General features: G+C 44.4%; 1 protein-coding gene and 2 long non-coding RNA genes across 5 annotated transcripts; 2 read left to right on the plus strand and 1 right to left on the minus strand.

Moving 5' to 3' along the window:
• Nucleotides 1-26,992: 26,992 nt before the first annotated feature.
• Nucleotides 26,993-28,455, plus strand: LOC109763648 (high mobility group B protein 7). Its single transcript, XM_020322503.3, has 6 exons — nt 26,993-27,230; nt 27,320-27,402; nt 27,492-27,651; nt 27,751-27,808; nt 27,901-28,014; nt 28,128-28,455. Exons 1-6 carry the CDS (start codon nt 27,139-27,141, stop codon nt 28,269-28,271), a joined length of 651 nt encoding a protein of 216 aa, XP_020178092.1. The 5' UTR covers nt 26,993-27,138; the 3' UTR covers nt 28,272-28,455.
• A 2,551-nt stretch (nt 28,456-31,006) lies between these two features.
• Nucleotides 31,007-31,547, plus strand: LOC123494639 (uncharacterized). The gene is made up of 2 exons (XR_006665913.2): nt 31,007-31,243; nt 31,329-31,547. It is a non-coding gene; the product is annotated as an uncharacterized lncRNA (long non-coding RNA).
• A 924-nt stretch (nt 31,548-32,471) lies between these two features.
• LOC123494638 (uncharacterized) lies at nt 32,472-36,836 on the minus strand. Of its 3 annotated transcripts, none has more exons than XR_012189111.1 (7): nt 36,448-36,836; nt 36,272-36,364; nt 35,207-35,340; nt 34,317-34,387; nt 34,088-34,144; nt 33,185-33,344; nt 32,472-32,808 (listed from the first exon to the last, which is right to left on the minus strand). It is a non-coding gene; the product is annotated as an uncharacterized lncRNA (long non-coding RNA). The 3 variants fall into 3 exon arrangements; XR_012189113.1 differs by having other exon boundaries at nt 36,245-36,364; XR_012189112.1 differs by having other exon boundaries at nt 36,296-36,364; nt 36,448-36,737.
• Nucleotides 36,837-72,089: the final 35,253 nt, after the last annotated feature.

The following is a 72,089-nucleotide window of genomic DNA, read 5'->3' on the forward strand; positions in this document are numbered from 1 at the left end:
TGACACTCTGTTTGTCTACGTATTCACACATGTATTATGTTTCCGGTTAATACAACTCTAGCCTGAATAATAAACATTTATCATGATATAAGGAAATAAATAATAACTTTATTATTTCCTCTAGGGCATATGTCCTTCAGTCTCCCACTTGCACTAGAGTCAGTAATCTAGATTACACAGTAATGATTCTAACACCCATGGAGTCTTGGTGCTGATCATGTTTTGCTCGTGGAAGAGGCTTAGTCAACGGGTCTGCAACATTCAGATCCGTATGTATCTTGCAAATCTCTATGTCTCACACCTAGACTTGATCTCGGATGGAGTTGAAGCGTCTCTTGATGTGCTTGGTTCTTCTGTGAAATCTGGATTCCTTTGCCAAAGCAATTGCACCAGTATTGTCACAAAAGATTTTCATTGGACCCGATGCACTAGGTATGACACCTAGATCGGATATGAACTCCTTCATCCAGACTCCTCTGCTTCCGAAGCAGCTATGTACTCCGCTTCACATGTAGATCCCGCTACGACGCTTTGCTTAGAACTGCACCAACTGACAGCTCCACCGTTCAATATAAACACGTATCCGGTTTGCGACTTAGAATCGTCCGGATCAGTGTCAAAGCTTGCATCGACGTAACCATTTACGACGAGCTCTTTGTCACCTCCATAAACGAGAAACATATCCTTAGTCCTTCTTAAGTATTTCAGGATGTTCTTGACCGCTGTCCAGTGATCCACTCCTGGATTACTTTGGTACCTCCCTGCTAAAGTAATAGTAAGGCACACATCAGGTCTGGTACACAACATTGCAGACATGATAGAGCCAATGGCTGAAGCATAGGGAACATCTTTCATTTTCTCTCTATCTTCTGCATTGGTCGGGCATTGAGTCTTACTCAACTTCACACCTTGTAACACACGCAAGAACCCTTTCTTTGCTTGATCCATTTTGAACTTCTTCAAAACTTTGTCAAGGTATGTTCTTTATGAAAGTCCTATTAAGCGTCTTGATCTATCTCTATAGATCTTGATGCCCAATATATAAGCAGCTTCACCGAGGTCCTTCATTGAAAAACTCTTATTCAAATATCCCTTTATGCTATCCAGAAATTCTATATCATTTCCGATCAACAATATGTCATCCACATATAATATCAGAAATGCTACAGAGCTCCCACTCACTTTCTTGTAAATACAGGCTTCTCCAAAAGTTTGTATAAAACCATATGCTTTGATCACACTATCAAAACATTTATTCCAACTCCGAGAGGCTTGCACCAGTCCATGAATGGATCGCTGGAGCTTGCACACTTTGTTAGCTCCCTTTGGATCGACAAAACCTTCCGGTTGCATCATATACAACTGTTCCTCCAGAAATCCATTCAGGAATGTAGTTTTCACATCCATTTGCCAAATTTCATAATCATAAAATGTGGCAATTGCTAACATGATTTGGACAGACTTAAGCATCGCTACGGGTGAGAAAGTCTCATCGTAGTCAACCCCTTGAACTTGTCAAAAACCTTTTGCAACAAGTCGAGCTTTATAGAAAGTAACATTACCGTCAACGTCAGTCTTCTTCTTGAAGATTCATTTATTCTCGATGGCCTGCCGATCATTGGGCAAGTCAACCAAAGTCCACACTTTGTTCTCATACATGGATCCCATCTCAGATTTCATGGCCTCAAGCCATTTTGCGGAATCTGGGCTCACCATCGCTTCTTCATAGTTCGTAGGTTCGTCATGGTCTAGTAACATAACCTCCAGAACAGGATTACTGTACCACTCTGGTGCGGATCTTACTCTGGTTGACCTACGAGGTTCAGTAACAACTTGATCTGAAGTTTCATGATCATCATCATTAACTTCCTCATTAATTGGTATAGACGTCACAGGAACCGGTTTCTATGATGAACTACTTTCCAATAAGGGAGCAGGTACAGTTACCTCATCAAGTTCTACTTTCCTCCCACTCACTTCTTTCGAGAGAAACTCCTTCTCTAGAAAGGACCCATTCTTGGCAACGAATGTCTTGCCTTCGGATTTGTGATAGAAGGTGTACCCAGCAGTTTCCTTTGGGTATCCTATGAAGACACATTTCTCCGATTTGGGTTCGAGCTTATCAGGTTGAAGCTTTTTCACATAAGCATCGCAGCCCCAAACTTTAAGAAACGACAACTTTGGTTTCTTGCCAAACCACAGTTCATAAGGCGTCATTTCAAAGGATTTTGATGGTGCCCTATTTAACGTGAATGCAGCCGTCTCTAAAGCATAACCCCAAAACGATAGCGGTAAATCAGTAAGAGACATCATAGATCGCACAATATCTAGTAAAGTACGATTACAACGTTTAGACACACCATTACGCTGTGGTGTTCCGGGTGGCGTGAGTTGCGAAACTATTCCGCATTGTTTCAAATGTAGACCAAACTCGTAACTCAAATATTCACCTCCACGATCAGATCGGAGAAACTTTATTTTCTTGTTACGATGATTTTCAACTTCACTCTGAAATTCTTTGAACTTTTCAAATGTTTCAGACTTATGTTTCATTAAGTACATATACCCATATCTGCTTAAATCATCTGTGAAGGTGAGAAAATAACGATACCCGCCGCGAGCCTCAACATTCATTGGACCACATACATTAGTATGTGTGATCTCCAACAAATCAGTTGCTCGCTCCATAGTTCCGGACAACGCGTTTTAGTCATCTTGCCCATGAGGCATGGTTCGCAAGTACCAAGTGATTCATAATCAAGTGATTCCAAAAGTCCATCAGTATGGAGTTTCTTCATGCGCTTTACACCAATATGACCCAAACGACAGTGCCACAAATAAGTTGCACTATCATTATCAACTCTGCATCTTTTGGCTTCAACATTATGAATATGTGTATCACTACTATCGAGATTCATCAAAAATAGACCACTCTTCAAGGGTGCATGACCATAAAAGATATTACTCATATAAATAGAACAACCATTATTCTCTGATTTAAATGAATAACCGTCTCGCATCAAACAAGATCCAGATATAATGTTCACGCTCAACGCTGGCACCAAATAACAATTATTTAGGTCTAATAATAATCCCGAAGGTAGATGTAGAGCTAGCGTGCCGACGGCGATCACATCGACTTTGGAACCGTTTCCCACGCGCATCGTCACCTCATCCTTAGCCAGTGTCCGCTTAATCCGTAGTCCCTGTTTCGAGTTGCAAATATTAGCAACAGAACCAGTATCAAATACCAAGGTGCTACTGTGAGCTCTGGTAAGGTACACATCAATAACATGTATATCACATATACCTTTATTCACCTTGCCATCCTTCTTATCCGCCAAATACTTGGGGCAGTTCCGCTTCCAGTGACCAGTCTGCTTGCAGTAAAAGCACTCAGTCTCAGGCTTAGGTCCAGACTTGGGTTTCTTCTCCTGAGCAGCAACTTGTTTGCTGTTCTTCTTGAAGTTCCCCCTTTTCTTCCCTTTGCCCTTTTTCTTGAAATTGGTGGTCTTATTGACCATCAACACTTGATGCTCCTTCTTGATTTCTACCTCCGCAGCCTTTAGCATTGCGAAGAGCTCAGGAATCGTCTTATCCATCCCTTGCATGTTATAGTTCATCACAAAGCTCTTGTAGCTTGGAGGCAGTGATTGAAGAATTCTGTCAATGACGCTATCATCCGGAAGATTAACTCCCAGTTGAATCAAGTGATTGTTATACCCAGACATTCTGAGTATATGCTCACTAACAGAACTATTCTCCTCCATCTTGCAACTGTAGAACTTATTGGAGACTTCCTATCTCTCAATCCGAGCATTTGCTTGAAATATTAACTTCAACTCCTGGAACAGCTCATAAGCTCCATGACGTTCAAAACGTCGTTGAAGTCCCGGTTCTAAGCCGTAAAGCATGGTACACTGAACTATCGAGTAGTCATCAGCTTTGCTCTGCCAGACGTGCATAACATCTGGTGTTGCTCCTGCAGCAGGTTTGGCACCTAGCGGTGCTTCCAGGACGTAATTCTTTTGTGCAGCAATGAGGATAATCCTCAAGTTACGGACCCAGTCTGTGTAATTGCTACCATCATCTTTCAACTTTGCTTTCTCAAGGAACGCATTAAAAATCAACGAAACAACAGCACGAGCCATCTATCTACAACAACATAGACATACAAAATACTATCAGGTACTAAGTTCATGATGAATTTAAGTTCAATTAATCATATTACTTAAGAATTCCCACTTAGATAGACATCCCTCTAATCATCTAAGTGATCACGTGATCCAAATCAACTAAATCATAACCGATCATCACGTGAAATGGAGTAGTTTTCAATGGTGAACATCACTATGTTGATCATATCTACTATATGATTCACGCTCGACCTTTCGGTCTCAGTGTTCCGAGGCCATATCTGCATATGCTAGGCTCGTCAAGTTTAACCTGAGTATTCTGCGTGTGCAAAAACTGGCTTGCACCCGCTGTAGATGGACGTAGAGCTTATCACACCCGATCATCACGTGGTGTCTGGGCACGACGAACTTTGGCAACGGTGCATACTCAGGGAGAACACTTTTATATTGAAATTTAGTGAGAGATCATCTTATAATGCTACCGTCAATCAAAGCAAGATAAGATGCATAAAAGATAAACATCACATGCAATCAATATAAGTGATATGATATGGCCATCATCATCTTGTGCTCGTGATCTCCATCTCTGAAGCACCATCATGATCACCATCGTCACCGGTGCGACACCTTGATCTCCATCATAGCATCGTTGTCGTCTCGCCAACTATTGCTTCTACGACTATTGCTACCGCTTAGTGATAAAGTAAAGCAATTACAGGGCGATTGCATTGCATACAATAAAGCGACAACCATATGGCTCCTGCCAGTTGCCGATAACTCGGTTACAAAACATGATCATCTCATACAATAAAATATAGCATCTTGCCTTGACCATATCACATCACAACATGCCCTGCAAAAACAAGTTAGACGTCCTCTACTTAGTTGTTGCAAGTTTTATGTGGCTGCTACAGGCTGAGCAAGAACCGTTCTTACGTACGCATCAAAACCAAAATGATAGTTCGTCAAGTTAGTGCTGTTTTAACCTTCTCAAGGACCGGGCGTAGCCATACTCGGTTCAACTAAAGTTGGAGAAACTCACACCCGCCAGCCACCTGTGTGCAAAGCACGTCGGTAGAACCAGTCTCGCGTAAGCGTACGCGTAATGTCGGTCCGGGCCGCTTCATCCAACAATACCGCCGAACCAAAGTATGACATGCTGGTAAGCAGTATGACTTGTATCGCCCACAACTCACTTGTGTTCTACTCGTGCATATAACATCAACGCATAAAACCAGGCTCAGATGCCACTGTTGGGGAACGTAGTAATTTCAAAAAAATTCCTACGCACACACAGGATCATGGTGATGCATAGCAATGAGAGGGAGAGTGTGTCCACGTATCCTCGTAGATCGAAAGCGGAAGCGTTAGCACAACACGGTTGATGTAGTCGTACATCTTCACGATCCGACCGATCAAGTACCGAACGCACGGCACCTCCGAATTCAGCACATGTTCAACTCGATGACGTCCCTCGAACTCCGATCCAGCCGAGCTTTGAGGGAGAGTTCCGTCAGCACGACGGCGTGGTGACGATGACGATGTTCTACCGACGCAGGGCTTCGCCTAAGCACCGCTACGATATGACCGAGGTGGATTATGGTGGAGGGGGGCACCGCACACGGCTAAGAGATCCAAGGGATCAATTGTTGTGTCTCTAGGGGGTGCCTCCCTCCTCGTATATAAAGGAGTGGAGGAGGGGAGGGGGCCGGCCACCCTTGGCGTGCCCCATGAGGAGTCCTACTCCCACCGGGAGTAGGACTCCCCCCTCCATGTTGGAGTAGGAGAGGAGAGGGAAGGAGAGAGAGAGGGGAAAGGAAAGGGGGGCGCCGCCCCCCTCCTTGTCCAATTCGGACTTGGGGGAGGGACGTGCGGCTGCCCCTTGGCTGCCTCTCCTCTTCCACCACTTGGGCCCATGAGGCCCAATAACCTCCGGGGGGTTCCGGTAACCCCCCGGCACTCCGGTATATATCCGATAACCCCCGGAACCATTCCGGTGTCCGAATATAGTCGTCCAATATATCAATCTTCATGGCTCGACCATTTTGAGACTCCTCATCATGTCCGTGATCACATCCGGGACTCCGAAATACCTTCGGTACATCAAAACACATAAACTCATAATATAACCGTCATCGAACTTTAAGCGTGCGGACCCTACGGGTTCGAGAACTATGTAGACATGACCGAGACACGTCTCCGGTCAATAACCAATAGCGGAACCTGGATGCTCATATTGGCTCCCACATATTCTACGAAGATCTTTATCGGTCAAACCGCATAACAACATACGTTGTTCCCTTTGTCATCGGTATGTTACTTGTCCGAGATTCGATCGTCGGTATCTCAATACCTAGTTCAATCTCGTTACCGGCAAGTCTCTTTACTCGTTCCGTAATACATCATCCGCAACTAACACTTTAGTTGCAATGCTTGCAAGGCTTAAGTGATGTGCATTACCGAGTGGGCCCAGAGATACCTCTCCGACAATCGGAGTGACAAATCCTAATCTTGAAATACGCCAACCCAACAAGTACCTTCGGAGACACCTGTAGAGCACCTTTATAATCACCCAGTTACGTTGTGACATTTGGTAGCACACAAAGTGTTCCTCCGGTAAACGGGAGTTGCATAATCTCATAGTCATAGGAACATGTATAAGTCATGAAGAAAGCAATAGCAACATACTAAACGATCAAGTGCTAAGCTAACAGAATGGGTCAAGTCAATCACATCATTCTCCTAATGATGTGATCCCGTTAATCAAATGACAACTCATGTCTATGGTTACGAAACATAACCATCTTCGATTAACGAGCTAGTCAAGTAGAGGCATACTAGTGACACTCTGTTTGTCTATGTATTCACACATGTATTATGTTTCCGGTTAATACAATTCTAGCATGAATAATAAACATTTATCATGATATAAGGAAATAAATAATAACTTTATTATTGCCTCTAGGGCATATTTCCGTCAATCCTATGAAGACGCACTTCTCCGATTTGGGTTCGAGATTATCCATCTGAAGCTTTTTCACATAAGTATCGCAACCCCAAACTTTAAGAAACGAGAGCTTAGGTTTCTTGGCAAACCACAGTTCATATGGTGTTGTCTTAACAGACTTAGATAGTGCCCTATTTAATGTGAATGCAGCTGTCTCTAAAGCATAACCCCAAAACGATAGTGGTAAATCGGTAAGAGACATCATAGATCGCACCATATCTAATAAAGTACGGTTAAGACGTTCGAACACCCCATTACGCTATGGTGTTCCAGGTGGCGTGAGTTGCGAAACTATTCCACGTTGTTTCAAATGAAGATCAAACTCGTAACTCAAATATTCGCCTCCGTGATCAGATCGTAGAAACTTTATTTCTTGTTATGATGATTTTCCACTTCACTCTGAAATTCTTTGAACTTTTCAAATGTTTCAGACATATGTTTCATTAAGTACATATACCCATATCAGCTCAAATCATCTGTGAAGGTTAGAAAATAATGATACCCGCCGCGAGCCTCAACACTCATCGGACCGCATACATCAGTATGTATAATTTCCAATAAGTCAGTGGCTCGCTCCATTGTTCCGGAGAATGGAGTATTAGTCATCTTGCCCATGCGGCATGGTTCGGAAGCATCAAGTGATTCCAAAAGCCCATCATCATGGAGTTTCTTCATGCGCTTTACACCAATATTACCTAAACGGCAGTGCCACAAATAAGTTGCACTATCATTATTAACTTTGCATCTTTTGGCATCAATATTATAAAAATGTGTATCACCGCGATCGAGATTCAACAAAAATAGACCACTCATCAAGGGTGCATGACCATAAAAGATATTACTCATATAAATAGAACAACCATTATTCTCTGATTGAAATGAATAACTGTCTCGCATCAAACAAGATCCAGATATAGTGTTCATGATCAACGCTGGCACCAAATAACAATTATTTAGGTCTAAAACTAATCCCGAAGGTAGATGTAGAGGTAGCGCGCCGACGACAATCACATCGACATTGGAACCATTTGCGATGCGCATCTCACCTCGTCCTTAGCTAATCTTCGTTTAATCCTTAGCCCCTATTTCGAGTTGCAAATATGAGCAACAGAACCAGTATCAAATACCTAGGCGCTACTACGAGCATTAGTAAGGTACACATCAATAACATGTATATCAAATATACCTTTCACTTTGCCATCCTTCTTATCCGCCAAATACTTGGGGCAGTTCCGCTTCGAGTGACCAGTCCCTTTGCAATAGAAGCACTCAGTTTCTGGCTTAGGTCCAGACTTGGGCTTCTTCCCGAGAGCAGCAACTTGCTTGCTATTCTTCTTGAAGTTACCCTTCTTCCCTTTGCCCTTTTTCTTGAAACTAGTGGTATTGTTAACCATCAACACTTGATGCTCCTTCTTGATTTCTACCTCCGCAGCCTTAAGCATTGCGAAGAGCTTGCGAATTGTCTTTTTCATCCCTTGCATGTTATAGTTCATCACGAAGTTTTAATAGCTTGGTGGCAGTGATTGAAGAACTTTGTCAATGACACTATCATCAGTAAGATTAACTCCCAGTTGAGTCAAGTGGTTATGGTACCCAGACATTCTGAGTATGTGTTCACTGATAGAACTGTTCTCCTCCATCTTGCAGCTATAGAACTTGTTGGAGACTTCATATCTCTCAGCTCAGGCATTTGCTTGAAATATTAACTTCAACTCCTGGAACATCTCATATGCTCCATGATGTTCAAAACGTCTTTGAAGTCCCGATTCTAAGTCGTAAAGCATGGCACACTAAACTATCGAGTAGTCATCAGATTTAGCATGCCAGACGTTCATAACGTCCGGAGTTGCTCCTGCAGCAGGCCTTGCACCTAGCGGTGCTTCCAGGACGTAATTCTTCTGTGCAGCAATGAGGATAATCCTCAAGTTACGGACCCAGTCCGTGTAGTTGCTACCATCATCTTTCAACTTAGCTTTCTTTAGGAAAGCATTAAAATTCAAGGGAACGGTAGCACGGGCCATTGATCTACAACAACATAGATATGCAAAAACTATCAGGACTAAGTTCATGATAAATTTAAATTCAATTAATCATATTACTAAAGAATTCCCACTTAGATAGACATCCCTTGAGTAACCTAAATGATCACTTGATCCATATCAACTAAACCATGTCCGATCATCAGGTGAGATGGAGTAGTTTTCAATGGTGAACATCTCTATGTTGATCATATCTACTATATGATTCACGTTTAACCTTTCGGTCTCAGTGTTCCTAGGCCATATCTGCATATGCTAGGCTCGTCAAGTTTAACCCGAGTATTCTGCACGTGCAAAACTGTCTTGCACCCGTTGTATGTGAACGTAGAGCTTATCACACCCGATCATCACGTGGTGTCTCGGCACGACGAACTGTAACAACGGTGCATACTCAGGGAGAACACTTATACCTTGGAATTTAGTGAGGGATCATCTTATAATGTTACCGTTGTACTAAGAAAAATAAGATGCATAAAAGATAAACATCACATGCAATCAAAATATGTGACATGATATGGCCATCATCATCTTGTGCCTTTGATCTCCATCAAGCACCGTCATGATCTCCATCATCACCGGCTTGACACCTTGATCTCCATTGTAGCGTCGTTATCGTCTCACCAACTATTGCTTCTACAACTATCGCTGCCGCATAGTGATAAAGTAAAGTAATTACATGGTGATTGCATTCCATACAATAAAGCTACTCAGGGAGAACACTTTTATATTGAAATTTCGTGAGAGATCATCTTATAATGCTACCGTCAATCAAAGCAAGATAAGATGCATAAAAGATAAACATCACATGCAATCAATATAAGTGATATGATATGGCCATCATCATCTTGTGCTCGTGATCTCCATCTCTGAAGCACCATCATGATCACCATCGTCACCGGCGCGACACCTTGATCTCCATCATAGCATCGTTGTCGTCTCGCCAACTATTGCTTCTACGACTATTGCTACCTCTTAGTGATAAAGTAAAGCAATTACAGGGCGATTGCATTGCATACAATAAAGCGACAACCATATGGCTCCTGCCAGTTGCCGATAACTCGGTTACAAAACATGATCATCTCATACAATAAAATATAGCATCTTGCCTTGACCATATCACATCACAACATGCCCTGCAAAAACAAGTTAGACGTCCTCTACTTTGTTGTTGCAAGTTTTACGTGGCTGCTATGGTCTTCTAGCAAGAACCATTCTTACCTACGCATCAAATCCATGCTGATTTTTTGTCAAGTGTGCTGTTTTAACCTTCAACAAGGACCGGCCGTAGTCAAATTCGAATCAACAAAAGTTGGAGAAACAGGCACCCGGCAGCCACCTTTATGCAAAACAAGTTGCATGTATGTCGATGGAACCGGTCTCATGAACGTGGTCATGTAAGGTTGGTCCGGGCCGCTTCATCCAACAATACCGCCGAATCAAATTAAGACGTTAGTGGTAAGCAGTATGACTATTATCGCCCACAACTCTTTGTGTTCTACTCGTGCATATCATCTACGCATAGACCTGGCTCGGATGCCACTGTTGGGGAACGTAGCATGCAATTTCAAAAAAATTCCTACGATCACGCAAGATCTATCTAGCAGATGCATAGCAACGAGAGTGGGAGACTGTGTCTACGTACCCTCGTAGACCGAAAGTGGAAGCGTTAGATTAACGCGGTTGATGTAGTTGACCGTCTTCACGATCCAACCGATCTAGTACCGAACGTACGGCACCTCCAAGTTCAGCACACGTTCAGCTCGATGACGTCCCTCGAACTCTTGATCCAGCAGAGGGTCGAGGGAGAGTTTCGTCAGCATGACGGCGTGGTGACGGTGATGGTGATGTGATCCGTGCAGGGCTTCGCCTAAGCACTACGACGCTATGACCGGAGGAGTAAACTGTGGAGGGGGGCACCGCACACGGCTAAGAGAATAACTATTGTTCTTTGGGGTGCCCCCCTGCCCGCGTATATAAAGGAGGGGAGGAGGAGGCCGGACACCAAGGGGGTGCGCCAAGGGCGGAGTCCTACTAGGACTCCACTCCTACTAAGATTCCCCCCCCCCATCTTTTTCCTTTCTCGTCGGAGGGAAAAAGGGAAGGAGACGAAGAGGGAGAGGCAAAGAGGAAAGGGGGACGCGCCCCCTTCCCCCTTGTCCAATTTGGACTCCCTTGGGGGGGTGCCACCCTATGGGCTCCCCTCTCTTTCTCCCCTATGGCCCATGAAGGCCCATTACTTCCCCGGGGGGTTCCGGTAACCCCTCGATACTCCGATAAATATACGAAACATTCTGAAACCATTCCGGTGTCCAAATACTATCATCCAATATATCAATCTTTACCTCTTGACCATGTCGAGACTCCTCGTCATGTCCGTGATCTCATCCGGGACTCCGAACAATCTTTGGTGACCAAAACACATAACTCATAATACAAATCGTCATCGAACGTTAAGCATGTGGACCCTACGGGTTCGAGAACTATGTAGACCTGACTGGGACACATCTCCGGTCAATAACCAACAGTGGAACCTGGATGCTCATATTGGTTCCTACATATTCTATGAAGATCTTTATCGGTCAAACCGCAATAACAACATACGTTATTCCCTTTGTCATCGGTATGTTACTTGCCCGAGATTTGATCGTCGGTATCCTTATACCTAGTTCAATCTTGTTACCGGAAAGTCTCTTTACTCGTTCCGTAATGCATCATCCCGTAACTAACCCATCAGTCACATTGCTTGCAAGGCTTATAGTGATGTGCATTACCGAGAGGGCTCAGAGATACCTCTCCGATACTCGGAGTGACAAATCTTAATCTCGATCTATGCCAACCCAATAAACACCTTTGGAGACACCTGTAGAGCATCTTTATAATCACCTAGTTACGTTGTGACATTTGGTAGCACACAAGGTGTTCCTCCAGTATCCGGGAGTTGCATAATCTCATAGTCAGAGGAATATGTATTAGTCATGAAGAAAGCAATAGCAATAAAACTTAACGATCATTATGCTACGCTAACGGATGGGTCTTGTCCATCACATCATTCTCTAATGATGTGATCCCGTTCATCAAATGACAACACATGCCCATGGTCAGGAAACTTAACCATCTTTGATTAACGAGCTAGTCAAGTAGAGGTATACTAGGGATACTCTATTTTGTCTATGTATTCACACATGTACTAAGTTTCCGGTTAATACAATTCTAGCATGAATAATAAACATTTATCATGATATAAGGAAATATAAATAACAACTTTATTATTGCCTCTAGGGCATATTTCCTTCAGAGATTGAACTAGGTATGAAGATACTGATGATCGAATCTCGGGCAAGTAACATACAGATGGACAAAGGGAATAACGTATGTTGTCATAACGGTTCGACCAATAAAGATCTTCATAGAATATGTAGGAGCCAGTATGAGCATCCAGGTTCCGCTATTGGTTATTAACCGGAGAGGTGTCTCGGTCATGTCTACATAGTTCTCGAACCCGTAGGGTCCGCACGCTTAACGTTCGATGACGATATTGTATTATATGAGTTATGTGATTTGGTGACCGAATGTTGTTCGGAGTCACGGATGAGATCACAAACATGACGAGGAGTCTTGAAATGGTCGAGGGGTAAAGATTGATATATAGGACGATAGTATTCGGACATCGGAAGTGTTCCGGAGGGTACCGGGTACATATCGGGTCACCGGAAGGGGTTCCGGACACCCCCGGCAAAAGATACGAGCCTTATGGGCCAAGAGGGGAAACGCACCAGCCACAAGGGGATGGTGCACCCCCCATATGGGCCGGCGAAGAAGGAGAAGGAAGGAGGGGAATGGAAAGGAAAAAGAGGGAATAGGATCCCCCTTCCTTCCCTCTCCTCCTCTCTTTCCTTCCCCCTCCGGCAGAGAAGGAAAGGGGGGCGCCTGCCATACGAAGGCCTCAAGTAGGATTCAGCCTACTTGGGCGCTTCCTTTGCTGCCTCCTCCCCCCACTTACATATATGTGGGGGGCACCCCTAGCACATACAACATCAATTGTTAGCCGTGTGCGGCGTCCCCCTCGACAGTTTACGCCGTCGGTCATATCTTCGTAGTGCTTAGGTGAAGCCCTACATGGATCACTTAACCATCACCGTCACCATGCCGTCGTGCTGACAAAACTCGTATACTTCCTCAACATCTTGCTGGATCAAGAGGACGAGGGACGTCATCGAGCTGAACGTGTGCAGAACTCGGATGTGCCGTACATTCGGTACTTGATCGGTCGAGCGAGAAGAAGTTCTGTAACATCCCAAATTTTCAATTTGGAATGTTATACATAGATCATCATTGCATATCATGTTTTGTTGCATTTTGACAAATCCTCGATAAATCCTAAGCAACTCAAGGACCCTCGGAGAGAGTTGGGGATTTTCTCGAATTTTTCAAATTTGATTTTCCAACGAGGATTGTGGTTTTACTTATTTTTCTCTCCGGAAAAATATTTTATTTTAAATAAACGAGAGGAGAAAATATGACTTCTCCAAAACAATTGTAATACTGGAGGAAAAATGTTAAAATCATTATTTGGAATTTATTTTGATTTTATTTGCAATTTTTATTGCATTAAAAATATTGCATGTTTTAAAAATATTTATTTTTGATTTTTAAAAATGTTCACCCTATTCTAGATTTTCTAACTAGACGGGGAAAATTTATTTCATATTTTTCTGATTTTTATTTATTTTTCTACGCAATATTTTCCGTGGAACTTTAAAAAAAAAAGAAAAAACGCCCGCGCGCCGACTGGGCCAAAGGCCCAGCCGACGGCCCGCCTCGCGCCTTCCTCTTCCCGCACGGGAGCTCGCCGCCGCCATGACCGAATCCGGCCGCCGCACGCCTCCCCTCGCCCGACCCCTTCCCCAAGCCGTCGCACCCCCCCTCCTTAAATACCACCCCCCTCTCTTTCCTCACCACCGCCGCCGCCGGAGCCCCTCATCGCCGCCGCCCGCAACACGCCCCGCCGCCGCCGCCGTGGCCAGCGCCGCCGCCGCCGGGAGCCGCCGCCCTCGCCCTCGCCCGCCCCTTGCCGAGCCCCGCGCCCCGCCGCCCGAGTTCGCCGCCCCGTCGGAGCCCCTCGCCGGAGCCCGACGAGGTATGCCCCCCGCCGTTGACTTTGCCGGTTTTCTGAAAAAAAACCTTTCGTTTAAAAAAAACCCTAGATCGGTTTTTTTTCGGTTTTATTATTTTGCGAGCGTTCACCGAACCGTTCGTTTTAACGAACGCGTTCGTCGGTTTTTCTCTGTTAACGAACGTCCGTTATTTAACCGTTCGTCCGTTTTTCTTTTTCGTCGGATTTTCTCGTTATTTTCTCAGATTCGATTTCTGATCGAATCTTCGATTCTGTTTAACTTCTCGCTCGTTTATCGGAATCAGGCGATTCAAGCGCCTAGAGTTTCGTCTCGAAATTCTCTTTCTGTTTAACCTACTCAAACAAGTTTTTGCTAGAGTAAAATTTGACCTAGATCCAGATTAGCAAACGAAGTTTCTTTCTTTCGCCGTTTGACTTTCGTTGCTTCTTTCGAGTTGATTCTTTTTGCAAACCGGAGTTCTTAAGCTGAACTTTCTGGTTGGATCTTTCATTCGAGTTTTACCTGTGCATTAGATGAGTACTGATTGTATGCTTGTTTGTTTGCGATAGAGTACCCGGAGTGTGCCGCTTGTTACTTCGATTCGTTAGGTTTTGCGGATCATCAGCAAGGCAAGTAACACTTTGATCATACCCAGTTTTATTTGCATTAGATCTATTTCCTCAAACACTTGCATGATTAGGATCTAATTAAATGGTGGGTATTGGGAAGTAGTTGAGGTAGTACCTATTACCTGTTCTTTTATCAAACCCTTGGGACTTACTTCTACGTTGCTTTTATTATTGCCATGCTATGCTCGTAGACGTGGATGGGTTTGAGTGAAATTCATGACAGATGTGAGATTGTTAATAATGGTTTACTTAAGGTGGCAACTAAAACTCACATCTGGGTGGATTGAGGCACCTGGAGAACCCAGTGTTGTCTGTATGTATAAGGTCCGCCACCCAGGCTCAAAGGGATCATAAGATTATTCATGCTAGAAACTTCCGTGTGCAGCCACAAGCTATTATGGGCTCTAGCATAGCTGAGTAGGTTACAGGATCTCTTGAAGAGGTGGACTAGCAGATGTAGGGGAAAGTAGGTGTACCGGTCCATCCAGAGTAAAGAGTGATTGTTTCTGAAAGACTGTGTCTCGGTCATCCGTTTCTCAAACATCATGCAGTGCGAGAATCAAGCGGAGGCGATCGAGTCTTGTGGGAAAAAGTGCGCAAACCTCTGCAGAGTGTACAAACTAATCATGGTTAGCCGTGTCCCCGGTTATGGACAACTTGAGTATCTAGTACCTGGATTATCATTTGAATCTCATCACCGTGATACTTATAATTAATTTTGTTGGGGTAATGATGATACTTAATTGGGATTGAGTTGGAGGTACCTTCTCAATGTTTCAACCACCATGATAGTTAAATAAAATTTATTCCTTTTGAAGTAGGATAAAATTGGCTTTTCGCAAAAACTGTAACCATAGAGCTTTCCACCAGCCATAAATGCATGTAGTATAGCATTATTATTGTTCATTGTTCTCTATGTGTTACATTGCCAGCATATTCTATGTGCTGACCCGTTTTCGGGCTGCAACGTTTCATGTTGCAGACTTTTCAGACGACGAGTAAGGTGCCTTAGGTCGTGGTCTTATACTCAGTGATGCCGCTGGAGTTGATGGACTCACTTATCTTCCAAGTCTTCCGCTGTTATCGTTATTAGATGGCCTTAAGCCATGTTTTCATACTTAATCTCTTTGGAGATATTCGATGTAATAAGTGTGTGATTGCTACTCTGTTATAAATCCTCCATTTGTACTGTGCGTGTCAGCATTACTGATCCGGGGATGACACTGGTGCACAGCAGCACAGGCCATTTGAGGTCTGGTCGCTACAAGTTCGACCACATCAATCGCGTTGTCAAACGCTTATGGTCTACGAGGGTACTAGACACACTCTCCCCCTCGTTGCTATGCATCTCCTAGATAGATCTTGCGTCAGCGTAGGATTTTTTTTTTGAAATTGCATGCTATGTTTCCCAACAGTGGCATCCGAGCCAGGTCTATGCGTAGATGATATGCACGAGTAGAACACAAATAGTTGTGGGCGGTGATCGTCATACTGCTTACCACCAATGTCTTATTTTGATTCGGCGGTATTGTTGGATGAAGCGGCCCAGACCAACCTTACATGACCATGTTCATGAGACCGGTTCCACCGACAGACATGCAACTAGTTTTGCATAAAGGTGGCTGGCGGGTGTCTGTTTCTCCTACTTTAGTTGAATCGAATTTAACTACGGCCGGTCCTTGTTGAAGGTTAAAACAACAAACTTGATAAATCACCGTTGTGGTTTTGATGCGTAGGTGAGAACGGTTCTTGCTAGAAGCCCGTAGCAGCCACATAAAACGTGGAACAACAAAGTAGAGGACGTCTAACTTGTTTTTGAGGGCATGTTGTGATGTGATATGGTCAAGACATGATGTGATATACGTTGTTGTATGAGATGATCATGTTTTGTAAAAGTTATCGGCAACTGGCAAGAGCCTTATGGTTATCTCTTTATTGTATGAAATGCAAACACCATGTAATTGCTTTACTTTATCTCTATGCGTTAGCGATAGTTGTAGACGCAATAGTTGGCGAGACGACCACGACGCAACGATGGAGATCAAGGTGTTGAGCTGGTGACGATGGAGATCGTGACGATGCTTTGGAGATGGAGATCAAAAGCACAAGATGATGATGGCCATATCATGTCACATATTTTGATCGCATGTGATGTTTATCTTTTATGCATCTTATTTTGTTTAGTACGGCGGTAGCACTCTAAGATGATCCCTTCACTAAATTTCAAGGTATAGTGTTCTCCCTGAGTATGCACCATTGCGACAGTTCGTCGTGTTGAGACACCACGTGATGATCGGGTGTGATAGACTCTACGTTCGAATACAGCGGGTGCAAGACAGTTTTGCACATGCAGAATACTCGGGTTAAACTTGACGAGCCTGGCATGTACAGACATGGCCTCGGAACACTAGAGACCGAAAGGTCGAACGTGAATCATATAGTAGATATGATCAACATAGAGATGTTCATCATTGATGACTACTCCATCTCACGTGATGATCGGACATGGTTTAGTTGATTTGGATCACGTATCATTTAGATGACTTGAGGGATGTCTATCTAAGTGGGAGTTCTTAAGTAATTGGATTAATTGAACTTAATTTATTATGAAACTAGTCCTGATAGTATTTGCAAATCTATGTTGTAGATCAATAGCTCACGATGTAGTTCCCCGTTTATTTTTTGATATGTTCCTAGAGAAAAATAAGTTGAAAGATGATAGTAGCAACTACACGGACTGGGTCCGTAACTTGAGGATTATCCTCATTGCTGCACAGAAGAATTATGTCTTTGATGCATCGCTAGGTGAAAGCCCTATTGTAGGAGCCGATGTAGACGTTATGAACGTTTGGCGAGCTCGATATGATGACTACTTGATAGTTTAGTGCGCCATGCTTTACGGCTTAAAACTAGGACTTCATAAAAAAATTGAACGCCACGGAGCATATGAGATGTTCCAAGAGCTGAAATCGGTATTTAAGACTCATGCCCGTGTCGAGAGGTATGAGACCTCTGACAAGTAGTTTGCCTACAAGATGGAGGATAATAGCTCAACCAGTGAGCATATGCTCAGAATGTCTGGGTACTACAATCACTTGAATCAAGTGGGAGTTAATCTTCCAGATAAGATAGTGATTGACAGAGTTCTCTAGTCATTATCACGAAGCTACTAGAACTTTGTGATGAACTATAATGTGCAAGGGATAACGAAAAAGATTCCCGAGCTCTTCACGATGATAAAATCGGCGAAGGTAGAAATCAAGAAAGAGCATAAATGTTGATGGTTAACAAGACCACTAGTTTCAAGAGAAGGGGCAAAAGGGAAAGAAAGGGAGCTTCAAGAATAATGGCAAACAAGTTGCCGCTCCCATGAAGAAACCCAAAGCTAGACCTAAGCCTGAAACTGAGTGCTTCTACTGCAAAGGGAATGATCACTAGAAGCGGAACTGCCCCAAATACTTGGCGGATAAGAAGGATGGCAAAGTGAACAAAGGTATATTTGATATACATGTTATTGATGTGTACTTTACTAGTGTTCATAGTAGCCCATGGGTATTTGATACCGGTTCAGTTGCTAAGATTAGTAACTCGAAACAGGAGTTGCAAAAATGAACACAGACTAGTTAAGGGCGAGGTGACGATGTGTGTTGGAAGTAATTCCAAGGTTGATAAGATCACCATCGCACAATCCCTCTACTTTCGGGATTAGTGTTGGACCTAAATAAATGTTATTTGGTGTTTGCGTTAAGCATGAGTATGATTGGATCATGTTTATTGCGATACGGTTATTCATTTAAGTCAGAGAATAATTGTTGTTCTGTTTACATGAATAAAACCTTCTATGGTCATACACCCAATGTAAATGGTTTACTGAATCTCGATCGTAGTGATACACATATTCATAATATTGATGCCAAAATATGCAAAGTTGATAATGATAGTGCAACATATTTGTGGCACTGCCGTTTAGGTCATATTGGTGTAAAGCGCATGAAGAAACTCCATACAGATGGATTTTTTGAATCACTTGATACTTGCGAACCATGCCTCATGGGCAAGATGACTAAAACTCTGTTCTATGGAACAATGGAGCGAGCCAATGACTTATTGGAAATAATACATACCAATGTATGCGGTCCGATGAGTGTTGAGGCACGCGGCGGGTATCGTTATTTTCTGACCTCCACAGATGATTTGAGAAGATATGAGTATATCTACTTAATGAAATACAAGTCTGAAAATTTGAAAAGTTCAAGGAATTTCAGAGTGAAGTGGAGAATCATCGTAACAAGAAAATAAAGTTTCTACGATCTGATCGCAGAGGTGAATATTTGAGTTACGAGTTTGGCCTTCATTTAAAACAATGTGGGATAGTTTCACAACTCACGCCATCTGCAACACCACAGCGTAATGGTGTCTTCGAACATTGTAACCGCACTTTATTTGGATATGGTGCGATCTATGATGCCTCTTACCGATTTACCACTGTCGTTTTAGGGTTATGCATTAGAGACAGCTGCATTCACGTTAAATAGGGCACTGTCTAAATCCGTTGAGATGACACCGTATGAACTATGGTTTGGCAAGAAACCTAAGTTGTCGTTTCTTATAGTTTGGGGTTGCGGCACTTATGTCATAAGGCTTCAGCCTGATAAGCTCGAACCCAATTCGGAGAAGTGCATCTTCATAGGATACCCTAAGGAAACAATTGGGTACACCTTCTACCACAGATCCGAAGGCAAGGTCTTTGTTGCCAAGAATGGAATTTTTCTAGAGAAGGAGTTTCTCTCGAAAGAAGTGAGTGGGAGGAAAGTAGAACTTGATGAGGTAATTGTACCTTCTCTCGAATTGGAGAGTAGCACATCATAGAAATCCGTTCCCGTGATACCTACACCAACTAGAGAGGAAGCTAATGATAATGATCATGAAACTATGGATCAAGTTACTACTGGACTTCGTAGATCAACCAGAACATGTTCCACACCAGAGTGGTACGGTAATCCTATCCTGGAAGTCATGTTACTAGACCATGACGAACCTATGAACTATGAAGAAGCTATGATGAGCCTAGATTCCGACATATGGCTCGAGGCCATGAAATCTGAGATAGGATCCATGTGTGAGAACAAAGTGTGGACTTTGGTGGACTTGCCCGATGATCGGCAAGCCATAGAGTATAAATGGATCTTCAAGAAGAAGACTGACGCTGATGGTAATGTAACTGTCTACAAAGCTCGACTTGTCGCAAAAAGGTTTTCGACAAGTCCAAGGGGTTGACTACGATGAGACTTTCTCACCCGTAGCGATGCTTAAGTCCGCCCGAATCATGTTAGAAATTGCCACATTTTATGATTATGAAATCTAGCAAATGGATGTCAAAACTGCATTCCTTAATGGATATCTCAAAGAAGAGTTATATATGATGCAACCAGAAGTTTTTGTCAATCCTAAAGGTGCTAACAAAGTGTGCAAGCTCCAGCGATCCATCTGTGGACTGGTGCAAGCATCTCGGAGTTGGAATATACGCTTTGATGAGTTGATCAAAGCATATAGTTTTATACAGACTTGCGGTGAAGCCTGTATTTACAGGAAAGTGAGTGGGAGCACTACAACCTTTCTGATAAGTATATGTGAATGACATATTGTTGATCGGAAATGATGTAGAATTTTCTGGAAAGCATAAAGGAGTGTTTGAAAGGAGTTCTTCAAAGAAAGACCTCGGTGCAGTTGCTTACATATTGGGCTTCAAGATCTATAGAGATAGATCAAGATGCTTGATAAGACTTTCGATGAGTAGATACCTTGATAAGATTTTGAAGGAGTTCAAAATGGATCAGTCAAAGAAGGAGTTCTTGCTTGAGTTGTAAGGTATGAAGTTGAGTAAGACTCAAAACCTGACCACGGCAGAGGATGGAGAGAGAATAAAGTCATTCCCTATGCCTCAGCCATAGGTTCTATAAAGTATGACATGCTGTATACCAGACCTATTGTGTACCTTGCCATGAGTTTGGCAAGGGGTACAGTAGTGATCCAGGAGTAGATCACTGGACATCGTTCAAAATTATCCCTAGGTACCTAAAGAGGACTAAGGAAATGTTTCTCGGTTATGGAGGTGACAAAGAGTTTGTTGTAAAGGGCTACGTCAATGCAAGCTTTGACATTGATCCGAATGACTCTGAGTCTCACTCTGGATACATATTGAAACTGGGAGCAATTAGCTAGAGTAGCTCCGTGCAGAGCATTGTAGACGTAGAAATTTGCAAAATACATACGGATCTGAATGTGACACACGCATTGACTAAACCTCTCTCACAAGCAAAACATGATCATACCTTAGTGCTCTTTGGGTGTTAATCACATAGCGATATGAACTAGATTATTGACTCTAGTAAACCCTTTGGGTGTTAATCACATGGCGATGTGAACTATGGGTGTTATTCACATGGTGATGTGAGCTAGATTATTGACTCTAGTGCAAGTGGGAGACTGAAGGAAATATGCCCTAGAGGCAATAATAAAGTTTTTATTTTATATTTCCTTATTCATGATAAATGTTTATTATTCATGCTAGAATTGTATTGATCGGAAAGCTAAATACATGTGTGAATACATAGACAAACACTGTGTCCCTAGTGAGCCTCTACTTGACTAGCTCATTGACCAAAGATGGTTAAGGTTTCCTAACTATGGACATGAGTTGTCATTTGATAACGGGATCACATCATTAGGAGAATGATGTGATGGACAAGACCCATCCGTTAGCTTAGCATGTTGATCGTTTAGTTTTATTGCTATTGCTTTCTTCATGTCAAATACATATTCCTTCAACTATGGGATTATGCAACTCCCGGATACCAGAGGAATGCCTTGTGTGCTATCAAACGTCACAACGTAACTGGGTGATTATAAAGATGCTCTATAGGTATCTCCGAATGTGTTTGTTGGGTTGGCATAGATCGAGATTAGGATTTGTCACTCCGTTTATCGGAGAGGTATCTCTGGGCCCTCTTGGTAATACCCATCATAAGAAGCCTTGCAAGCAAAGTGACTAATGAGTTAGTTACAGGATGATGTATTACAGAACGAGTAAAGAGACTTGCCGGTAACGAAATTGATCTAGGTATGAAGATACCGACGATCGAATCTCGGGCAAGTAACATACCGATGGACAAAGGGAATAGCATATGTTGTCATAACGGTTCGACCAATAAAGATCTTCATAGAATATGTAGGAGCCAATATGAGCATCCAGGTTCCGGTATTTGTTATTAACCGGAGAGGTGTCTCGGTCATGTCTACATAGTTCTCGAACTCGTAGGGTCCGCACGCTTAATGTTCGATGACGATATTGTATTATATGAGTTATGTGATTTGGTGACCGAATGTTGTTCGATGTCCCAGATGAGATCACGAACATGACGAGGAGTCTTGAAATGGTCGAGAGGTAAAGATTGATATATAGGACAATAGTATTCGGACACCAGAAGTGTTCCAGAGGGTACCGGGTACATATCGGGTCACCGGAAGGGGTTCCGGACACCCCGACAAAAGATATGGGCCTTATGGGCCAAGAGGGGAAACGCACCAGCCACAAGGGGCTGGTGTGCCCCCCATATGGGCCGGCCAAGAAGGAGAAGGAAAGAGGGGAAGGGAAAGGAAAAAGAGGGAATAGGATCCCCCCTTCCTTCCCTCTCCCGCCTCCTTGGCTGCCTCCTCTTTCGCCCCACCTATATATATGTTGGGGGGGGGGCTAGCACATACAACACCAATTGTTAGCCGTGTGCGGAGCCCCCCTCCACAGTTTACGCCTCCGGTCATATCTTCGTAGTTCTTAGGCGAAGCCGTGCACGGAGCACTTCACCATCACCGTCACCACACCGTCGTGCTGATGGAACTCATATACTTCCTCGACATCTTGCTGGATCAAGAGGACGAGGGACGTGATCGAGCTGAACGTGTGCAGAACTCGGATGTGCCGTATGTTCGGTACTTGATCGGTCGGAGCTAGAAGAAGTTCGACTACATCAACCGCGTTGTCAAACGCTTCCGCTTACGGTCTAAGACGGTACATAGACACACTCTCCCCCTCGTTGCTATGCATCTCCTAGATAGATCTTGCGTGAACGTAGGATTTTTTTTTGAAATTGCATGCTACGTTTCCCAACAAACGGGGTATCATATTGATTCACTTGATATATGTTTTGGCACTCAATTTGCGGATTTCCAAGGTGACATTGGGTTAATCTATGCATAGGGGTTGATGCACGTTCTTGTCTTTGTTTCTCCGGTAGAAATATTGAGGCACTCTTTAAGGAACTTTGTGTTGGATTGCGTATTATGAATCTAAAATTGTTTGATGCATATCGTATAATCAACTCACGGATAATCGCGGTGACATTGGAGTATCCAGGTGACATTAGAGTTAGTTGATGTGTATCATATGGTGTTATTTTAGTACGGACTCTTGGTTAGATCGATCGGAAAGAATAGCTTGGTGTTATTTTAGTATGCTAGGATAGATTGATCGGAAAGAATATCTTTGAGGTGGTTTCGTACCCTACAAACAAATTCTTCTTATGTTCTCCGCTAGATAGGAACTTTGGAGTGATTCTTTATCGCACGTTGAGGGATGGTTATATGATCTAATTATATTAGCATTGTTGAGAGATTGCACTAGCGAAAGTACGGACCCTAGGCCTTATTTTCAAGCATTGCAATACCGTTTGTACTCCATTTTATCAATTGCTAGCTTGCTGGTTTTATTGTTCCGATTACAAAAATCAATATATACTATCATTACTACAATTGTATCACCATCTCTTCGCCAAACTAGTGCACCTATACAATTTACCATTGTATTTGTCGTGTTGGGGACACAAGTAACTCTTTGTTATTTGATTGCAGGGTTGTTTGAGAGAGACCATCTTCATCCCACGCCTCCCACAGATTGATAAACCTTAGGTCATCCACTTGAGGGAATATTGCTACTGTCCTACATAACTCTGCGCTTGGAGGCCCAACACGAGTTTACAAGAATAAAATTGCATAGTAGACATTAGCGGCGACGACACCTCCTTGATCGGGAAACATCTTGTTGGGATGGTCGGGGCGGAAATGCACGGACTGCCGGACTGATGTTCTTTTGGATTCGGGCATGTAGAAACTAAGCATATTTGCATTTTGGTTGTGATCGGGGATGCGATCCGACGTGGGTGTGATCCGGCTTGTTGTGTGGATGAGCGTAGATTTGAATTTGAATTTGCTGGCGGACAGAATGCAGCTACGGTTGGATGGCTACCTCCCGCATCCGTGTCCGCGGACGGATGCGGAAGATTTTTTGCGGGTTGCCGTTGAAGATGCCCTAAGCTTCCTAGACTAGATCCTTCCTAGATTTGGAGCTGCGTCGGGGCAGTGGGGTCGCTGGCCCCACCCAAGGGTGTGTGTGGTTGGTTTAGTTTCTTGTTTGCTTTTTTCCTTTTATTAATTTCTTTTTCTTCTCTTTCCTACTTTTATTTTTTCTTTTTTCACATTATAATTCATGAACATTTATGATTTTTTGAATATTTTTAGAATCCCCAAATATTTTTAAAAACTCATGAACCTTGTTTAAATTCATGAATTTTTTCAAGTTTATGAATATTTTAAAAGTTCGTGGACATTTTATGTTTGAGAACTTTATTTTAGTTTTTTAAATATATTTTTAAATCCGTAAATAAATATTAAATTCCCCAGTGTTTTTATAAAGTTAATGGTTTAAGTTTGCAACATTTAGATTTTTAAAATTCGTGAACATGTTTTGTAAGACTAGATAATTGCCCGTGCGTTGCAACGGGAGTGTAAAATTTTATTAAATTAACCTGTGATTGCACGTCTATTATTACATTGGCACGCTAAAATCTTGGCAAGTTTTTGCATGCACTTGCCATGATTTATCTACCATCTTATTGTTAAGTGCTTATTTGGTAATAATTTATTGACTTCCAACGAAAAAATATTCAGGAGAAAGATCAAAGATGGAAAGAAAAACGTCATCTTACTGTCAAACACTTATTTGGTTAGATTTATTGACTTTGAAAGAATATTATTATTTGAGAGAAAAAACAGAGATGGGAGAAAAAAATCAAACGGGAGAAGGAAAGGGGAACCATATATAAAGATGTTGGACAAATAAGAGGGTGAAACGGAAACCTTACGTTCTCTGTAAGTAGTAGAGATAAATGGTGCGAGAAGGAAACATGCTAAACAAGCGAGTTGAGTAGGGAGCCGAGCTGAGCGAGCTTGAGGTTTGTGGGCCTAGTCATGTAAAGTTATGGCAACAATACCACGTTTTCGTCGTGGAATATGAGCCCCCAAGGGACTCATACACCGATCACCAGCTCACAATGAGGCCAAAATGTGTAAGGGCACCACATCCATCCATGAAAAAACTCCACTATCCTCTCGAAATAAATACCGTCTTTAGTAGCGGCCAACCTGATATACCGGTGAAAAACACCACCTCAAAACCAAGCAAGCGCAGATAAAACCAAAATGAAACAACCAACTAAAACGACTTGATTCCATGAGTGAAGAATGGCGCGGCGAAGCGCGCGTTAGCCTTTAGTGAAAGGCAAATGATTTAAATCAAATGGATAAGTCTATATAATACTTCCTTCACAAGGCTTCAAATTAGGGGAATTCTTGCTCAAAAGTTGAACTTGGCGGCCTCATGTTTTGATGGATCTTGAGCTTGTAATAGCTATATTAAGCTACACAAATTATATGGTAGTTCCTTTGGAAAAGGGCCAAAAAATAGAAGATTGAATTTGCGAAGGAAACATGGGGTTAAATTGATCAAATTGATCCAGTATTGATACTAGACGTGAATATATGCGCAATGACCATCTCCAAATAATTTCATAATATTTGGAGATCTATAAGCATATTTGAGGATTTAATTCCTTCATATGGCAGTAAAAGAAAATATTTTTAGATGGAAAATATTGCACAAGACATACAATACTTTTTGCATATCTAGAGCTTGTAGGGTTATGAAAGTCACGGGGAATTTCAGTAAAATTTGCCGACTAAAGTAAATTGAGGTTCCTTTGTATTGGCTTAATTCCTCAATAGTTGGAAATAGGGTTTGAGAGGCAAGAATCAATATGGAGAATATTTTTGGTGGCAAGGATCTTGTGAAGAATATCTAAGTGGTATAGGAGAAGGATTGCCACTAAAGAAAAAGACGAGAGCTAAACCCAGGGAAAATATAATAATAATAAAGGAGCAAAGATCAGGGCGTTCCGATATAGGGAGGCCTGCAAATAACGACCACTAGCACTACGAGCGGCGACCCCATATGTTGCGAATGGCATCGAGCGGTGCTGGAAGCCGGAGCGGCCATGCACGAGTCAAGGAGGACGGAGCACTAGTGCGAGGGAGTGGCGACAATGATCACAAGTGTTGCGACGGCAACCGAGCGACATTGTGTGCACGGTGACTACGTGAGGTGGGAATGGCGATGCGGCGACCACGAGGGAGCTTGCTCACCGGTGGTGTTGTGAGCGACGCAGGCGGCCGATGGACCAGGGAATGTAGTGCCCCCACCCCCACGCCGTCCAAGCGCTGCGTAAGACGGGAAGACGTAGAGCACTGTGAGACATCTAACAAAGGTGGGGAAACGAGCTACCGTGTGGGTGCTGGCAGCCTGATCGAACGGCTCGGGAGGCGATCGATCGTTGGCTGGCATCGGTCTCCGACCCCAAACCGAAAGGGAATCCAATTTTCATGCCTAGCGAGTAGCATCGCATCCCGTCAACCCAATCAATAGCCTGGTGCCGAAACCGGCTGCTGCCGAAACCAAGCCCAAACTCGACTGCAGCGGCGGGAACGAGCGAACCATGTCTCGACCGTCCACTCCCGCACCCGCAACCATCCACGGACGAGATCGCCTGCCGCCTGGCCTTCCCGCCAACCATTCCAGCAAAATTCCCCGTATCCCCCCGCCCCCGCGCCGCGGAGCCAAAAATCTCAAATCGTTTCGTTCCCCCCCTCCTCCCTCCTCCTTCGCGCCTCGCCCCGCCCCGCCCCGCCCCGCCCGCCGCGCTGCCACTGCTATTTATTTCCCCCAATTCGCCATTGCCCACAGCAGCAAGGAATCGAGATCCAATCACCTCCCCTCCCCTCCACTCCTCCCCCGCGGCAAGAGAGATCCAGCCAGATCCGTCCAGTTCCATGGCGACCGCCGGCAACGCCCCCCGCTCCCGCAAGCGCGTCGAGGCCACCGTCCTCAAGCGCGCGCGCGACGGAAGCGCCTTCACCCGCTGGTAACCTCCCTGCCCCGCTCCCTTCTCCTGCTCCGATGCTTCTCCGATGAGTGATTGAGTGAATGACTGGTTTGGTTGGTTGGTTTCAGCGAGGCGTGCAACAAGGACGTAGCCATCGTCCTCATCGACCTGCACAGCTGCAGCCTCGACTCCAAGATACGCCTCAGCCTCGGTGCGTTTCAGCTCCTCCCGTCTTCAACACATCCAGGCCGTGTCTGCTTCCTGCCGCGCTAACCCAACTACTCCCGTTTTTGATTTCAGAGTCGCAGGTGGTGGAGAAGGCCGTCGAGATCCAGGAGAAGAAGAGGAAGACGCCCTCCGCTGCCGCCGGAGGCAAGGGGAAGAAGAAGAGCAAGGCAGACGGAGATGGTGCCAAGAAGCCAAAGGCAAAGCGCCCACCAACTGCCTTCTTCCTCTTCATGTAATCCTCCCTTTCTTTCTCCTTTTCCTGCCCATGTCAATTATTCCGAAATCTTTGTTGTTTGTGACCTGACAAAATTCGATTTGATTTGTGTCGCAGGAAGGACTTCAGGGTTGAGTTCAAGGCCTCTCACCCTGACGAGAAGGGTGTTGCCGCCGTACGTCCTGTTCATCCCCACGTTCTGATTGGTTTGTTTGTGTGCTGTGTTGTGACTCTGACGCTCCGTGCGTGCGTGGTGGTGAAATGCAGGTTGGCAAGGCAGCAGGGGAGAAGTGGAAATCCATGACCGAAGAGGAGAAGAAGCCCTACCTTGACCAGGCCAAGGAGCTCAAGGCCCAGTTTGCCAATGGCGAGGGCAGCGCGGTAATTCCCTGGGTTCCATACCAGATCAATCAATCTATTCTTGTGAACTGCAGCTGACATTGCCATTAGTGAGTCTTGACCTGACTGTTCGTTTGTGTCTGATGTTGATGCAGGAGAACAATGTGGGAGATGAGGAGAAGGCAGATGCGGATGCAGAGGAGGTGGAGGATGCGGAGCAGGAGGTGGATAAGCCAGAAGATGCCCCAGAGGACGAAGAGGAGGAAGAGGAGAAGAACGAGCTGGATGATGACATCTAGACGGAGCTGAAGAAGGGTGCTCGTTTTCCCGTTTTGTAAATGGCAGGTGTTCTATCTGTCCTGGGCAACCTGAATCTCGGCCTAAACTCTAGGAGCAGCAGTAGTGAATGTTGTGGCTGGTTGCAGTCTGTTTATCATTGTTATGGAATGGAAGGAAAGCAGGGTTGATGTGGTGGTCGATGAATGACTGAATCTTTCTGTCACTGCATTGCATCTGCAATATGTTTGAAACTAGAATTTTGTTAAGATCCAGAAGACAATATAATCTGCTCCAATACTAGGATATTGATGTTGTTCTACACAAAATAAAGATGGATCAAGAATAGTACTCCCTCCATTCCACAATGTATCTATCTTCGTGCTTCAACTTTGACTGTAAATTTAACTACCAAGACTGATTGCGGCGGGAGCAAAAATTATATCAGTGAATTCGTATTCAAAAGAAGTTTTTAATTATGTAATTTTTTCACCCGCCGCAGTCGGTCTCGTTCGTTAAATTTATGGTCAAAGTTCGACCTCGGGAAGCGGGCGCACTATATTTTGGAATGGAGGGAGTAGTTACCAATCATTATAGTGAAATAACAACACAAGCTTATGCCAAGTAGTACCTAGGCTGTTTTGGCTGAAAATTTCGTGTTGTGAGTGGCTTCGATTGGATATTGTGCTACAAGTTGCAACAATTGTCCCGGCCTAGTCTAAGCCTCCATGGTATATGGGGCGGCAAGTAGCAACTTTTTTGCATCCTCGGCTTCAGGGTTCTGCAGTTTTGCATTTCACTGATAGCTGATGTCAAGATAAAAACATCGTGATGGTTCGACCTCCTTCCATCCCCCCTCTTATCGCCACCTCCCACCCACGTCCTCCCACCGATTTTTTTTTTCAATTACCCTCCAAAAACCAACCGCAACACTGCGAAGGCACCCACGTCCCACGCTCCACTCTCCAATCGACCGCCTCGCCCAAGAAAAATTGCTCCACCCACACGCTCCTCACGTCGCTCCGGGCAAGGCGTCGCCTCGCCGGCCGATAGGGTTCCTGCGCAACCGCCTCGCCAAATCCAGGTCGCCTGATGCCAGACGTCGGCCTCGTCGCAGAACTCTGGCCCCTCGTCGCCGCAGAGCTCCTTCCCCGCCTCTGACTCGCCCGACACCTGGCGCCGCCGTGACCCGTACCCGCCCCCGCGCCAGCTCGCCCCGCTACTCAGGCTCCGCCTTGCCCGAGCTCCCCCCGCCCTCGCCGCCAGCTGCGTTGCCCGAGGCCGCCCAGTCCCAGCCAGCTCGTTGGTCGCTGGTGAGTAACCTCCCCTCTGCTCCCTCTCAGATCCCAACCTCAGCCACCAGCTCGCGGTCGCTGCCATGTGCCCCGTGAGGCCAATTAGCTGGCTCTCCCGATCGCCAGCTAGCCTCCCGTATCCCTCCTCGCCCGCAGCTAGGCACTGCTCCGCCGTCCTACGCGTGACGCTGACCGACAGGTTTCCCACCTCGGCCTTGGATTATAAGCGCTGCTTATGTATGTGCCATTCTGGTTAATTAGTCATGTGTAGTTGTACGCTCACAGTATCACTCGCCTCGACCACGAGAATATATGCTTCCAGCTGACTAAGAGAGGATGTTCCGTTTGGGTCTGAATTTGCCTTCCTATGGTTAGTCTGCACTAATATGTGCTGCCCTGAAATACACTGCCATGTTTTGGCAAGCGATTTGAAGCTAGCGTGGTGTATTTTTGCAGGTGATTGCTTTAATCGAATTTTGCAAGCAATATGAAGCCAGCATGTCGTGTTTATTTTCTTTTTTTTGAAAGGTCGCATGTCGTGTTTCTTGCTAGAGTGGTGGCAATTAGATGTAAACAATACTTGTCGTGTTCAGTTTAAATGATTTAAGGAAGATTTGATTTTTCCCACACAAAAAAGGAAGACTTGATTTGCTGCCCCTAACTGAATATATATGTAATCAAACAATGGATATTGAATAAATCCATCATAGTCAGACGTAACATTGGCGTGTCAAATGTTTTGGGATCCAGGTAATAATTTAGTTTACCTACCAAATTGCATTACTAACAAAATAGATTGCAATCATGACAGGAGTATGCTTTTCTCCTGAAGCTTCTAGCTGAAGAACCGTTGTCCCTCATTTCATTATAGGAAATTGCATTACTAACATAGTACAACCAACATGTGTCTAGCTGAAGAGCCCTTGTCCCTCATTCCATGTATGTATGCTTTTCTCCTGAAGTTTGCATGAGTTTTGCTTGTTTATCAAGATCAAGTTAGGGCTATATATACGTCCAAATTCAGATCACAATGGTGCCCAACAAGGAGGGAATCAGCTGGACAAGGGAAGAAGCCTGGAAGGTAATTTTGATTAATTCTAGAATGGCAGGACCATGATGGATGTCAGCGAGCTGTGTCTTGATGAATGCCATTTTTCACATATACATACTACTTGCTTTGATACATTTGCCTCTTCCTCGGATTAGTATGTCTCAATTTTTGGTTCTTCATATACATGCCACTTGACTAATTATTCAATTTTCTCTAAAATTGTCTGTGCCCCAAATACGTCTCTGTAGAGCTCGGAAATCTATCATGCATAGCAAGAGTATGATTTTTTTTAAATTAATATGTTTTAAAAAACTGAGTTAGGAATATTTGGATAACATACAAGATATGTACCTTGCCTTTTCCCGAAAAGAATAGATGCCCATTGTGAGTTGGGCACGTCTGTATATTCTTTTCATAGAGTTAGGAATATGATGGAAGTGCAGTGCTGGTCATAGGCTGATGGCCGCTCGCTGATTCAATTCATGCTTGGTTTTCCTGTTTATGAGAATGAAGGCCTCTTGGCCCCTCCACCATGTCGGAACTTTTGTACTTTATACGACTTTTTATCCTTATTTTCTGTTGGACATTTCAGTTAAGGAAAATGGTTTATAATGGACAACTGCTTCTGATTTTCAGTTTACATAGCCAGGTTTGTAACAGACAGTATCTCCATAAATTCATATACTGTCCTTGACTGGATGCAGTTTTATACTGAGGAAGTTTTTCGTTTGCAGGGAAGATTTGATGCGAGGCATGAAACACTTTGTTGTTATTTCATAGGACGAGTAGGAAATGACAACAGCTATCATTTCGTTTGCGGGGATGATTTGATGCTACTGGATGTCACTTGATTGAGTAGGAAATGATAGCTGTTGTCATTTAACAACTTGTATATCTACTAGTTGAGTGCCCGTGCGTTGCCACGGACCATCAAATTTGCTTATTGCTCACAATCCTGCCGCCTACACAGATCCAACCTCGCGAGTTGTCTCACCGCCATCGCCAACACCTTACAACCCGCTTGCTCTCCTTCAACGTTGCCATGGAATAATAATATAAAATAAAGATCAAACAATTGTTCTATTTCAAACATGTGTGTCAAAAATGGCATTTGCTTTGTATTCCTATAATGGCAAATTGGTGTTCTCTCCCACTCCTATCTTCCTCAGACCCCTTTTCCCTCGACCTTCACTCTTTTATTGTTGTGCGATGACCCTCAACCTTCATACTCAGGACCGCGTTTAATCTCTGTTTTTATGTTCTTATTCTTTCAACATATTTTTTTATTGACTCAAAATCCTTCTAACATCATTTTTGGAGAACAATCAATTGAATAAATAGAGAGCAATAATTTAATTGTTCGTATTTTCCATTTAGTAATGCAAATAAAGTTTGACACTAACTTGGCACAGATTTGATCAAAACATTTGTATCAAGAAGTTGTGATTCAACTGCTCCCCTGAGATCGTGACGTCCTGTTTAAGGCCATAGATGAAATGAGTTACAACACTGGGTTTGCACGTCAATCTGCATGCCTGGTCAATGATCACCACCTTCGGTGAGCGCCATGATGATGGCCACCAACCACTCCCCCATGCCATCCATAGTTCCATGGGTACTACTGGAATCCTATTCTGAGCATTGGGTTTGAATGGAGTCGTCGCAGCCTTTCGATAAATCAAACCAACATTGATCAAACCCAAAGAGGATTAGCGAACTTATCAATTTACCAGTACAATCGAGAGTAGTGAAAGCATGATTCATACCAAAATAAAGCTTTTAATTATACCAACTGTTGAGCTAACTCATGTTTAGGGAGGATCAGAACACACGAGGATGACAAGAAATTTGGAAGTATATAGGGAAGAACAGGAGAGTTCTGAGAAAGGGCGGGTGGGATTGAAAATTACTCTCTCCGTTCCTAAACACAACTCTTTTTTAGAGATTTCAATATGGGCTACGGGCGGAGCAAAATGAGTGAATCTACACTCTAAACACACACACACCCGCAACGCACGCACGCACGCAAGCAAGCACATGTACAACTCCCACACGATTATGATTCTGACGTCCAAAACACATTGGTCTCACACACACGCGCAAGCACATGTACAACTCCCACACGATTCTGATTCTGACGTCTAAAACACATTGGTCTAGCCCATCCCCTCGTCATCTTCAGTATGCACTTTGTCGGTCCTGACAGTGAGTGACCTGCAGACACAAGAAAAATGAATCACAATTAATACTATTTGTACAGGAATGAGGAAGAAAGGATACAGTATAACCTTTTGCATAACAAAAGTACATAACCCAACAAAGAAAAGCTGAAACATGTGGAAGGATGTAAGAGAAAAGACAACTATTCCAATTAAAGGACAACTGTAGAATTCTTAGAATGCAAAAGTTAATTATACAAGAAGAAATATATCCTAGATTGAGCTAAATCTGGTGTAGGGAATTAAACACAAAGCAAAAACATAGAGCTCCCTATGAACATTTGATATTATTTTAAAAGGTAGACTAAGCAGTAACTGTTAAGTGCTTACGGCTTTAGAGAATGAAATGTCCAAGTCAAACAACTACTCACCAGTCACACCTCAGAGTGAAAAGGTAATTCATCAAAGGAAATCCGAAGGAAGTGTCACAAAGTGTGATAGAAATTAAAACCTTGAACTGCCACCCACTTATTAATGCAAGTGGAGAACTTGAACATGCACTAACTTGGCTTTTCCACTCATTAATAGACTCTGTCAATAGCAGTGTGAATCTTTATTAAAGCCTTTCTGCTAAATCAAGCCTCATTTGCATCAATACGAGAAACTAAGCCTTCTGTATGATGTTTCAGAAACTACAAAGAATAAATGATTTTTTTACTCAAATGCATAAAATGGCGAGCCTAAACACTGGCGTCCAAATTTATCAAATTTCATGAAGAAAACTTAGTTTTTCTTAGACATAAACGCTTAGTTTCTCTTAGAAAAAAAAACTTAGTTTGTCAATTAAATGGAGTAATTGTTGGAGTGCTTAGTCAGACAATGGCAATTTGGAGGTTAAGGAGCTACAGTGGAGTATTACAGTTTTTGCAGAAAAAAGTTCCATCAATGATGAAACGTTGGTTTTGGTTCGATTGATATCAACAAGAGCGCATTCGTACACGGATCACTCGACATCGAATAATTATCTTCTGAAACGATAAATATAGTGCTCCAAGAAACCAAGACCTTCTCTTATACGTGCCAGTCCACAGAAAGATGGTACCAATCTGTAGAAAGATGGTACCAATCTGTAGAAAATTACCAAATAGATGCATACAAAAAAACAGAAACATTGAACTACTATGGGTTTTCATGATCGACAAAAGATAAGTAACACTACAATTTCCACCTATGTACCTAGATCTCATGGAAGCAACAAATTTGCAAGGCATCTAATTCGACCAGTTTAATTGAAAACTCTAATACCATCAGTGGAGGAGCAAAGTAATACTCACAGGTTGAGTAGCTCAGTGCATTTCTGACAACGGCGTGAGCATCAACGTCTAGTGCCACTGATCAACCAACACAGAGATGGCGCATAAGATGAGGAGATGGGAGATCAGTGTCAGCAGGAGAGATCATCAGAACAGTGTTGTTGTACATAGGGGCAGCGCGAGCAGCAGGGAAAAACTCATGCAAGCAGGTTATGCTGCGCTTGAGGGACTGGAGAAACCATGGAAGCACCTTTGCAAAATGTGAAGCGGGACGCCCAACGGGAAGCTTTGTTGCAAGATGCATGAAACCAAACTCCGTCCCTTGATAGAAATTCAAGCAGAACAAAATATAGGTCACATAAAGAAAAAATGTAGCATAGTTAAACACAACTCTGATGTATTCACTTAAAATAGGATGATAATGATCTAAAGAAAACGGCGATCATCAAGGATGTCTCACCTTCAAACACCCTGCTGAAGTAAGGTTTGTTCTAAAATAAACAACTAAAAGATAAAATATTTAAAGCATTACAGTGACATGGTGTTTTGTTTTTTTCACAAAGTAACATGATTAGGATCGCGCAACATGGACAAACAAACATTCCTCATGTTTTTCTTTTCTTGCTTTCAATTCACTGAAGGAAAGTAAACACCCGGTGGGGAAGACAGGTCCATGGGCTCTGGCCACCCACAACCAGACTGCATGATCCAGCGTAAAGGCACTGCTTGCTGCTACCTCGGCTCCCCAACCATCACAACAGCAGGTTTGCATCGACTTGCACACAAACCACGTCTCTACTGGCTGCAACACAACCGTGTCTTCCTATGTGGTTACCACACTCCTCTTTGATGTCCCTCCATCTCTCTCTCCCTCTCCCTCCTCTCAATTACCAGCACAAGGAACAAAGAATAGCATGGAACATCAACTCTTAACTACAACCCTTAGAGGCATATCATCATAAATGTTGTTTGTAAAGGAGGAGCCAAGACAACATCTCAAAAGCTTATAGACCATGAACACCATCCTGTGACAAGCCTCGGATTTCACAGGTCTGGCCTGCAACTTTACAATAGTTTTGCTAGAACTGAGTGTCATGGTCCATGTAGCAGTAGGACAGGAAGAAGTGGTTGAGGCCAAACCTGCACAAAACTATCCATCTTGAGCAATGAGAGGCCATAGAGGTTAAGTGGCATCAGCGAGTTGACAAGGCCTCGCTGATTGCAGTGCAACCAAGAGCTCCCTGGTGGTGGCAGGATGGTTACCCTGTGCATCGCTACGGGTCATCAAAACAGAGCAAAATATCCATTTCAGTAGTAAAGAGAAAAGTTACGAAAGAAAACTTTTCAGTAGTAAAGAGAAAACTTTTCACACAAAATCAGAACATGGATCCATATCAGAGCTAGAATACTTTTCACAAATAATCAGAATTGAGATCCATATCAGATCATGAAAACTTTTCACTGAGTCAGTACCGATACTGATATGAACCAGTTTCTTAGACTACAAGATATGAACCAGTTTATAGAAAGAAACTGCAGTAATAAAGATTGAATGTGCAAATTCCGGCAATGAACTACCAGAATCGATTAAACTGGAATTTCAAATAACATATACAGAGGCACTATAGTTCCATTACGACATAATCATATTCTCACAATCCGAGCCGAAAACAGTACTCGTGTGATGAGAAGAAACGTTGTAGGTAGAGAGGTCACTGAAGACACAGATCGAGGTGGGTGTGGCCAGCCATGATGTAGCAACAAGGTCACCTTCTACATAGACATCAATGAGTGATAGTGCTTAGGAGGGAGGAGGTGGCCACCACCACTCACCTTCTCCAGCTCATCATCGTGGTCATCAATATAATTGTTCTGCTGAAGCTAACCTCCGCATACAGAAATCCTTGTGTACCATCCGAGTTTGGACTTTGGATATATGCTAAGGTGCTAAGCCTAAATCATGTTAACCAGTGTGTAGGTTAATCATTTTGAACTAATGTTTGCTCAAAACGAAGGAAACAACCAATGTGACATATCTTATAACTATTGAAAAGTAAGGCGATATATGGATAAACTATATTTAAGGGAAGTGTTTCCCACGTTCTATATGAACAAAAAGGAATTGTGATCATTGGTCTAATATGAGTTAAAATCGCCAAATCACAAGAACTAAAATACCATCGAAATGAACAGGGTTACATGTACATGATCTGTAATATTTCAGCGTACATAATCTTCACTTCTCTCATCTTCTTCATCAGGCAATGGGCCAATGCATTATTTCATCGTCGTTGTCGGCTGTCACAAGAGGGTAACATGCAATCAGGCACTCAAATGTTGAAAAGCGTGAGTGTGCAGAGAAGAGGATGAGATGCACATACCTCGCCATGCTCGCGGACCAACTGTAGATGTAACTTTCCTCTATTCAATACTGCAGGTCCCAGATTCAAAGCGTCCTCCTCGCTTGGCTCGCGCGATGGCTGTGCCGGAGTAGCCGAACCGCTACAGGTCGCGACCTAGGGAGGCGGCGGCGGTGCCGTGCCTGCTCATACACAACGTTCTGGGGTGGCGGCGGCTGGCCCTCCTTTGCCGCGGCAGGTGCGGCGCATGGTGCTACGGCGCGAGTGAGAGGAGGAGGAGATGGGTGGGTGGCCGGTGCTGTGGTTGCTGCGGGAGAGGTGGGCCGTCGTTGGGTGGTCGCGGACTCACGGGAGGGAGCCAGGGAGGGGCGCCAGGTAGTTGATTGGGAGAGAGGTCTGGTTCTGGAGATGGAGATTGGGTCGGGAGAAGGTGGAGGACGACGTGGGTTTTCGCCAGATTTTTTTCGTGCGTGCTATCGTACGAGGGGAGGAAAGGGCCGAACTGTGTTTTTCGGATGTGTATCTCGTACGTGGGCTGAGTTGGCGATTTTTGGGCTGCTGCAGGCGTGTGGCCCTCGCGCGATGGTTTTCGTTCGAAAGGAGGAGGGGATCGAAGGAGGTCGAACCATCACGACGTTCGATCCTCCTTTAATAGTAAAGATGTAGCATGAAGAACTTTTATAATTGAATTATATTCCTCATTAACTTCATTTAAGCCGCAGCTGCGCTCGTCCTTGATGTTGTAAGCTTTTGAATGAGTTAGGTCAATCCAACACTATATTTAGTGGATCAACTACTGTCATATTTGTCCATTCTTACTATCTTTGTATAAGGATGGTTAAACGTATATTATTATGAATAGCTTGGAATGTGTCATATGTGTATAGATTCCGATTCGTCAACTGATATATGTTGTAGCTATTTCCTCTCACACTCGGCTCACTTTTTTTGGTTAGATGCTCAACCAGGAGAGGGACATGGACCTGCCACTCATGGACATACTTGTTGATGTTCAATCAGAAGCAACACTTACCTTGCTGAAGCAAAATGTTCATCCAAGGATGTTTAAGCATTTGTAATTTTAGAAATAATATCATATTTGATGATGAAATTATTAATTATGTACTCGTCGTATTATTCCAGGAATATTTACCTTTATTATGGAAAGGGCCAACACTGTCACTTTTTTTATGTCATTTCTCCATCATTCCTCGCAATACACAAGGACCAGTTCATAGATTTGCTGAAATTTCAGGAGTGTCAACGACAATGCTAGAGTAAGGGATCATGAAGAGAATGGAGGTTGAAGGGGAGGGTCAAATCATGTTTCATGTCTTCTTTCAATGAGAGGCCAGGTAGATAAGGAGAAGACACCACGGCGCCCTCCCCGATATGATGATTGTCAAAGAGGAGAGAAAATGGGAGAAAGAGTCAGTGTGGCTACATGAATCACTAACAAATGTCATCATGTTTGACACAGAATTCCAAATTAGAACAATTATATTTGTAATTTTGTTATTTCATGGCAACGCACAGGCATTCATTACGTCACATTTTAAACCACTATAGTATTTATGCCCCCATTGCTATGAAACACTAACAAATGTCATCATGTTTGACACAGAATTCCAAATTAGAACAATTATAATTGTAATTTTGTTATTTCATGGCAACACACATGCATTCATTACGTCACGTTTTAAACCACCATAATATTTATGCCCCCGTAGCAACGCACAGGCAATTAACTAGTTTGGATAGACTTGCCCTGATGTTCATTGGTAGAATATGTCAAAGCAACCAGCTTGCTATATTTTGGGCTAGATACAGAGAGTTCAGAATAGGGATCTGGTAGTGCCATGTGAGTGAAATGTCAGAGTTCAGAATAGGACCTGGGGCTTTCAGTTTTATTCAGACTTGAGGGAATTTGGGAATGGCCTTCAGTTCAGCGGCGGCTTAATTGTAGGATCCAGTATAGCACCGCCGACAGGCGAGTTATCAGCTGCAGTCTGGCCGCACCTGCAGCATCTCTAGCCCTTCCCCAAAATCCTTTGATCACTCTTTTTTCCCTGATGAATTGGCAGATTGCTGCCGATATATTAAGAGGGAATAAAATAATAAACAGTCTGATGCAAGTTAATGCTGTAGACCATAAGCAATTGCCTCAGCGAAAACAAAAAGAAAGAAGAACAATCTTAAGGCTCAGGTGGAGGTTCTATCTCAGAATCTGAAATTCATTGCATTGTGAGATGAAAAATGCTGTCTTCATTCATATGCCAGGAGTCGGAAACTCTTCGGCTGCGCTCCTTCCAAAGGTTCCAACAGGTGTATATGGCAGTGGATGTAGTCTTGGTGTCCAGTTGGCCGGAAAGGTTCCACCGATGGCACAAGGACTCGGTCTGATCAGCAGAGGCACACGACGTGTTGGAGTTCAGCCACCGTGCAACCAGGTACTAGACCGATCGGGAGAAAGACCATTTGAGGAGCAAATGCAAGGGGGTTTCCTCCTCCTGATCAAATAGGCCATAGGGCACATACAATTGTTGGATTATAGATGGGCTTAGACCCATACAAGACAATAACCCCTCGTTAATCTCTAAGGTCCATTTACGTGCATGACAAGTGGTAGGAAGTTTAGTACCATATTGTTAGTGGAGTGAGAGTTAGACCCCTTTATAAGGGCTGCTCTATCACATTGCCATTGAGCTGTACACACGCACTCCTCATCCTCCGCCGTCCGCCTCGCCTCGTCACGAGACGCACGCGCGCCGCAGGTTGCGGAATGAGCCGAACCGAAGCTTATTTTTGCCGGTCAGAAATGGTTAATTAATCTCGGATTAACCCTAGCCGTCATCTACTGTTCTTCCCTGTGTGCTGCTTCCGGCGATCCCATCCCGACGACCGTGTGCACGGTTGGTTGGGATAGCAGGTGCCTCCGGAACCCCGTTGTTCGAGATCCTGTCCAGGAGAACGACAATAAGATTTTTGGGGAGCGTCTCGACGCGATTGCTCCCGATCTGTGCCTGTCTCCGTCCGCCTCTGCTTCCATTACTTCCCGTGCATCGACTCCATGGCTGACGACGAAGCCGCCAAGAAGAAGGCTTCGGCCGATGCCGAGGCTGTCGCCGCCGACGCAGCGTTGGCCTGGCCAACCGGGATGACCGTATATATGCTGTTCATAGATGTATCGGTTCTATGTACTGTACGTGCTCACATGCTTAGGTATCGATATGAGATGCATATCGTACTTGCCATGCTTACCATTTACTCGTGGATTAGATTAGTCGAAAATGTGCTAATTTCCAGCAATCCAAAAACCTTATTTTAGGCACTTCTTGACTCATGGCTTCGCCGCTACTCTGAAACCGGAAAGGTTTACCGGGACGCATTCTAAGCGTTGGCACACAAGGACCACCTTGTGTCTCACAGGATGAACGTGTTCTAGGTAGGTGGTGTGTCTCCCACGGTAACGATTGCTCCTGAACAAGAGAATGCGTTTAGGGAGGCAACCGCCTTCTTTATAGGTGCCATTCTTACTGTGATCGGAGACAAGTTGGTTGACACATCTCCATATGCGCGTTACCAAAAACTTGTGGGATGCACTCGAAGCTAAGTTCGGCACAACCGATGCTGGAAGCGAACTGTATGCCATGGAGCAGTTCCATGATTATAGGATGGTTTATAACCGTTCTGTATTGGACCAGGCTCATGAGATACAGTGCATCGCTAAGGAGTTGGAGCTCCTGAAGTGTGAGTTACCGGACAAGTTTATCGCGGGTTGCATTATTGCAAAACTCCCTCCTGGATGGAGGAACTTTGCTACTTCTCTCAAGCACTTGAGACGTGAATTCTCTGTTGAAGATGTTATCGGTCATCTAAGTGTTGAGCAAAACTCGAGAGCAAAGGACTCACACGTGAAAGGGGCAGAGGGTTCTTCTAGCGCTAATGTGGCGCAGAAGAATTTCCACAAGTTCAAGGGAAAGAACACTGTCCAGCAGAATACTAACTTCAAGAAGAAGGGTAAGAAGAAATACAAAAAGAGAGATGCCTGCTTTACTTGTGGTTCAGAGGAATACTGGGCAAACAAGTGCCCAAACAAGTACAAGAAGTCAGGACAGGACTCCAAGTCTATCAATGTCACTTTGAGCAACAATGAAGGGGCATTTGAGTATGGTAATCTGTTTACCGTACTTTCAGTTTGTCAGTCCACCGACTGGTGGGTTGACACTAGGGCCAATATTCATGTGTGTGTGTTGATGTATCTTTTTTTCTTCTTACAAGGTCGCACGAGATTGCTCCGTCCTGATGAGGAATGGCTCACATGCTTCGGTTCATGGTGTTGGTACGATAGATCTGAAGTTTACTTCGGGAAATATTGTGCATCATGTCCCCGCCATCAATAAGAATCTTGTTAGTGGCTCCCTTCTTTGTAAAGAAGGGTTTATGGTTATTTGAGTCCAATAAAAGTAGCCGTATCTCGATATGGACTGTTTGTTGGAAAAGGATATGATTGTGGTGGTTTGTTCTGCCTTTTCCTCGAGGATTTCTCTAATAAAGTCATGAACCAAATTCATTCTATTGTGAACAAATATGAGGTTTCGCATTCATGTATTTTTCACATTAATTTAGGTTATATGACATGGCTAGCGAAGATGTATTTAATCTCGAGTTTCACTTTAGCCAAAGGCTCTAAGTGCCATGCGTGTGTGCAACCTAGTAAGCCTCACAAGCCTGCGAAGGGGAGACACCTGGTACCACTAGATCTCATACATTCAGATCTGTGCGAGATGAATGGTGTGTTGACTAAAGGTGGTAGGAAATATTTCATGACATTGATTGACGATTCCACTATATTCTGCTATGTGTATTTGTTAAATACTAAGGATGAGGCTCTACACTACTTTAAAATCTATAAGGCAGAAGTTGAGAATCAACTTGAAAATAGAATAAAATGAGCCTGGTCTGATCGCGGCGGAGAGCACTTTTCTAATGAGTTTGATTTATTCTGTGTCGAACATGGTATGTGGACTGCGTTTTCCTGGGTATGCCAAGCATAGTGTTAGCTATTGATTTCTAGTGGTGAAATCTGATGTACACGACGTGAAGGTCGGTACGATCATGGAGTCTAAAGACGCTACATTCTTTGAGGATATTTTCCCCATGAGAGATATGCAAAGCACTTTTGGACTGGAATCTGATGAGACTCCCGAACCTGCCATTTTGATGGAATATTATGAACACAAAAGTGATGAGAGTTCTATGGAGGATGACAAGGAAGCTCCCCTTAAGAGGAAGAGACAAAGGATTGCAAAGTCTTTTGGTAATGATTTCCTCGTGTACCTCATGGATGATGACACTCCGAGTTCCATTTCAGAAGCTTATGCATCTTCGGATGCTGACTACTGGAAGGATGCATTCCATAGCAAGATGGATTCCATCTTGGCTAATGGGACATGGGAGATCACTGATCGTCCTTATGGTTGCCAACCATTGGGATGTAATGAAGGAAATATGCCCTAGAGGCAATAATAAAGTTGTTATTTATATTTCCTTATATCATGATAAATGTTTATTATTCATGCTAGAATTGTATTAACCAGAAACTTAGTACATGAGTGAATACATAGACAAACAGAGTGTCCCTAGTATGCCTCTACTAGACTAGCTCGTTAATCAAAGATGGTTAAGTTTCCTAGCCATAGACATGTGTTGTCATTTGATGAATGGCATCACATCATTAGAGAATGATGTGATGGACAAGACCCATCCGTTAGCTTAGCACTATGGTCGTTTAGTTTATTGCTATTGCTTTCTTCATGACTTATACATGTTCCTATGACCATGAGATTATGCAACTCCCGAATACCGGAGAAACACTTAGTGTGCTATCAAACGTCACAACGTAACCGGGTGATTATAAAGATGCTCTACAGGTGTCTCCGATGGTGTTTGTTGAGTTGGCATAGATCAAGATTAGGATTTGTCACTCCGATTGTCGGAGAGGTATCTCTGGGCCCTCTCGGTAATGCACATCACTATAAGCCTTGCAAGCAATGTGACTAATGAGTTAGTCGCGGGATGATGCATTACGGAACGAGTAAAGAGACTTGCCGGTAACGAGATTGAACTAGGTATGATGATACCGACGATCTAATCTCGGGCAAGTAACATACCGATGACAAAGGGAACAACGTATGTTGTTGTGCAGTTTGACCGATAAAGATCTTCGTAGAATATGTAGGAGCCAATATGAGCATCCAGGTTCTGCTATTGGTTATTGACCGGAGATGTGTCTCGGTCATGTCTACATACTTCTCGAACCCGTAGGGTCCGCATGCTTAACGTTGGATGATGATTTGTATTATGAGTTTATGTGATTTGAGGACCGAAGGTTGTTCGGAGTCCCGGATGAGATCACGGACGTGACGAGGAGTCTCGGAATGGTCGAGACATAAAGATTCATATATTGGAAGGTTACATTCGGACACCGGAATGGTTCGGGTCGTTTCGGAGTACCGGGGGTTACAGGAACCCCCCCTGGGAAGTTATTGGGCCTCATGGGCCTAGTGGTGGAAGAGAGGAGGCAGGCCCAGGAGTGGCGCGCGCCCCCCTAGCCCAAACCGAATTGGACTAGGGTTAGGGGGGCCGGCCCCCCTTTCCTTCTCTTCTCCTCCTTCCCCCCTTCTCCTTGTGGGAGTAGGAAGGGGGGGGTGTTGGGGAACGTAGTAATTTCAAAAAATTTCCTACGCACACGCAAGATCATGGTGATGCATAGCAACGAGAGGGGAGAGTGTGTCCATGTGACGCCCCCGATTCAATCGTACACTAATCATGCACGCAAACGTGTATGATCAAGATCAGGGACTCACGGGAAGATATCACAACACAACTCTAAAACATAAATAAGTCATACAAGCATCATAATACAAGCCAGGGGCCTCGAGGGCTCGAATACAAGTGCTCGATCATAGACGAGTCAGCGGAAGCAACAATATCTGAGTACAGACATAAGTTAAACAAGTTTGCCTTAAGAAGGCTAGCACAAAAGTAACAACGATCGAAAAGGCAAGGCCTCCTGCCTGGGACCTCCTAACTACTCCTCGAAGCCGAACTCCATGTAGAATCATCCTCGGGATCTCTAGCTCCTAGACTCCAGCATCTGGTTGCGACAACCAGGTAGAATGGAAAGGGGGAAAAGAGGGAGAAAAGCAACCGTGAGTACTCATCCAAAGTACTCGCAAGCAAGGAGCTACACTACATATGCATGGGTATATGTGTAAAGGGCCATATCGGTGGACTGAACTGCAGAATGCCAGAATAAGAGGGGGATAGCTAATCCTGTCGAAGACTACGCTTCTGGCCACCTCCATCTTGCAGCATGTAGGAGAGAGTAGATGGTAAGTTCACCAAGTAGCATCGTATAGCATAATCCTACCCGGCGATCCCCTCCTCGTCGCCCTGTTAGAGAGCGATCACCGGGTTGTATCTGGCACTTGGAAGGGTGTGTTTTATTAAGTATCCAGTTCTAGTTGTCATAAGGTCAAGGTACAACTCCGGGTCGTCCTTTTACCGAGGGACACGGCTATTCGAATAGATAAACTTCCCTGCAGGGGTGCACCACATAACCCAACACGCTCGATCCCATTTGGCCGGACACACTTTCCTGGGTCATGCCCGGCCTCGTAAGATCAACACGTCACAGCCCCACCTAGGCTCAACAGAGAGGTCAACACGCCGGTCTAAATCCTATGGGCGCAGGGGTCTGGGCCCATCGCCCATTGCACACCTGCACGTTGCGTACGCGGCCGGAAGCAGACCTAGCCTAGCAGGCGTTCTAGTCCAATCCGGCGCGCGCCGCTCCGTCGCTGACGTCAAGAAGAGCTTCGGCTGATACCATGACGTCGAGTGCCCATAACTGTTCCCGCGTAGTTGGTTAGTGCGTATAGACCAAATGGCCAGACTCAGATCAAATACCAAGATCTCGTTAAGCGTGTTAAGTATCCGCGAACGCCGACCAGGCCCACCTCTCTCCTAGGTGGTCTCAACCTGCCCTGTCGCTCCGCCACAAAGTAACAGTTGGGGGCCGTCAGGAACCCAGGCCCACCTCTACCGGGATGGAGCCACCTGTCCTTTCAGCCCCCTCATCAGAATCACTTGCGTGTACTCCTCGAGCCGACCCGACTTTAGTCACCACATGTATCATGTATAAAGTATAAAGTATATACCCGTGATCACCTCCCGCAGTGATCACGGCCCAGTAGTATAGCATGGCAGACGGACAAGAATGTAGGGCCACTGATGGAAAAACTAGCATCCTATTCTAAGCAGTAGGATAGCAGGTAAGGGTAACAACTGTAGCAACAATGAGAGGCTATGCAACAGAATAGGGTTAACCGAAAGCAGTAACATGCTACACTACTCTAATGCAAGCAGTATAGAGAAGAATAGGCGATATCTGGTGATCAAGGGGGGCGCTTGCCTGGTTGCTCTGGCAAGAAGGGTTCGTCGTCGATGTAGTCGATCACAAGGGTACCAGCAGCGGTCTCGGAGTCTACCGGAAAGAAGTAACGGAGGGGGAACACAATAAATAACAGAGCAATCAAAGCATCACAAAGCATAACATGGCAATACGCGGTGCTAGGGGTGAGCTAACGTAGTACTAGGCGATACTGGTGAAGAGGGGAAACATTCGGGAAAGTATCCCCGGTGTTTCGCATTTTCAGACAAACGGTCCAGAGGGGGAAAGTTGCAGGTTCGCTATGCTAGGGACGCGTGGCGGACGAACGGTCTGCGTATTCGGATTCGTCTCGTCGTTCTGAGCAACTTTCATGTACAAAGTATTTTCATTCGAGTTACGGATTATTTTATATTAATTTATAAAGATTTAATCATTTTCTAGATTTCCTGGTTTTAATTTAATTCGAAATTAAATAGCTAAATGCTAGGTGCACCCAGCTCTGCGTACACAGAAGTGTACCAGAGGCTGACAGGTGGGCCAGGGGGTCCCTGTTGACCAGTCAACGTTTGACTGGTCAACAGGGGTGGGCCCCCCCTGTCATTGGCTGTTACATTAACTAACTAGTTAATTTAGTCTAACTAGGTTATTAGGGTAACAGATTTTAATTAGTTTAATTGAACCTAATTAATTAATTAATTAGTTAATTAAATTAATTAACTTAATATTAATTAATTAGTTAATTAAATTAATTAATATTTTTATTTACTTATTATCATTTTTTATTCTTTTTCATATACGTTCTGAGGGGTGCGGCCCCACATGTCATAGGGCCAGGGGGATTGGCCCAGTGGTAAGTGGCCCTGGCCATAGCGGGCATGGGCGCACGGGCGCTAGCCCGACTGGGCACTGGCCAGGCCAGCCACGACGAGGCTCGCCGGCCGGAGCAGCAGCAGGCAGCGGCTGCGGCGGAGCGGGAGCAAGGGGGCGAGGCCGCGGAGCGAGGGCGGCGAGTGCGGGAAGCGTCGGCGAGCGCGACGTGCGGTTCGATGGCTCCCGGCAGCAAGCGGATGGTGCGGTGGCGCGGGCGAGCGCCGGCGTGAGGGCACGGGGAGGAGGAGGAGGGCCGGGGTCCTCACCGCCGTTGGTGAGCAGGGAGGGCAGCGAGGCTCGGTGGAGCCTTTGGGGAGGAGGACGAGGATGCGTCGTCGGCGAGGAGGACGAGGCGACGGGCGGTGGCGGGGTCCGGTGAGGAGGAGGCCGTGGCACGGGGACGACGGAGAAGCTGCGGGGCGGAGGCGGCAACCCTCGGGCGCGGGCGTGCTCGTCGGGGCCGCGGGGAGCCGCGGCAGACGCGACCGAGATGGCGAAGCGCCGGCATGGCAGTGGTTGCGGAGGCGGGCGCCGGTCGAGGCCGGACAGGGAGGTGAGGGTCGACGATGGGCGGAGCAGTAGAGAATGGAGGGAGGAGAGGCTGCGAGGGAGGGTCGGGCATGAGGCTTCTCGCCTCTGGGCGTGCGGCGGCGCGAGGGATGGTGAGGGGAGCGAGAGGAGTTCGTGGGGGGGAAGTGGTGGTAGTGGGGCTAGGGTTCGGTGCCCCAGGGGGTATAGGCCAGGGGCTGGGCCGGCCGGTAGGTTGGCCTGGTGGCCAGCTGGGCTACGGCCCAGCAGGGGGGTTTCTTTTTGTTTCTTTGGTGTTTTGTTTATTTGTGTTTTCTTTTTCTTTGTACTTATTTTCCTTTTTCATTTTACCTTAGTTTTTGATTTATTATAGTCTTGTAAAATACTGTATTTAACTCCTAAATTAGTGTCATGGTCTAGCCCTGTGCCACAAAAAGGTTGGGCCCCCAAATAAAATAGTGTAACAATTTAATATTTACAGAAGGCATTATTTCAATTGTTATAGCCAATGTTTTAGTTATTTTGGAGCATTTACATATTTTATAAAAATGTGGCTTCATCACCATAATTACCTATGCATTATATGTCACCTCTAGAACACTTTAGTTTTGATTTTCGAAAACTTATAATGTTTGCCTAAAATTCAAATTTGATTTTGAAACATTTTGATCTAACGCGAGGTTAGCAACAGTAACAGAGGTGCGTGGCATCATTAGCGTAGGTTTACTGTAGCATAATTATCCAGGCGTCACAGTCCACGTACCCTCGTAGACTGAAAGCGGAAGCGTTAGCACAACGCGGTTGATGTAGTCGTACGTCTTCACGATCCGACCGATCAAGTACCGATCGCACGACACCTCCGAGTTCTGCACACGTTCAACTCGATGACATCCCTCGAACTCCGATCCAGCCGAGCTTTGAGGGAGAGTTCCGTCAACACGACGGCGTGGTCACGATGATGATGTTCTACCGATGCAGGGCTTCGCCTAAGCACTACTACGATATTATCGAGGTGGACTATGGTGGAGAGGGGCACCACACACGGCTAAAAGATCTAAGAGATCAATTGTTGTATCTATGGGGTGCCCCACTCCTCCGTATATAAAGGGGGGAGGAGAGGGCCGGCCAAGGGGAGGAGGCGCGCCCAAGGGGGGAGTCCTACTCCCACCGGGAGCAGGACTCCTCCTTTTCCTATTTGGAGAGGGAGAGGGAAGGGAGAGGAAGGAGGGAGGAAGGAAAGGGGAGGGGGGCCTCCCAATTCGGATTGGGCTTGGGGGGGGGCGCCCCCTCCCTTGCTCCTTTCCCCTCCTTTCCACTAAAGCCCATTAAGGCCCATATACCTCCCGGGGGGTTCCGATAACCTCTCGGTGCTCCGGTATTGTCCCGATCTCACCCGAACCATTCCGGTATCCAAATATAGTCGTCCAATATATCGATCTTTACGTCTCGACCATTTCAAGACTCCTCGTCATGTCCGTGATCACATCCGGGACTCCGAACTACCTTCGGTACATCAAAACACATAAACTCATAATATAACCGTCATCGAACTTTAAGCGTGCGGACCCTACGGGTTCGAGAACTATGTAGACATGACCGAGACACGTCTCCGGTCAATAACCAATAGCGGAACCTGGATGCTCATATTGGCTCCCACATATTCTACGAAGATCTTTATCGGTCAAACCGCATAACAACATACGCTGTTCCCTTTGTCATGGGTATGTTACTTGCCCGAGATTCGATCGTCGGTATCTCAATACCTAGTTCAATCTCGTTACCGGCAAGTCTCTTTACTCGTTCCGTAATACATCATCCTGCAACTAACTCATTAGTTGCAATGCTTGCAAGGCTTAAGTGATGTGCATTACCGAGTGGGCCCAGAGATACCTCTCCGACAATCGGAGTGACATATCCTAATCTCGAAATACGCCAACCCAACAAGTACCTTCAGAGACACCTGTAGAGCACCTTTATAATCACCCAGTTACGTTGTGACGTTTGGTAGCACACAAAGTGTTCCTCCGGTAAACGGGAGTTGCATAATCTCATAGTCATAGGAACATGTATAAGTCATGAAGAAAGCAATAGCAACATACTAAACGATCAAGTGCTAAGCTAACGGAATGGGTCAAGTCAATCACATCATTCTCCTAATGATGTGATCCCGTTAATCAAATGACAACTCTTTGTCTATGGTTAGGAAACATAACCATCTTTGATTAACGAGCTAGTCAAGTAGAGGCATACTAGTGACACTCTGTTTGTCTATGTATTCACACATGTATTATGTTTCCGGTTAATACAATTCTAGCATGAATAATAAACATTTATCATGATATAAGGAAATAAATAATAACTTTATTATTGCCTCTAGGGCATATTTCCTTCAGTCTCCCACTTGCACTAGAGTCAATAATCTAGATTACACAGTAATGATTCTAACACCCATGGAGTCTTGGTGCTGATCATGTTTTGCTCGTGGAAGAGGCTTAGTCAACAGGTCTGCAACATTCATATCCGTATGTATCTTGCAAATCTCCATGTCTCCCACCTGGACTTGATCCCGGATGGTGTTCAAGCGTCTCTTGATGTGCTTGGTTCTCTTGTGAAATCTGGATTCCTTTGCCGAAGCAATTGCACCAGTATTGTCACAAAAGATTTTCATTGGACCCGATGCACTAGGTATGACACCTAGATCGGATATGAACTCCTTCATCCAGACTCCTTCATTTGCTGCTTCCGAAGCAGCTATGTACTCCGCTTCACATGTAGATCCCGCTACGATGCTTTGTTTAGAACTGCACCAACTGACAGCTCCACCGTTCAATAAAAACACGTATCCGGTTTGCGATTTAGAATCGTCTGGATCAGTGTCAAAGCTTGTATGACGTAACCATTTACGACGAGCTCTTTGTCACCTCCATAAACAAGAAACATATCCTTAGTCCTTTTCAGATATTTCAGGATGTTCTTGACCGCTGTCCAGTGATCCACTCCTGGATTACTTTGGTACCTCCCTGCTAAACTAATAGCAAGGCACACATCAGGTCTGGTACACAGCATTGCATACATGATAGAGCCTATGGCTGAAGCATAGGGAACATCTTTCATTTTATCTCTATCTTCTGCAGTGGTCGGGCATTGAGTCTTACTCAACTTCACACCTTGTAACACAGGCAAGAACCCTTTCTTTGCTTGATCCATTTTGAACTTCTTCAAAACTTTGTCAAGGTATGTGCTTTGTGAAAGTCCAATTAAGCGTCTTGATCTATCTCTATCGATCTTGATGCCCAATATATAAGCAGCTTCACTGAGGTCTATCATTGAAAAACTCTTATTCAAATATCCTTTTATGTTATCCAGAAATTCTATATCATTTCCAATCAACAATATGTCATCCACATATAATATCAGAAATGCTACAGAGCTCCCACTCACTTTCTTGTAAATACAGGCTTCTCCAAAAGTCTGTATAAAACCATATGCTTTGATCACACTATCAAAATGTTTATTCCAACTCCGAGAGGCTTGCACCAGTCCATAAATGGATCGCTGGAGCTTGCACACTTTGTTAGCTCCCTTTGGGTCGACAAAACCTTCCGGTTGCATCATATACAACTCTTCTTCTAGAAATCCATTCAAGAATGCAGTTTTGACATCCATTTGCCAAATTTCATAATCATAAAATGCGGCAGTTGCTAACATGATTCGGACAGACTTAAGTATCGCTACGGGTGAGGTCTCATCGTAGTCAATCCCTTGAACTTGTCGAAAACCTTTTGCAACAAGTCGAGCTTTATAGACAGTAACATTACCGTCAGCGTCAGTCTTCTTCTTGAAGCTCCATTTCTTCTCGATGGCCTGCCGATCATCGGGCAAGTCAACCAAAGTCCATACTTTGTTCTCATACATGGATCCCATCTCAGATTTCATGGCCTCAAGCCATTTTGCGGAATATGGGCTCACCATCGCTTCTTCATAGTTCGTAGGTTCGTCATGGTCTAGTAACATAACCTCCAGAATAGGATTACCGTACCACTCTGGTGCGGATCTTACTCTGGTTGACCTACGAGGTTCAGTAACAACTTGATCTGAAGTTTCATGATCATCATCATTAACTTCCTCACTAATTGGTGTAGACGTCACAGGAACCGGTTTCTGTGATGAACTATTTTCCAATAAGGGAGCAGGTACTGTTACCTCACAAGTTCTACTTTCCTCCCACTCACTTCTTTCGAGAGAAACTCCTTCTCTAGAAAGGATCCATTCTTAGCAACGAATGTCTTGCCTTCGGATCTGTGATAGAAGGTGTACCCAACAGTTTCCTTTGGGTATCCTATGAAGACACATTTCTCCGACTTGGATACGAGCTTATCAGGTTGAAGCTTTTTCACATAAGCATCGCAGCCCCAAACTTTAAGAAACGACAACTTTGGTTTCTTGCCAAACCACAGTTCATAAGGCGTCGTCTCAACGGATTTTGATGGTGCCCTATTTAGCGTGAATGCGGCCGTCTCTAAAGCATAACCCCAAAATGATAGCGGTAAATCAGTAAGAGACATCATAGATCGCACCATATCTAGTAAAGTACGATTACGACGTTCGGACACACCATTACACTGTGGTGTTCCGGGTGGCGTGAGTTGCGAAACTATTCCGCATTGTTTCAAATGTAGACCAAACTCGTAACTCAAATAGTCTCCTCCACGATCAGATCGTAGAAACTTTATTTTCTTGTTACGATGATTTTCAACTTCACTCTAAAATTCTTTGAACTTTTCAAATGTTTCAGACTTATGTTTCATTAAGTAGATATACCCATATCTGCTTAAATCATCTGTGAAGGTGAGAAAATAACGATACCCGCCGCGAGCCTCAATATTCATTGGACCACATACATCAGTATGTATGATCTCCAACAAATCAGTTGCTCGCTCCATAGTTCCGGAGAACGGCGTTTTAGTCATCTTGCCCATGAGGCATGGTTCGCAAGTACCAAGTGATTCATAATCAAGTGATTCCAAAAGTCCATCAGTATGGAGTTTCTTCATGCGCTTTACACCAATATGACCCAAACGGCAGTGCCACAAATAAGTTGCACTATCATTATCAACTCTGCATCTTTTGGCTTCAACATTATGAATATGTGTACCACTACTATCGAGATTCATCAAAAATAGACCACTCTTCGAGGGTGCATGACCATAAAAGATATTACTCATATAAGTAGAACAACCATTATTCTCAGATTTAAATGAATATCTGTCTCGCATCAAACAAGATCCAGATATAATGTTCATGCTCAACGCTGGCACCGAATAACAATTATTTAGGTCTAAAACTAATCCGGAAGGTAGATGTAGAGGTAGCGTGCCGACGGCGATCACATCGACTTTGGAACCATTTCCCACGCGCATCGTCACCTCGTCCTTAGCCAGTGTTCGCTTAATCTGTAGTCCCTATTTTGAGTTGCAAATATTAGCAACAGAACCAGTATCAAATACCCAGGTGCTACTGCGAGCTCTGGTAAGGTACACATCAATAACATGTATATCATATATACCTTTGTTCACCTTTCCATCCTTCTTATCCGCCAAATACTTGGGGCAGTTCCGCTTCCAGTGACGAGTCTGCTTGCAGTAGAAGCACTCAGTCTCAGGCTTAGGTCCAGACTTGGGTTTCTTCTCTTGAGCAGCAACTTGTTTGTTGTTCTTTTTGAAGTTCCCCTTCTTCTTCCCTTTGCCCTTTTTCTTGAAACTGGTGGTCTTATTGACCATCAACACTTGATGCTCCTTCTTGATTTCTACCTCCGCAGCCTTTAGCATTGCGAAGAGCTTGGGAATCGTCTTATCCATCCCTTGCATGTTATAGTTCATCACGAAGCTCTTGTAGCTTGGTGGCAGTGATTGAAGAATTCTGTCAATGACGCTATCATCCGGAAGATTAACTCCTAGTTGAATCAAGTGATTGTTATACCCAGACATTCTGAGTATATGCTCACTGACAGAACTATTCTCCTCCATCTTGCAGCTGTAGAGCTTATTGGAGACTTCATATCTCTCAATCCGGGCGTTTGCTTGAAATATTAACTTCAACTCCTGGAACATCTCATATGCTCCATGACGTTCAAAATGTCGTTGAAGTCCCGGTTCTAAGCCATACAGCATGGAACACTGAACTATCGAGTAGTCATCAGCTTTGCTCTGCCAGACGTTCATAACATCTGGTGTTGCTCCTGCAACAGGTTTGGCACCTAGCAGTGCTTCCAGGACGTAATTCTTCTGTGCAGCAATGAGGATAATCCTCAAGTTACGGACCCAGTACGTGTAATTGCTGCCATCATCTTTCAACTTTGCTTTCTCAAGGAACGCATTAAAATCCAACGGAACAACAGCACGAGCCATCTATCTACAACAAACATAGACATGCAAAATACTATCAGGTACTAAGTTCATGATAAATTTAAGTTCAATTAATCATATTACTTAAGAACTCCCACTTAGATAGACATCCCTCTAATCATCTAAGTGATCACGTGATCCAAATCAACTAAACCATAACCGATCATCACGTGAAATGGAGTAGTTTTCAATGGTGAACATCACTATGTTGATCATATCTACTATATGATTCACGCTCGACCTTTCGGTCTCAGTGTTCCGAGGCCATATCTGCATATGCTAGGCTCGTCAAGTTTAACCTGAGTATTCTGCGTGTGCAAAACTGGCTTGCACCCGTTGTAGATGGACGTAGAGCTTATCACACCCGATTATCACGTGGTGTCTAGGCACGATGAACTTTGGCAACGGTGCATACTCAGGGAGAACACTTTTATCTTGAAATTTAGTGAGAGATCATCTTATAATGCTACCGTCAATCAAAGCAAAATAAGATGTATAAAAGATAAACATCACATGCAATCAATATAAGTGATATGATATGGCCATCATTATCTTGTGCTTGTGATCTCCATCTCCGAAGCACCGTCATGATCACCATCGTCACCGGCGCGACACCTTGATCTCCATCGTAGCATCGTTGTCGTCTCGCCAACTATTGCTTCTACGACTATCGCTACCGCTTAGTGATAAAGTAAAGCAATTACAGGGCGATTGCATTGCATACAATAAAGCGACAACCATATGGCTCGTGCCAGTTGCCGATAACTCGGTTACAAAACATGATCATCTCATACAATAAAATATAGCATCATGCCTTGACCATATCACATCACAACATGCCCTGCAAAAACAAGTTAGACGTCCTCTACTTTGTTGTTGCAAGTTTTATGTGGCTGCTACGGGCTGAGCAAGAACCGTTCTTACCTACGCATCAAAACCACAACGATAGTTCGTCAAGTTAGTGCTGTTTTAACCTTCTCAAGGACCGGGCGTAGCCACACTTGGTTCAACTAAAGTTGGAGAAACTGACACCCGCCAGCCACCTGTGTGCAAAGCACGTCGGTAGAACCAGTCTCGCGTAAGCGTACGCGTCATGTCGGTCCGGGCCGCTTCATCCAACAATACCGCCGAACCAAAGTGTGACATGCTGGTAAGCAGTATGACTTGTATCGCCCACAACTCACTTGTGTTCTACTCGTGCATATAACATCAACGCATAAAACCAGGCTCTGATGCCACTGTTGGGGAACGTAGTAATTTAAAAAAAATTCCTACGCACATGCAAGATCGTGGTGATGCATAGCAACGAGAGGGGAGAGTGCGTCCACGTACCCTCGTAGACCGAAAGCGGAAGCGTTAGCACAACGCGGTTGATGTAGTCGTACGTCTTCACGATCCGACCGATCAAGTACCGATCGCACGACACCTCCGAGTTCTGCACACGTTCAACTCGATGACGTCCCTCGAACTCCGATCCAGCCGAGCTTTGAGGGAGAGTTCCGTCAGCACGACGACGTGGTGGCGATGATGATGTTCTACCGATGCAGGGCTTCGCCTAAGCACTGCTACGATATTATCGAGGTGGACTATGGTGGAGAGGGGCACCGCACACGACTAAAAGATCCAAGAGATCAATTGTTGTGTCTATGGGGTGCCCCTCTCCTCCGTATATAAAGGGGGGAGGAGAGGGCTGGCTAAGGGGAGGAGGCGCACCCAAGGGGGGAGTCCTACTCCCACCGGGAGTAGAACTCCTCCTTTTCCTATTTGGAGAGGGAGAGGGAAGGAAGAGGAAGGAGGGAGGAAGGAAAGGGGGGGGGGCGGCCCCCCTCCCAATTCGGATTGGGCTGGGGGGGGGGGCCCTCCCTTGCTCCTTTCCACTAAAGCCCATTAAGGCCCATATACCTCCCGGGGGGTTCCGATAACCTCCCGGTGCTCCGGTATTGTCCCGATCTCACCCGGAACCATTCCGGTATCCAAATATAGTCACCCAATATATCGATCTTTACGTTTCGACCATTTCGAGACTCCTCGTCATGTCCGTGATCACATCCGGGACTCTGAACTACCTTCGGTACATCAAAACACATAAACTCATAATATAACCGTCATCGAACTTTAAGCGTGCGGACCCTACGGGTTCAAGAACTATGTAGACATGACTGAGACACGTCTCCGGTCAATAACCAATAGCGGAACCTGGATGCTCATATTGGCTCCCACATATTCTACGAAGATCTTTATCGGTCAAACCGCATAACAACATACGTTGTTCCCTTTGTCATCCGTATGTTACTTGCCCGAGATTCGATCGAAGGTATCTCAATACCTAGTTCAATCTCGTTACCGGCAAGTCTCTTTACTCATTCCGTAATACATCATCCCACAACTAACTCATTAGTTGCAATGCTTGCAAGGCTTAAGTGATGTGCATTACCGAGTGGGCCTAGAGACACCTCTCCGACAATCGGAGTGACAAATCCTAATCTCGAAATACGCCAACCCAACAAGTACCTTCGGAGACACCTGTAGAGCACCTTTGTAATCACCTAGTTACATTGTGACGTTTGGTAGCACACAAAGTGTTCCTCCGATAAACGGGAGTTGCATAATCTCATAGTCATAGGAACATGTATAAGTCATGAAGAAAGCAATAACAACGTACTAAACGATCAAGTGCTAAGCTAACGGAATGGGTCAAGTCAATCACATCATTCTCCTAATGATGTGATCCCGTTAATCAAATGACAACTCTTTGTCTATGGTTAGGAAACATAACCATCTTTGATTAACGAGCTAGTCAAGTAGAGGCATACTAGTGACACTCTGTTTGTCTATGTATTCACACATGTATTATGTTTCCGGTTAATACAATTCTAGCATGAATAATAAACATTTACCATGATATAAGGAAATAAATAATAACTTTATTATTGCCTCTAGGGCATATTTCCTTCAAGGGGCGAATCCTACTTGGAGTAGGACTCCCCCCTTGGGCGCGCCACCCCTGGCCGGCCTCCTCCTCCCTCCCTCCTTTATATACATGGGGAGGGGGGCACCCTAGAACACACAAGTTGATCTTTTAGCCGTGTGCGGTGCCCCCCTCCACAGTTTCACACCTCGGCCATATCGTTGTAGTGCTTAGGCGAAGCCCTGCGCCGGTAACTTCATCATCACCGTCACCATGCCGTCATGTTGACGGAACTCTCCCTCGGCCTCAGCTGGATCTAGAGTTCGAGGGACGTCATCGAGCTGAACGTGTGCAGATCGCGGAGGTGCCATGCGTTCGGTACTTGATCGGTTGGATAGCGAAGACGTTCAACTACATCAACCGCATTACTAAATGCTTCCACTTTTGGTCTACGAGGGTACGTGGACACACTCTCCCCGCTCGTTGCTATGCTTCTCCTAGATAGATCTTGCGTGATTGTAGCAATTTTTTTGAAATACTACGTTCCCCAACAGTGGCATCCGAGCCAGGTCTATGCGTAGATGTTATATGCACGAGTAGAACACAAAGAGTTGTGGGCGATAATAGTCATACTGCTTACTAGCATGTCATACTTTGATTTGGCGGTATTGTTGCATGAAGCGTCCCAGACCGACATTACATGACCGTGTTCATGAGACTGGTTCTTCTGCCGTGCTTCGCACACAGATGGCTAGTGGGTGATTGTTTCTACGACTTTAGTTGAATCGAGTGTGACTACGCCCGGTCCTTGTTGAAGGTTAAAACAACACACTTAACAAAAAATTGTTGTGGTTTTGATGCGTAGGTAAGAATGGTTCTTGCTAGAAGCCCGTAGCAGCCACGTAAAATTTGCAACAACGAAGTAGAGGACGTCTAACTTGTTTTTGTAGGGCTTGCTCTGATGTGACATGGTCAAGACGTGATGATATATAAATTGTTGTATGAGATGATCATGTTTTGTAACAGTTATCGGCAACTGGCAGGAGCCATATGGTTGTCGCTTTATTGTATGAAATGCAATCGCCATGTAATTGCTTTACTTTATCACTAAGCGGTAGCTAGAGTCGTAGAAGCAATAGTTGGCGAGACGACAACGATGCTTCGATGGAGATCAAGGTGTCAAGCCGGTGACGATGGTGATCATGACGGTGCTTTGGAGATGGAGATCAAAGGCACAAGATGATGATGGCCATATCATATCACTTATTTGATTGCATGTGATGTTTATCTTTTTATGCATCTTATTTTGTTTAGTACGACGGTAGTATTATAAGATGATCTCTCACTAAATTTCAAGGTACAAGTGTTCTCCCTGAGTATGCACCGTTGTGACAGTTCATCGTGCCGAGACACCACGTGATAATTGGGTGTGATAAGCTCTACGTTCACATACAACGGGTGCAAGCCAGTTTTGCACATGCAGAATACTCGGGTTAAACTTGACGAGCCTAGGATATGAAGATATGGCCTCGGAACACTGAGACCGAAAGGTCGAGCATGAGTCATATAGTAGATATGATCAACGTAGTGATGTTCACCATTGAAAACCACTCCATCTCACGTGATGATCGGACATGGTTTAGTTGATATGGATCACATGATCACTTAGATGATTAGAGGGATGTCTATCTAAGTGGGAGTTCTTAAGTAATATGATTAATTGAAATTTAATTTATCATGAACTTAGTACCTGATAGTATTTTGCATGTCTATGTTGTTGTAGATAAATGGCCCGTGCTACTGTTCCGTTGAATTTTAATGCGCTCCTAGAGAAAGCTAAGTTGAAAGGTGATGGTAGCAACTACACGGACTGGGTCCGTAACTTGAGGATTATCCTCATTGCTGCACAGAAGAATTACGTCATGGAAGCACCGCTAGGTGCAAGCCCTGTTGGAGGAGCAACACCAGACGTTGTGAACGCCTGGCAGAGCAAAGCTGAAGACTACTCGATAGTTTAGTGTGCCATGCTTTACGGCTTAGAACCGAGACTTCAACGATGTTTTGAACCTCATGGAGCATATGAGATGTTCCAGGAGTTGAAGTTAATATTTCAAGCAAATTCCCGGATTGAGAGATATGTAGTCTCCAATAAGTTCTACAGCTGCAAAATGGAGGAGAATAGTTCTGTCAGTGAACATATACTCAGAATGTCTGGGTACCACAATCACTTGACTCAACTGGGAGTTAATCTTCCGGTTGATAGTGTCATTGACAGAGTTCTTCAATCACTGCCACCAAGCTACAAAAGCTTCGTGATGAACTATAATATGCAAGGGATGGATAAGACAATTCCTGAGCTCTTCGCGATGCTAAAGGCTGCGGAGGTAGAAATCAAGAAGGAGCATCAGGTGTTGATGGTTAACAAGACCACTAGTTTCAAGAAGAAGGGTAAAGGGAAGAAGGGGAACTTCAAGAAGAATGGCAAGCAAGTTGCTGCTCAAGCGAAGAAGCCCAAGTCTGGACCTAAGCCTGAGACCGAGTGCTTCTACTGCAAAGGGATTGGTCACTGGAAGCGGAACTGCCCCAAGTATTTGGCGGATAAGAACGATGACAAAGTGAAAGGTATATTTGATATACATGTTATTGATGTGTACCTTACTAATGCTCGTAGTAACGCCTGGTTATTTGATACTGGTTCTGTTGCTCATATTTACAACTCGAAACACGGGCTACAGATTAAGCGAAGATTGGCTAAGGACGAGGTGACGATGCGCGTGGGAAATGGTTCCAAAGTCGCTGTGATCGCCGTCGGCACGCTACTCGACATCTACCTTCGGTATTACTTTTAGACCTGAATAATTGTTATTTGGTGCCAGTGTTAAGCATGAACATTATATCTGGATCTTGTTTGATGCGAGACGGTTATTCATTTAAATCAGAGAATAATGGTTGTTCTATTTATATGAGTAATATCTTTTATGGTCATGCACCCTTTATGAGTGGTCTATTTTACTGAATCTCGATAGTAGTGATACACATATTCATAGTATTGAAGCCAAAAGATATAAGTTTAATAATGATAGTGCAACTTATTTGTGGCACTGCCTTTTAGGTTATATTGGTGTAAAGCGCATGAAGAAACTCCATGCTGATGGGCTTTTGGAATCACTTGATTATGAATCACTTGATGCTTGCGAACCATGCCTCATGGGCAAGATGACTAAGACTCCGTTCTCCGGATCAATGGGTATATCACTTGTTGGAAATAATACATATTGATGTATGCGGTCCGATGAGTGTTGATGCTCGCGGCGGGTATCGTTATTTTCTGACCTTCACAGATGATTTAATCAGATATGGGTATATCTACTTGATGAAACATTTGAAAATTTCAAAGAATTTCAGAGTGAAGTGGAAAATCATCGTAACAAGAAAATAAAGTTTCTACGATCTGAGCGTGGAGGTGAATATTTGAGTTACGAGTTTGATCTTCATTTGAAACAATGTGGAATAGTTTCGCAACTCACGCCACCCGGAACACCACAGCGTAATGGTGTGTCCGAACGTCGTAACACACTTTATTAGATATGGTGCAATCTATTGTAGCGACCCGACCTCAGACGGTCAAGTCTATGTGCTTAAGTGTCATACCTAGATCGGTATGCTGACACACACAATACTCGAGGATTTATAACAGAGGTAAATCACATATATAAAGTAACGTAAATACTATTACCTCAATCCAAATAGCGGAAGTAACAACAAGGTTGTGGATTCCCATCAACACCAACGACAAAGTTGAGTGCAGAAATCGTAACCCTAACGTATCACTTACTCGTCGTAAGATTCCTGCAACATGAGACGTTGCAGCCATATAGGTCAGTACATTGAATGTACTGGCAATTTCACACTGTAGAGCAATGCTGAATGATGGCTATCACTATATGCATATTTGGCAGGTGGAGGCTCTAAGTTTAATTTTGCATAAAGCTAATTTTTCCCTACAACAAAGGAATACATTTTATTTACTACAAAGTTTGTTGAAAATATTGAGAATGTTCCTCCAACTCAATCCCAAAGTAATAATTATAACCCAACAAATTCATTAAGTAAGGTGATGAGATCAACATGATAATTCAAGAACCAGATACTCAAGATGTCCATAACCGGGGACACGGCTAATCATGATTAGTTTGTACACTCTGCAGAGGTTTGCATACTTTTCCCCACAAGACTCGATCTCCTCCGTTAGATTTCTCGCACTACAGGGTGTTTGAGAAACAGATGACCAAGACACAGTCTTTCAGAAGCATTAACTCTTTACTCTGGGTAGACAGTACCACCTACTTCCCCTACATCTGCTGGCCTACCACTGAAAGAGGTCACACAACATACTCAACTGTGCCAGAGCCCATAATGGCTTGTGGCTGCACACGGAAGTTTCTAGCATGAATAATCTTATGATCCCTTTGAGCCTGGTGGCATTCCATAGGGTGATCACACGGGTACTCCGGGAACCCCTTGGGAAGCACTGGGTTCTCCAAGTGCCCGGGCAAACCACTGGGTGCTCCAGGGTGCACCAACCAATCCACCCAGATGTGTATTAAAGTAGCCACCTTAAGTTTCCCTTAGTTAACAATAACTCTCACATCTTTCATGAATTCTCTCAAAACTAAACCACGTCTACGAGCATAGCATAGCAGTAAGCATAACATAGAAGTACCCAGGGTTGAATGCCAGACAATAGGTTCCTACCTCATCAACTACTTCCCAATACCCACATGTTATCAAATCCTACTCATGCAATGTTTGAGGGTTGAAACTAATGCATAAAAACTGGGTAATAAAGGGATATGATCAAAGTGTGAACTTGCCTTGTATTGTTGATGAATATGCTTCGCACTCATAACTCCTGATATTTCTACTCGTCACACTCCGGTCAATCTATCGTGAGCAAGCAATAGTAACCACACATAAGCAATCATGCAAAAGAATCGAAGAAAAGATCTCGGAAAACTTCAAAAACAAGCAATTAACTCTTGCAACAGAAAACAATTTATAACAGTACCAAAATTGGGTGAATTTGGTCTTATCAGAAAGTTTAGGTCAAGAGATTTGATTTGCAAAAAGAATCAACTAAATCGGAGTTATAAAACTCGAGTTATGAACAAAAGAAGTTTGAATTCAAATCTGTTTGAAAAGAAATTTTAAACTTCCAAAATTATTTTTAAGTTGTTTTACTGGATAGAGGGGATCATAACGAAGAAGTGGGCGTTGGTTTCGTTGGATTTGGATAAGCGAGCAAAAAGTTGTAGTCGTTTGAAAACCAGGGGCTAATCTGTAAAGAAATTATCACAGATAGGTCCCTGGCCGAAAATAAAAAGAAAAAGAAAAACCTACCGAACGAACGTTCGCTACAGAAACCTAACGAACGAAAACTGTTCGCTAACGAAGACTAACGGACGAACGTCCGCTAAATAACTAGGCTGAAAAAGAAAAACTAGGTTTTGAATAAAACCGAGAAAAATAGAAACAAAACCGATCTAGGGTTCGGTTTTATACCGGTTCACGGTCGTTTCGTCGGCGGCGATGATTTTTGGCGGTTTTCCGCGGCGGCGGGCTTCGACAGTGGCGGATCGGCGGGAGCGGCGTGCTCCGGCGTCGGCGGGCGTCCAAGGCGAGGTGGGGCGACGGCGCGGGGGCAACGAGGTGGTGGCGCGGGGTGGTTGCGGTTGCGGCGGCAGCGGCGTCTAGCAGCGGCGGCGGGCAGCGGCTCGGCAGCGGGGCGGCGACGGAACGAGGAGATAGAGGGAGGGGGTCCGGCTCCTTATAAAGGGGCCTCGGCCTCGGGAGGCGTGGGCGAGGGGCAAGGCGGTGGCGGATTCTGGCTCGGGCACGGCAACGGCGCTGGCGGGCGAAGCGTGCAGGCGCCGGAGACCTGCGGGGACGGGCGCGGGGCTCGGCTGGGTCGCGGCTGGCCTGGCCCGGTTGGCGGGGCCGGCCCGGTTCGGCGGGAAGTTTTTTTAAACATTTTTTACATACAAGAAAAATACTAAAAAAACGAAATAAAAATATTATATAGGCATATAATATATCCAAAGTTTTCAGAAAATGATTTTATACCACATGAACATTTTTCTAGCGTCAAATAAAATCCACAAAAATTCAAATAAAACAAAGAGTGCTACTGTTGCAATAAAACCCAATAAAAATCATTTTAAAAATACCAAAATGATTTCAAATTTATTTCTCTCCAATTTTCTGATGTAGGGAATCATTTTACCCTATTTTCCATATATTTATTTTTGGAGAAAAATAATTTGAATAAAAACCCGAATAACTCCAAATTGAAAATAATTTCAAAGGGACTTTAAGTTTGATTCTTTTAAACTTCCAACTCATATTTCATATGTTTTGAAGAATTCATTTTATCTTCTCTCATGAAAATCATTGAGTTGCGTAAAGTTTCCGAATTTGAAATAGTTCCAATGGAATTCAAATCTTTTCAAAACCCTTTTCATTTATTTAAGTGGAAGAAGTCATATCATCTTCACTCCTGGGTTTTGTGATGAAATGAATTTGAATTCACGGAGATTTTAAATGCAAGATGAAAGTTTGGGAAAGTCCTTTTTATTCCCTCTCATTTAACTTTCAAAAAGTTTCGAATTTCACTCAATTTCACACAAGCAACCACACCACGATCAAACAAACAACCCAAAACTATTTATTAAATATAACATTCCAAAATTTAGAATTTTGGGATGTTACATCTATGATGTCTCTTACTGATTTACCGCTATCGTTTCGGGGTTATGCTTTAGATGACGTCTGCATTCACGTTAAATAGGGCACCATCTAAATCCATTGAGACGACACCATATGAACCGTGGTTTGGCAAGAAACTCAAGTTGTCATTTCTTAAAGTTTGGGGCTGCGATGCTTATGTGAAAAAGCTTCAACCTGATAAGCTCGAACCCAAATCGGAGAAATGTGTCTTCATAGGATACCCAAAGGAGACTGTTGGGTACACCTTCTATCACAGATCCGAAAGCAAGATATTCATTGCTAAGAATGGATCCTTTCTAGAGAAGGAGTTTCTCTCGAAAGAAGTGAGTGGGAGGAAAGTAGAACTTGGTGAGGTAAATGTACCTGCTCCCTTATTGGAAAGTAGTTCATCACAGAAATCAGTTCCAGTGATTCCTACACCAATTAGTGAGGAAGCTAATGATGATGATCATGAAACTTCTGATCAAGTTACTACCGAACCTCGTAGGTCAACCAGAGTAAGATCCGCACCAGAGTGGTACGGTAATCCTATTCTGGAAGTCATGTTACTTGATCATGACGAACCTACAAACTATGAGGAAGCAATGATGAGCCCAGATTCCGCGAACTGGCTTGAGGCCATGAAATCTGAGATGGGATCAATGTATGAGAACAAAGTATGGACTTTGGTTGACTTGCCCGATGATCGGCAAGCCATAGAGAATAAATGGATCTTCAAGAAGAAGACTGACACTGACGGTAATGTTACTGTCTACAAAGCTCGACTTGTTGCGAAAGGTTTTCGACAAGTTCAATAAGTTGACTACGATGAGACCTTCTCACCCATAGCGATGTTTAAGTCCGTCCGAATCATGTTAGCAATTGCCGCATTTTATGATTATGAAATTTGGCAAATGGATGTCAAAACTGCATTCCTTAATGGATATCTTAAAGAAGAGTTGTATATGATGCAACTAGAAGGTTTTGTCGATCCAAAAGGTACTAACAAAGTGTGCAAGCTCCAGCGATCCATTTATGGACTGGTGCAAGCCTCTCGGAGTTGGAATATATGCTTTGATAGTGTGATCAAAGCATATGGTTTTATACAGACTTTTGGAGAAGCCCGTATTTACAAGAAAGTGAGTGGGAGCTCTGTAGCATTTCTGATATTATATGTGGATGACATATTGTTGATCGGGAATGATACAGAATTTTTGGATAGCATAAAAGGATACTTGAATAAGAATTTTTCAATGAAAGACCTCGGTGAAGCTGCTTATATATTGGGCATCAATATCTACAGAGATAGATCAATACGCTTAATTGGACTTTCACAAAGCACATACCTTGATAAAGTTTTGAAGAAGTTCAAAATGGATCAAGCAAAGAAAGGGTTCTTGCGTGTGTTACAAGGTGTGAAGTTGAGTCCGACTCAATGTCCGACCACTGCAAAAGATAGAGAGAAAATGAAAGTCATTCCCTATGCTTCAGCCATAGGTTCTATCATGTATGCAATGTTGTGTACTAGACCTGATGTGTGCCTTGATATTAGTTTAGCAGGGAGGTACCAAATTAATCCAGGAGTGGATCACTGGACGACGGTCAAGAACATGCTGAAATACCTGAAAAGGACTAAGGATATGTTTCTCGTTTATGGAGGTGATAAAGAGCTCGTCGTAAACGGTTATGTCGATGCAAGCTTTGACACTGATCCGGATGATTCTAAGTCACAAACCGGATACATATTTATATTGAATGGTGGAGCTATCAGTTGGTGCAGTTCTAAACAGAGCGTCGTGGCGGGATCTACGTGTGAAGTGGAGTACATAGCTGCTTCGGATGCAGCAAATGAAGGAGTCTGGATGAAGGAGTTCATATCCGATCTAGGTGTCATACCTAGTGCATCGGGTCCAATGAAAATCTTTTGTGACAATACTGGTGCAATTGCCTTGGCAAAGGAATCTAGATTTCACAAGAGAACCAAGCACATCAAGAGACACTTCAATTCCATCCGCGATCAAGTCAAGGAGGGAGACATAGAAATTTGCAAGATACATACGGATCTGAATGTTGCATACCCGTTGACTAAGCCTCTCTCATGAGCAAAACATGATCAGCACCAAGACTCCATGGGTGTTAGAATCATTACTATGTCATCTAGATTATTGACTCTAGTGCAAGTGGGAGACTCAAGGAAATATGCCCTAGAGGCAATTATAAAGTTGTTATTTATATTTCCTTATATCATGATAAATGTTTATTATTCATGCTAGAATTGTATTAACCGGAAACTTAGTACATGTGTGAATACATAGACAAACAGAGTGTCCCTAGTATACCTCTACTAGACTAGCTCGTTAATCAAAGATGGTTAAGTTTCCTAGACATAGACATGTGTTGTCATTTGATGAACGGGATCACATCATTAGAGAATGATGTGATGGACAAGACCCATCCGTTAGCTTAGCACTATGATCGTTTAGTTTATTGCTATTGCTTTCTTCATGACTTATACATGTTCCTATGACTATGAGATTATGGAACTCCCGAATACCGGAGAAACACTTAGTGTGCTATCAAACGTCACAACGTAACTGGGTGATTATAAAGATGCTTTACAGGTGTCTCCGATGGTGTTTGTTGAGTTGGCATAGATCGAGATTAGGATTTTTCACTCCGATTGTCGGAGAGGTATCTCTGGGCCCTATCGGTAACACACATCACTATAAGCCTTGCAAGCAATGTGACTATTGAGTTAGTCGCGGGATGATGCATTACGGAACGAGTAAAGAGACTTGTTGGTAACGATATTGAACTAGGTATGATGATACCGACGATCTAATCTTGGGCAAGTAACATACCGATGACAAAGGGAACAACGTGTTGGAAATATGCCCTAGAGGCAATAATAAATGGTTATTATTATATTTCTTTGTTCATGATAATAGTCTATTATTCATGCTATAATTGTATTGTCCGGAAATCGTAATACATGTGTGAATACATAGACCACAACGTGTCCCTAGTAAGCCTCTAGTTGACTAGCTCGTTGATCAACAGATAGTCATGGTTTCCTGACTATGGACAATGGATGCCATTGATAACGGGATCACATCATTAGGAGAATGATGTGATGGACAAGACCCAATCCTAAGCATAGCATAAAAGATCGTGTAGTTTCGTTTGCTAGAGCTTTTCCAATGTCAAGTATCTTTTCCTTAGACCATGAGATCGTGCAACTCCCGGATACCGTAAGAGTGCTTTGGGTGTGCCAAACGTCACAACGTAACTGGGTGACTATAAAGGTGCACTACGGGTATCTCCGAAAGTGTCTGTTGGGTTGGCACGGATCGAGACTGGGATTTGACACTCCGTGTGACGGAGAGGTATCTCTGGGCCCACTCGGTAATGCATCATCATAATGAGCTAATGTGACTAAGGCGTTAGTCACGGGATCATGCATTGCGGTACGAGTAAAGAGACTTGCCGGTAACGAGATTGAACAAGGTATTGGGATACCGACGATCGAATCTCGGGCAAGTAACATACCGATTGTCAAAGGGAATTGCATACGGGATTGATTGAATCCTCGACACCGTGGTTCATCCGATGAGATCATCGTGGAACATGTGGGAGCCAACATGGGTATCTAGATCCCGCTGTTGGTTATTGACCGGAGAGGCGTCTCGGTCATGTGTGCATGTCTCCCGAACCCGTAGGGTCTACACACTTAAGGTTCGGTAACGCTAGGGTTGTAGAGATATATGTATGCGGAAACCCGAAAGTTGTTCGGAGTCCCGGATGAGATCCCGGACATCACGAGAGGTTCCGGAATGGTCCGGAGGTGAAGAATTATATATAGGAAGTCAAGTTTCGGCCACCGGGAAAGTTTCGGGGGTTACCGGTATTGTACCGGGACCACCGGAAGGGTCCCGGGGGTCCGCCGGGTGGGGCCACCTATCCCGGAGGGCCCCGTGGGCTGAAAGTGGAAGGGAACCAGCCCTTAGTGGGCTGGGGCGCCCCCCTTGGGCCTCCCCCCATGCGCCTAGGGTTGGGAACCCTAGGGGGGGGGGAGCTTCCCCCTTGCCTTGGGGGGCAAGGCACCCCTTTCCACCCCTTGGCCGCCGCCCCCCAACCCTAAATGGGTTTTGGCCGCCCCCCCTCCCAAGGGGGCCTATATAAAGGGGGGGGGAGGGCAGAAACACACAGCCTTGGGCGCCTCCCTCCTCCCCTGCAACACCTCTCTCTCTCTCGCAGAAGCTCGGTGAAGCCCTGCTGGAGACCCGCTACATCCACCACCACGCCGTCGTGCTGTTGGATCTCCATCAACCTCTCCTTTCCCCTTGCTGGATCAAGAAGGAGGATATGTCGCTGCACCGTACGTGTGTTGAACGCGGAGGTGCCGTCCGTTCGACACTCGGTCATCGGTGATTTGGATCACGGCGAGTACGACTCCGTCATCCACGTTCATTGGAACGCTTCCGCTCGTGACCTACAAGGGTATGTAGATGCACTCCTTTCCCCTCGTTGCTAGTAGACTCCATAGATGCATCTTTGTGAGCGTAGAAATTGATTAAATTATGCTACGATTCCCAACAGTGGCATCATGAGCCAGGCCTATGCGTAGTTACTATGCACGAGTAGAACACAAAGCAGTTGTGGGCGTTGAGTTTGCCAATTCTTCTTGCCGCTACTAGTCGTTTCTTGTTTCGGCGGCATTGTAGGATGAAGCGGCCCGGGCCGACCTTACACGTACGCTTACGTGAGACAGGTTCCACCGACTGACATGCACTAGTTGCATAAGGTGGCTAGCGGGTGTCTGTCTCTCCTACTTTAGTCGGAACGGATTCGATGAAAAGGGTCCTTATGAAGGGTAAATAGAAATTGGCAAATCACGTTGTGGTCATACGTAGGTAAGAAAATGTTCTTGCTAGAAACCTACAAACCACGTAAAAACTTGCAACAACAATTAGAGGACGTCTAACTTGTTTTTGCAGCAAGTGCTATGTGATGTGATATGGCCAGAAGATGTGATGAATGATATATGTGATGTATGAGATTGATCATATTCTTGTAATAGGAATCACGACTTGCATGTCGATGAGTATGACAACCGGCAGGAGCCATAGGAGTTGTCTTTATTATTTTGCATGACCTGCGTGTCATTGAATAACGCCATGTAAATTACTTTACTTTGTTGCTAAACGCGTTAGCCATAGAAGTAGAAGTAATCGTTGGCGTGACGACTTCATGAAGACACAATGATTTAGATCATGATGATGGAGATCATGGTGTCATGCCGGTGACGAAGATGATCATGGTGCCCCGAAGATGGAGATCAAAGGAGCATAATGATATTGGCCATATCATGTCACTATTTGATTGCATGTGATGTTTATCATGTTTTTGCATCTTATTTGCTTAGAACGACGGTAGTAAGTAAGATGATCCCTTATAATAATTTCAAGAAAGTGTTCCCCCTAACTGTGCACCGTTGGGAAGGTTCGTTGTTTCGAAGCACCACGTGATGATCGGGTGTGATAGATTCTAACGTTCGCATACAACGGGTGTTGACGAGCCTAGCATGTACAGACATGGCCTCGGAACACACGCAATACACTTAGGTTGACTTGACGAGCCTAGCATGTACAGACATGGCCTCGGAATACGGAGGACCGAAAGGTCGAGCATGAGTCGTATAGAAGATACGATCAACATGGAGATGTTCACCGATCTTGACTAGTCCGTCTCACGTGATGATCGGACACGGCCTAGTTAAACTCAGATCATGTTTCACTTAGATGACGAGAGGGATGTCTATCTGAGTGGGAGTTCATTAAATAATTTGATTAGATGAACTTAATTATCATGAACTTAGTCTAAAATCTTTACACTATGTCTTGTAGATCTAATGGCCAACGTTGTCCTCAATTTCAACGCGTTCCTAGAGAATGTTGGAAATATGCCCTAGAGGCAATAATAAATGGTTATTATTATATTTCTTTGTTCATGGTAATTGTCTATTATTCATGCTATAATTGTATTGTCTGGAAATCATAATACATGTGTGAATACATAGACCACAACCTGTCCCTAGTAAGCCTCTAGTTGACTAGCTCGTTGATCAGCAGATAGTCATGGTTTCCCGACTATGGACATTGGATGTCATTGATAACGGGATCACATCATTAGGAGAATGATGTGATGGACAAGACCCAACTTAAGCATAGCATAAAAGATCGTGTAGTTTCGTTTGCTAGAGCTTTTCCAATGTCAAGTATCTTTTCCTTAGACCAAGAGATCGTGCAACTCCCGGATACCGTAGGAGTGCTTTGGGTGTGCCAAATGTCACAACGTAACTGGGTGACTATAAAGGTGCATTACGGGTATCTCCGAAAGTGTCTGTTGGGTTGGCACGGATCGAGACTGGGATTTGTCACTCCGTGTGATGGAGAGGTATCTCTGGGCCCACTCGGTAATGCATCATCATAATGAGCTCAATGTGACTAAGGCGTTAGTCACGGGATCATGCATTGCGGTACGAGTAAAGAGACTTGCCGGTAACGAGATTGAACAAGGTATTGGGATACCGACGATCGAATCTCGGGCAAGTAACATACCGATTGACAAAGGGAATTGCATACGGATTGATTGAATCCTCGAGACCGTGGTTCATCCGATGATATCATCGTGGAACATGTGGGAGCCAACATGGGTATCCAGATCCCGCTGTTGGTTATTGACCGGAGAGGCGTCTCGGTCATGTCTGCATGTCTCCCGAACCCGTAGGGTCTACACACTTAAGGTCCGGTGATGCTAGGGTTGTAGAGATATATGTATGCGGAAACCCGAAAGTTGTTCGGAGTCCCGGATGAGATCCCGGACGTCACGAGAGGTTCCGGAATGGTCCGGAGGTAAAGATTTATATATGGGAAGTCTTATTTTGGTCGCCGGAAAAGTTTCGCGCTTTATCGGTATTGTACCGGGAGTGCCGAAAGGGGTCCGGGGGTCCACCAAGGGGGTCCACCAGCCCCGGGGGGCCACATGGGCTGTAAGGGGTGCGCCTTGGCCTATATGGGCCAAGGGCACCAGCCCCAAGAGGCCCATGCGCAAGAGATAAGAAAAAAAGGGAGAGTCCTAAAGGAGGAAGGCACCTCCGAGGTGCCTTGGGGGGGAAGGACTCCCCCCTGGCCGCACCCTTCCTTGGAGGAAGGGGCAAGGCTGCGCCCCCCCTCTCCCTTGGCCCTATATATAGTGGGGGGAAGGGAGGGCAGCAACATCACAGCCTTGGGCGCCTCCCTCCTCCCCTGCAACACCTCTCTCTCTCTCGCAGAAGCTCGGCGAAGCCCTGCCGGAGACCCGCTACATCCATCACCACGCCGTCGTGCTGTTGGATCTCCATCAACCTCTCCTCCCCCCTTGCTGGATCAAGAAGGAGGAGACGTCGCTGCACCGTACGTGTGTTGAACGCGGAGGTGCCATACGTTCGGCACTCGGTCATCGGTGATTTGGATCACGACGAGTACGACTCCGTCATCCACGTTCATTGGAACGCTTCCGCTCGCGATCTACAAGGGTATGTAGATCCACTCCTTTCCCCTCGTTGCTAGTAGACTCCATAGATGCATCTTGGTGAGCGTAGGAAAATTTTAAATTATGCTACGATTCCCAACAGAGAAAACCAAGCTGAAAGATGATGGCAGCAACTATACGGACTGGGTCCGGAACCTGAGGATCATCCTCATAGTAGCCAAGAAAGATTATGTCTTAGAAGCACCGCTAGGTGAAGCACCAATCCCAGAGAACCAAGACGTTATGAACGCTTGGCAATCACGTGCTGATGATTACTCCCTCGTTCAGTGCGGCATGCTTTACAGCTTAGAACCGGGTCTCCAAAAGCGTTTTGAGAAACATGGAGCATACGAGATGTTCGAGGAGCTGAAACTGGTTTTTCAAGCTCATGCCCGGGTCGAGAGATATGATGTCTCCGACAAGTTCTTCAGCTGTAAAATGGAGGAGAACAGTTCTGTTAGTGAGCACATACTCAGAATGTCTGGGTTGCATAACCGCTTGTCTCAGCTGGGAGTCAATCTCCCGGATGACGCGGTCATTGACAGAATCCTCCAGTCGCTTCCACCAAGCTACAAGAGCTTTGTGATGAACTTCAATATGCAGGGGATGGAAAATACCATTCCTGAGGTATATTCAATGCTGAAATCAGCTGAGGTAGAGATCAGAAAAGAACATCAAGGGTTGATGGTGAATAAAACCACTAAGTTCAAGAAGGGCAAGGGTAAGAAGAACTTCAAGAAGGACGGCAAGGGAGTTGCCGCGCCCGGTAAACCAGTTACCGGGAAGAAGTCAAAGAATGGACCCAAGCCCGAGACTGAGTGCTTTTATTGCAAGGGAAGTGGTCACTGGAAGCGGAACTGCCCCAAATACTTAGCGGACAAGAAGAAGGCCGGCAACACCAAAGGAACTACGGAATAAACGGAGACTGGCGAAGGACGAGGTGACGATGCGCGTCGGGAATGGTTCCAAGGTCGATGTGATCGCCGTCGGCACGCTACCTCTGCATCTACCCACGGGATTAGTTTTAAACCTCAATAATTGTTATTTAGTGCCAGCTTTGAGCATGAACATTGTATCTGGATCTCGTTTAATTCGAGATGGCTACTCATTTAAATCCGAGAATAATGGTTGTTCTGTTTATTTGAGAGATATGTTTTATGGTCATGCGCCGCTGGTCAATGGTTTATTTTTGATGAATCTCGAACGTGATGTTACACATATTCATAGTGTGAATACCAAAAGATGTAAAGTTGATAACGATAGTCCCACATACTTGTGGCACTGCCGCCTTGGTCACATTGGTGTCAAGCGCATGAAGAAGCTCCATGCAGATGGACTTTTGGAGTCTCTTGATTACGAATCATTTGACACGTGCGAACCATGCCTCATGGGTAAGATGACCAAGACTCCGTTCTCCGGAACAATGGAGCGAGCAACCAACTTATTGGAAATCATACATACCGATGTGTGCGGTCCAATGAGTGTTGAGGCTCGCGGAGGATATCGTTATGTTCTCACTCTCACTGATGATTTAAGTAGATATGGGTATGTCTACCTAATGAAACACAAGTCTGAAACCTTTGAAAAGTTCAAGGAATTTCAGAGTGAAGTCGAGAATCAACGTGACAGGAAAATAAAATTCTTACGATCAGATCGTGGTGGAGAATATTTAAGTCACGAATTTGGTACACACTTAAGGAAATGTGGAATAGTTTCACAACTCACGCCACCTGGAACACCTTAGAGAAACGGTGTGTCCGAACATCGTAATCGCACTCTATTGGATATGGTGCGATCTATGATGTCTCTTACCGATTTACCGCTCTCATTTTGGGGCTATGCTTTAGAGACTGCCGCATTCACTTTAAATAGGGCTCCGTCGAAATCCGTTGAGACGACACCGTATGAATTATGGTTTGGGAAGAAACCTAAGCTGTCGTTTCTAAAATTTTGGGGATGCGATGCTTATGTCAAGAAACTTCAACCTGAAAAGCTCGAACCCAAGTCGGAAAAATGCGTCTTCATAGGATACCCTAAGGAAACTATTGGGTATACCTTCTACCTCAGATCCGAGGGCAAGATCTTCGTTGCCAAGAACGGGTCCTTTCTAGAGAAGGAGTTTCTCTCAAAAGAATTGAGTGGGAGGAAAGTGGAACTT

The sequence above is a fragment of the Aegilops tauschii genome, chromosome 7 (assembly GCF_002575655.3).
Source record: "Aegilops tauschii subsp. strangulata cultivar AL8/78 chromosome 7, Aet v6.0, whole genome shotgun sequence".
NCBI classification, from domain to species: domain Eukaryota; kingdom Viridiplantae; phylum Streptophyta; class Magnoliopsida; order Poales; family Poaceae; genus Aegilops; species Aegilops tauschii.

Bases quoted from the DNA above. Each gene is read 5' to 3' on its own strand.
- LOC109763648 (XM_020322503.3), top strand. From the start codon at position 27,139: ATGGCGACCGCCGGCAACGCCCCCCGCTCCCGCAAGCGCGTCGAGGCC. The intron at 27,403-27,491 runs GTGCGTTTCAGC...TTTTGATTTCAG, and splicing joins CAAGATACGCCTCAGCCTCG to AGTCGCAGGTGGTGGAGAAG. The intron at 27,652-27,750 runs GTAATCCTCCCT...TTTGTGTCGCAG, and splicing joins ACTGCCTTCTTCCTCTTCAT to GAAGGACTTCAGGGTTGAGT.